Raw genomic sequence first — 60475 nt, forward strand, 5'->3', positions numbered from 1 at the left:
TCATTATTATTCACATTAACGACCGCCCCCCCACGCCCCCGCGCGAGTTTAGAAAAAATAAATGTAGAAACCCAAAATCCAACGAAAAACAACCAAAAAAGGGGTCTGTTTTGGGGGAGGGGCAGGGGGGTGTTTGGCCCCTCCCCCCATGGGGGCTGTTTCGAGGCCCCCCCCAATAGGGGGCTGAATGGGGGGGGGTTCGGTTTCAAGGCCCCCCCCCCAAATGGGAGGTGGTTTCAAGGCCCCCCCCCCAAATGGGAGGTGGTTTCAAGGCCCCCCCAAGGGCCCATAGCGGTTTCGAGGCCCCCCCCCCGCCCCCCATTTATGGGGGGTCATTTTGGGGGGGCTCCATGTCGGGGGGGGGGTCACTTTCAAGGCCCCCCCCCCAAAAGGGGGGTGGTTTCAAGGCCCCCCCAACCCCATAGCAAAGGGGGGGAGGGGCAGACACACATGGGGGGAGGGGGGGATCAACCCATCGGGGGGGCGGGGCTTGCTCATATTGGGGGGGGCCCAGGCGTCCGGGGGGGGCGGGGCTTCCCGGGAAGGGCCCAGGCGTCCGGGGGGAGGCCCAGGCATATTGGGGGGGGGGGGACATGAAACCGTCATTTGGGGCGAGGGGGGGACCTGAAACCATCATTGGGGGGGGGGGGGCGTTCCCCACGAGGAGCCCCGAAACCTCCCCAATCCTCAAGGAGGAGCCTCGAAACCGCCACAATCCCCCCTGGGGAGCCCTGAAACCGCCACAATCCTCAAGGGGGAGCCCCGAAACTGCCTCAATTCCCCCTGGGGAGCCCTGAAACCGCCAAAATCCTCAAGGAGGAGCCCTGAAACTGCCACAAACCCCCTGGGGAGCCCTGAAACTGCCCAATTCCTCCCGAGGAGCCCCAAAACTGCCCTAATTCCTGCGAGGAGCCCCGAAACTGCCACAATCCCCCCTGGAGAACCCTGAAATAGCCACAATTCCCCTGGGGAGCCCCAAAACTGCCCCAATTCCCCCTGGGGAGCCCCGAAACCACCACAATCCCCCTGGGGAGCCCAAAAACCACCACAATCCTCAAGGAGGAGCCCTGAAACCGCCCAATTCTCCTCAGGGAGCCCCGAAACAGCCACAATTCCCCCGAGGAGCCCCAAAACTGCCCCAATTCCCCCTGGGGAGCCCTGAAACCACCACAATTCCTCTGGGGAGCCCTGAAACCGCCAAAATCCTCAAGGAGGAGCCCTGAAACTGCCACAATTCCCCCTGGGGAGCCCAAAACTGCCCAATTCCCCCCCGAGGAGCCCCAAAACTGCCCCGATTTCCCTGGGGAGCCCCAAAACTGCCACGATCCTCAAGGAGGAGCCCAGAAACTGCCACAATCCCCCCTGGGGAACACTGAAACAGCCACAATTCCCCTGGGGAGCCCCAAAACTGCCCAATTCCCCCCAAGAAGCCCCAAAACTGCCCTAATTCCCGCGAGGAGCCCCGAAACTGCCACAATCCCCCCTGGGGAGCCCTGAAACTGCCAAAATCCTCAAGGAGGAGCCCTGAAACTGCCACAAACCCCCTGGGGAGCCCTGAAACTGCCCAATTCCCCCCGAGGAGCCCCAAAACTGCCCTAATTCCTGCGAGGAGCCCCGAAACTGCCACAATCCCCAAGGGGGAGCCCTGAAACCTCCCCAATCCTCAAGGGGGAGCCCTGAAACTGCCACAATTCCCCCTGGGGAACCCTGAAACAGCCACAATTCCCCTGGGAGCCCCAAAACTGCCCCAATACCCCCTGGGGAGCCCTGAAACCGCCAAAATCCTCAAGGAGGAGCCCTGAAACTGCCACAAACCCCCTGGGGAGCCCTGAAACTGCCCCAATTCCCCCTGGGGAGCCCCAAAACTGCCCCAATTTCCCCTGGGGAGCCCCGAAACCACCACAATCCTCAAGGAGGAGCCCAGAAACCGCCCAATTCTCCCTAGGGAGCCCCGAAACTGCCTCAGTTCTCCCTGGGGAGCCCCAAAACTGCCCCAATTCCCCCCGAGGAGCCCCAAAACTGCCCCAATTCCCCCTGGGGAGCCCTGAAACCGCCAAAATCCTCAAGGAGGAGCCCTGAAACTGCCACAATCCCCCCTGGGGAGCCCTGAAACCATCACAATTCCTCTGGGGATTCCCCAAAACTGCCCCAATTCTCCCTGGGGAGCCCCAAAACCGCCACAATCCCCCTGGGGAGCCCAAAACCCACCACGATCCTCAAGGAAGAGCCCAGAAACCGCCCAATTCTCCTCAGGGAGCCCCGAAACCGCCACAGTTCCCCCCGAGGAGCCCCAAAACTGCCCCAATTTCCCCTGGGGAGCCCTGAAACCACCGCAATCCTCAAGGGGGAGCCCCGAAACTGCCACAATCCCCCCGGGGGAACCCTGAAACAGCCACAATTCCCCTGGGGATCCCCAAAACTGCCCCAATTCTCCCTGGGGAGCCCCGAAACCGCCACAATCCTCAAGGAGGAGCCCCGAAACCACCCAATTCTCCCTAGGGAGCCCCAAAACCGCCACAATTCCCGTGAGGAGCCCTGAAACTGCCACAATCCCCCTGGGGAGCCCTGAAACCGCCAAAATCCTCAAGGAGGAGCCCTGAAACCACCACAATTCCCCTGGGGATCCCCAAAACTGCCCCAATTCCCCCTGGGGAGCCCCGAAACCGCCACAATCCTCAAGGAAGAGCCCAGAAACCGCCCAATTCTCCTCAGGAGCCCCAAAACTGCCACAATTCCCCCCGAGGAGCCCCAAAACTGCCCCAATTCCCCCTGGGGAGCCCTGAAACCGCCAAAATCCTCAAGGAGGAGCCCTGAAACTGCCACAATCCCCCTGGGGAACCCTGAAACAGCCACAATTCCCCTGGGGAGCCCAAAACTGCCCCAATTTCCCCTGGGGAGCCCCGAAACCGCCACAATCCCCCTGGGGAGCCCGAAAACCACCACAATCCTCAAGGAGGAGCCCAGAAACCGCCCAATTCTCCTCAGGGAGCCCCGAAACCGCCACAATTCCCCCGAGGAGCCCCAAAACTGCCCCAATTCCCCCTGGGGAGCCCCGAAACTGCCCCAATTCCCCCTGGGGAGCCCCGAAACCACCACGATCCCCCCTGGGGAGCCCTGAAACTGCCACAACCCTCAAGGAGGAGCCTCGAAACTGCCACAGTTCCCCCCGAGGAGCCCTGTCCCCCAATGTCCCCATGTCCCCCCATGTCCCCATTGTCCCCAATGTCCCCAAGCAGGTCACACCGGGTGTCACTGTCACTTTAATGGCAATAAATAAGCGGTGCCGGAGGGGGGGTCCGGGGGGGGGGGAAGGGGAGGGGGAGGGGCGACCCCACGTGGGGGAGGGGGGAGGGGGTGGCCCTTGGTGGCCCCGGTGTCACTTCCGGTGTCACTTCCGCCGCTTCCGGGTGTCCTCGGCGTCACCTGGGGGGGGGGGGGACACATGGGGTGGGGGGGGGGCTTGGGGACACCCCCCCCCCCTTGGGGACACGGGGGGGGTGGGGACAGAATGGGGACAATGGGGACATTGGGGACAATGGGGGCAATGGGGGGTGATGGGGACAATGGGGACAATGGGGGGTGATGGGGACATTGGGGACAATGGGGGGTGATGGGGACATTGGGGACATGGGGACATTGGGGGGTCATGGGGTCATGGGGATGATGGGGACACACTGGGGACAATGGGGGCAATGGGGACATTGGGGACATGGGCGGTGATGGGGACATGGGACATTGGGGACACAATGGGGACATTGGGGGGACAAGGGGATGATGGGGGGTGATGGGGACATGGGGACATTGGGGGGTTAAGGGGACATTGGGGGTGACGGGGACAATGATGAGGTGATGGGGACATTGGGGACATGGGGAGATTGGGGACATTGGGGACAATGGGAGGTGATGGGGACAATGATGGGGTGATGGGGACACAATGGAGGGTGATGGGGACATTGGGGACATGGGGAGATTGGGGACATGGACATTGGGGACATGGGAGTGATGGGGACATGGGGACATTGGGGTGATGGGGACAATGATGGGGTGATGGGGACACAATGGAGGGTGATGGGGACATTGGGGTGATGGGGACATGGGGAGATTGGGGACATGGGGGACATTGGGGACAATGGGAGGTGATGGGGACATGGGGACATTGGGGACACAATGGGGACATTGAGGGGACATGGGGGGTGATGGGGACATGAGGGGGGTGATGGGGACAATGATGGGGACATGGGAACATGGGGGGGTGATGGGGACATGGGGACATTGGGGACATGGGGACATTGGGGGGTTAAGGGGACATTGGGGGTGATGGGGACATGGGGGTGATGGGGACAACGATGGGGTGATGGGGACGCAATGGGGGTGACAGTGACACAAAGGGGGGGTGACATTAGGGGGTGACGGTGACACTAGGGGGTGACAGTGACACTAGGGGATGCCGGTGACACTAGGGTGACACCAGGGGGTGACAGTGACACAAAGGGGGTGACAGTGACACAAAGAGGGTGACAGTGACACCAGGGGGTGGCACCGGGGGTGACGGTGACACTAGGGGGTGACAGTGACACAAAGGGGGTGACAGTGACACAAAGGGGGTGACAGTGACACCGGGGGGTGACACCAGGGGGTGACGGTGACACCAGGGGGTGGCACCAGGGGGTGACAGTGACACAAAGGGGGTGACAGTGACACCGGGGGGTGACACCAGGGGGTGACGGTGACACAAAGGGGGTGACAGGGACACCAGGAGGTGACACCAGGGGTTGATGGTGACACTAGGGGGTGACAGTGACACCAGGGGGTGGCACCGGGGGTGACGGTGACACAAAGGGTGACACTAGGGGGTGACAGTGACACCAGGGGGTGACACCAGGGGGTGACACCAGGGGGTGACGGTGACACAAAGGGTGACACCAGGGGGTGACGGTGACACCAGGGGGTGACACGGGCGCTACCTGTGGCCGGGGCCACCGGAGGGGACGGGAGGTCACGCTGCAGCGGGGACAAAGGAGAGGAGGTGACGGGGGGGACGGATGGAGGGGACAAAGGGGACAGAGGGGACAGAGGGGACGGGGGGACAAAGGGGACAGGGGGGAACGGATGGAGGGGACGGATGGATGCAGGGACACAGGGCTGCACATCTGGACACAGGGATGGATGCAGGGACACACAGCTGGATGCACAGCTGGACACAGGGATGCACAGCTGGATACGGGGATGAACAGCTGGACGCAGGGGTGCACAGCTGGACGCAGGGACACAGGGATGCACAGCTGGACACAGGGATGGATGCACAGCTGGATACGGGGAGGGATGGACGCACAGCTGGATACAGGAATGGATGCACAGCTGGATGCACAGCTGGATGCAGGGAGGGATGGATACAGGGATGGATGCATAGCTGGATACACAGCTGGACACAGGGATGGACAGATGCTGGGATGGATGCACAGCTAGACACGGGGAGGGATGGACGCACAGCTGGATGCACAGCTGGACGCAGGGACGGCTGCAGAGACACATCTGGATACACATCTGGATGCAGGGATGGATGCACAGCTGGATGCAGGGCTGGATGGATGCTGGGATGGATGGATGCACAGCTGGATGCAGGGAGGGATGCACAGCTGGACGCAGGGAGGGAATGGATACAGGGATGGATGCACAGCTGGATACACATCTGGACACAAGGATGGACAGATGCTGGGATGGATGCACAGCTGGATACAGGAATGGATGCACAGTTGGACACAGGGATGGATGCACAGCTGGATGTACAGCTGGACACAGGGATGCAGGGATGGATGGATGCACAGCTGGACACAGGGATGGATGCACAGCTGGATGCACAGCTGGACACAGGGATGGACACAGGGATGGATGCACAGCTGGATGCACAGCTGGACACTGGGATGGATGGATGCACAGCTGGACGCGCAGCTGGATGCAGGGATGGATGGATGCAGGAATGGATGCACAGTTGGACACAGGGATGGATGCACAGCTGGATGCAGGGATGGATGCACAGCTGGACACAGGGATGGATGCACAGCTGGACGCACAGCTGGATGCACAGCTGGACACTGGGATGGATGGATGCAGGAATGGATGCACAGCTGGACACACAGCTGGACCCTGCAGCCCCGGGTGCCCATAGGAGCCAGCACTGGGGTGACCCGGCTGGGTGACACAGGGGGGCCAAGGGGACCGAAGGGGACCCGAGGGGACACAGAGGGGACACAGGGGACCCAGGGGACCCGAGAGGACATGGGGGGACCCAGAGGGACCCAGGGGACGACCCCAAGGGGGCACAGAGGGGACCCAGGGGACATGAAGGGACCCAAGGGACACAGAGGGGACACGGGGAACCCAAGGGGACACGGGGGACCCAAGGGACATGGAGGGGACACGAGGGGACCCAAGGGACCCAAGGGGACATGGGGGGACCCAAGGGGACCCCAAGGGACACAAAGGGGACCCAAGGGGACCCAGGTGACACGGAGGGGACCTGAGGGACACAGGGGGGATACGGGGGACCCAAGGGGACCCAAGGGGGCACAGAGGGGACCTGGGGGACCCAAGGGGACACGGGTGGTCCAAAGGGGACATGGAGGGACCCAAGGGACACAAAGGGGACCCGAAGGGACCCAGTGGACCCGGAGGTGACACGGAGGGGACTCAGGAGACACAGAGGGGACCCCAAGGGGACATGAGGGGACCCAAGGGACCCGGAGGGGACCCAAGGGGACACGGGGGGACCCAGGTGACATGGAGGAACCCAGGTGACATGGAGGGGACCCAAGGGGACATGGGGGACCCAAGGAGACATGAGGGGACCCAAGGGACAGGGAGAGGACCCAGAGGGGACCCAAGGGGACATGGAGGGACCTCAAGGGACCCAGAGGGGACCCAAGGGGACACAAAGGGGACCCAAGGGGACATGGAGGGACCCAGGGGACACAAAGGGGACCCGAGGGGACCCGGAGGTGACACGGGTGATGCGGGTGGCACGAGGGGACCCAGGGGACCCAGAGGGGACCCAAGGGGACATGAAGGGACCCAAGGGACCCGGAGGGGACCCAAGGGGACACGGGGGGACCCAAGGGGATATGGGGGACCCAAGGGGGCCCAAGGGGACATGAGGGGACCCAAGGAGACATGAAGGGACCCAAGGGGACCCAAGGGGACACAGAGGGGACCCAAGGGGGCCCAAGGGGACATGAGGGGACCCAAGGGACACAAAGGGGACCCGAGGGGACCCGGAGGTGACACGGGTGACGCGGGTGGCACGAGGGGACCCAGGGGACACAGAGGGGACCCAAGGGGACATGAAGGGACCCAAGGGACCCGGAGGGGACCCAAGGGGACACGGGGGGACCCAAGGGACCCAAGGGGATATGGGGGACCCAAGGGGGCCCAAGGGGACACAGAGGGGACGCAGAGGGGACCCAGGGGGACATGGAGGGACCCAAGGGGACACAGAGGGGACCCAAGGGGACATGAAGGGACCCAAGGGGACATGGAGGAGACCCAAGGGACACAAAGGGGACCCGAGGGGACCCGGAGGTGACACAGGGTGACGCAGGTGGCATGAGGGGACCCAGGGGACCCCAAGGGAGCACAGAGGGGACCCAGGGGGATATGGGGGACCCAAGGGGACACAGAGGGGACCCAAGGGGACATGGGGGACCCAAGGAGACATGAGGGGACCCAAGGGACAGGGAGAGGACCCAGAGGGGACCCAAGGGGACATGGAGGGACCCAAGGGACACAAAGGGGACCCAAAGGGACACGGGGGGAACCCAAGGGACCCAAGGGGACACAGAGGGGACCCAAGGGGACATGGGGGACCCAAGGAGACATGAGGGGACCCAAGGGACAGGGAGAGGACCCAGAGGGGACCCAAGGGGACATGGAGGGACCCAAGGGACACAAAGGGGACCCAAAGGGACACGGGGGGAACCCAAGGGACCCAAGGGGACACAGAGGGGACCCAAGGGGACATGAAGGGACCAAAGGGGACCCAAGGGGACCGCAAGGGAGCACATAGGGGACCCAGGTGACACAGAGGGACCCAGGTGACACGGAGGGGACCCAGGGGACACGAAGGGACCCAAGGGAACACAGAAGGGACCCAAGGGGACATGAAGGGACCCAAGGGACCCGGAGGGGACCCAAGGGGACACGGGGGGACCCAAGGGGATATGGGGGACCCAAGGGGGCCCAAGGGGACATGAGGGGACCCAAGGGACATGGAGGTGACATGGAGGGACCCAGGTGACATGGAGGGGACGCAAGGGGACATGGAGGGGACCCAAGGAGACATGAAGGGACCCAAGGGGACCCAAGGGGACACAGAGGGGACCCAAGGGGGCCCAAGGGGACATGAGGGGACCCAAGGGACACAAAGGGGACCCGAGGGGACCCGGAGGTGACATGGGTGACGCGGGTGGCACGAGGGGACCCAGGGGACACAAAGGGGACCCAAGAGGACCCGGAGGTGACCCGGGGTGACGCGGGTGGCACGAGGGGACCCAGGGGACACAGAGGGGACCCCAAGGGGACATGAAGGGACCCAAGGGACCCGGAGGGGACCCAAGGGGACACGGGGGGACCCAAGGGACCCAAGGGGATATGGGGGACCCAAGGGACACGGAGGGACCCAGGTGACACAGAGGGGACCCAAGGGGACATGGGGGACCCAAGGAGACATGAAAGGACCCAAGGGGACCCAAGGGGACCCAGAGGGACATGAGGGGACCCAAGGGGACATGGAGGGGACCCAAGGAGACATGAAGGGACCCAAGGGGACACAGAGGGGGCCCAAGGGGACATGAGGGGACCCAGGTGACCCAGAGGGGACCCAAGGGGACATGGGGGACCGAGGTGACCTGGAGGGGACCCAGGTGACACGGAGGGGACCCAAGGGGACCCCAAGGGAGCACAGATGGGACCCAGGGGGACATGGAGGGGACCCAGGGGGACATGGGGGACCCAGGGGACACAAAGGGGACCCGAGGGGACCCGGAGGTGACACGGGTGACGCGGGTGGCACAAGGGGACCCAGGGGACCCAGAGGGGACACAGAGGGGACCCAAGGGGACATGGGGGACCCAAGGAGACATGAGGGGACCCAAGGGACAGGGAGAGGACCCAGAGGGGACCCAAGGGGACATGGAGGGGACCCAGGGGGACATGGGGGACCCAAGGGGACACAAAGGGGACCCGAGGGGACCCGGAGGTGACACGGGTGACGCGGGTGGCACGAGGGGACCCAGGGGACACAGAGGGGACCCAAGGGGATATGGGGAACCCAAGGAGACACGAAGGGACCCAAGGGACCCGGAGGGGACCCAAGGGACCCAAGGGGACACAGAGGGGACCTGAAACAACCCAGGGGACACAGAGGTGACATGGAGGGACCCAGGTGACACGGAGGGGACCCAAGGGGACATGGAAGGACCCAAGGGACACAAAGGGGACCCAAGGGGACCCAAGGGGACATGAGGGGACCCAGGTGACATGGAGGGACCCAGAGGGGACCCAAGGGGACATGGAGGGACCTCAAGGGACCCAGAGGGGACCCAAGGGACACAGAGGGACCCAAGGGACACAGAGGGACCCAAGGGACCCAGAGGGGACCCGGGGGTGACCCGGGCGACGCGGGTGGCCCCGTCCGTCCTCACCCTCCAGGTAGTTCCTGGCGATGAACTTGAGGACCTCGTCCAGGAGGATGACGGGGAAGGAGATCTTGAGGACCACGAACCAGTGCGGGGCGTCCAGGGGGGTCAGCTTGAAGATCATCTGCCAACGGCGTCACCGTGTCACCGTGTCACCGTCACCGTGTCACTGTGTCACCGTCACCGTCACCGTGTCACCGTGTCACCGTGTCACCCGTCACCGTGTCACCCATCACAGTGTTACCGTGTCACCGTGTCACCGTCACCGTGTCACTGTGTCACCCGTCACAGTGTCACCGTGTCACCGTGTCACCCGTCACCGTGTCACCCGTCACCGTGTCACCCGTCACAGTGTCACCGTGTCACCGTGTCACCGTGACCACGTCACCGTCACCGTGTCACCGTGTCACCATGTCACCGTGTCACCCGTCACAGTGTCACCGTGTCACCGTCACCGTGTCACCGTCACCATCACCGTGTCACCGTGTCACCCGTCACCGTGTCACCGTGTCACTGTCACCGTGTCACCCTCACCGTGTCACCGTGTCACCCGTCAGTGTCACCGTGTCACCGTCACCGTGTCACCGTCACCATCACCGTGTCACCGTCACCGTGTCACCCATCACAGTGTCACCGTGTCACCGTCACCGCCACCGCGTCACCCATCACAGTGTCACCATCACCGTGTCACCGTGTCACCCGTCACAGTGTCACCGTGTCACCATCACCGTGTCACCGTGTCACCCATCACAGTGTCACCGTGTCACCGTCACCGTGTCACCGTCACCATCACCGTGTCACCATCACCGTGTCACCGTCACCGTGTCACCGTGTCACCCATCACAGTGTCACCGTGTCACCGTCACCGTGTCACCATGTCACCATGTCACCCATCACAGTGTCACCGTGTCACCAGCACCGCGTCACTGGCACCGCATCACCATCACCGTGTCACCGTCACTGTGTCACCATCACTACGTCACCATGTCACCAGGTCACCATGTCACCATGACCGTGTCACCATCACCGGGTCACCGCCACCGTGTCACCATGTCACCTTCACCGTGTCACCATGTCACCCATCACAGTGTCACCGTCACCAGGTCACCATGTCACCGGGTCACCATCACCGTGTCACTGTCACCGGGTCACCGCGTCACCGCATCACCATCACCGTCACCACGTCACCGTCACCGTGTCACCACCGGGTCACCATGTCACCACATCACTCTCACCACATCACCGTCACCGTGTCACCGTGTCACCATGGCACCACCGTGTCACCATCACCGTGTCACCACATCACCCGTCACCATCACCGTGGCACCACGTCGCCATCACCGTGTCACCGTCACCGTCACCGTGTCACCATCACCACGTCACCATGTCACCGCATCACTGTCACCGTCACCGTGTCATCGTGTCACCACTGGGTCACCATGTCACCGCATCACTGTCACCGTCACCATGTCACCGTCACCACGTCACCACCATGTCATCATGTCACTGCATCACTGTCACCATCACCATGTCACCGTCACTACCGGGTCACCACGTCACCATCACCACGTCACCGTCACCACGTCACCACTGGGTCACCATGTCACTGCATCACTGTCACCGTCACCATGTCATCGTGTCACCACCGTGTCACAGTGTCACCATCACCATGTCACCACGTCACCATTCACCATGTCACCCCCAGCACCGTGTCACCACCAGGTCACAGTGTCACCCGTCATCGTGGCACCACTGTGTCACCACATCACCCACGTCACCGTGTCACCCCCTTGTCCCCCTTGTCACCAGCCCCCGGGTCCCCTGTCCCCCTTGTGCCCGTTGTCACCCTCCCTGGGACCCCCTGTCCCTGTTGTCACCCTCCTTGGGGACCCCTTGTCCCCCTTGTCACCCTCCCTGAGGTCCTTGTCCCCCTTGTCCCCAGGCCTGGGGTCCCCTGTCCCCCTTGTCACCCTCCCCAGGGTCCCCTTGTCCCCCTTGTCCCCCTCCCCAGAGTCCCCCTGTCCCCATTGTCACCCTCCCCGGGGTCCCCTTGTCCCCATTGTCACCCCTCCCTGGGGTCCCCTGTCCCCATTGTCACCCCTCTCCAGGGTCCCCGTGTCCCCCTTGTCACCCTCCTTGGGGACCCTTTGTCCTCCTTGTCACTCTCCCCAGGTCCCCTCCTTGTCCCCCCTGTCTCCCTCCCCAGGGTCCCTTGTCCCCATTGTCCCCCTCTCCAGGGTCCTCGTGTCCCCATTGTCCCCAGTGACCCATTGTCACCCTCCCCGGTTCCCCCTGTCCCCCTTGTCCCTCTCCCTGGGGTCCCCCTGTCCCCATTGTCCCCCTTCCCGGGGTCCCCTTGTCCCCATTGTCCCCCTCCCCAGTGACCCCTTGTCACCCTCCCTGGGGTCCCTTGTCCCCATTGTCACCCTCCCCAGTGACCCATTGTCCCCCTCCCCAGGGTCCCCCTCCCCCTATTGTCACCCTCCCCAGGCTCCCCTGTCCCCATTGTCACCCTCCCCGTTGTCCCCTGTCCCCATTGTCCCCGTTGTCCCCATTGTCCCCTCCCCGTTGTCCCCTGTCCCTGTTGTCCCCGTTGTCCCCATTGTCCCCCTCCCCGTTGTCCCCGTTGTCCCCATTGTCCCCTCCCCATTGTCCTTACGGGCAGCGGGTCCACGTAGAGGATGACAAAGTGGAGGGACATGGAGAGACAGATGGAGCCAACGAGCCAGATGTTGACCCAGGGGGGCATCCGGAGCAGGGACTGGTTCTCCGAGAGGCTGCGGGGACAATTGGGGACACGTTGGGGACACGTTGGGGACATGGGGACACGTTGGGGACATGGGGACAGATGGAGCCATGATCCAGATGTTGACCCAGGGCGGCATCCGGAGCAGGGACTGGTTCTCCGAGAGGCTGCGGGGACAATTGGGGACACGTTGGGGACATGGGGACACGTTGGGGACATGTGGGGGACATGGGGAAATGGGGACATGGAGACACATGGGGAATGGGGACATGGGGACACGTTGGGGACAGATGGAGCCAACGAGCCAGATGTTGACCCAGGGTGGCATCCGCAGCAGGGACTGGTTCTCCGAGAGGCTGCGGGGACAATTGGGGACACGTTGGGGACACTGGTGACCGTTGGGGACATGGGGACACGTTGGGGACATGGGGACACGTTGGGGACATGTGGGTGACATGGGGACATGGGGACAGATGGAGCCATGATCCAGATGTTGACCCAGGGGGGCATCCGGAGCAGGGACTGGTTCTCTGAGAGGCTGCGGGGACAATTGGGGACATTGGGACACGCTGGGGACATGGGGACACGTTGGGGACATGGGGACACGTGTAGACACATGGGGACACGTGGGGACACGTGGGGACATGGGGGTGACCTGGGGACATGGGGGGGGTGACATGGGGACACGTGTGGACATGGGGACACAAGGGTGACATATGGGGACATGGGGGACACATGGGGATATGTGTGGACGTGGGGACATGAGGACACGGGGTGACATGGGGGATGTGGCGAGACATGAGTGACACGGGTGACAGTGACGCGGGTGACACGGCGACATGGTGATGCGAGTGACGTGACGCGGGTGACGGGTGACACGGTGACATGGGGACATGGTGACGCGGGTGACACGATGACAGGGTGACGCGGTGCCGTGGTGACACGGGTGACACGGTGATGCGGGTCACACGGTGATGCGGGTGACGCAGTGACACGACAGTGACATGGTGACGCGGTGACGCGGTGACACAGGTGACATAGTGACATGGGTGACACAGGTGACAGTAACACAGGTGACAGTGACGTGGGTGATGTGGTGACGTGGGTGACGCGGTGACAGGTGACATGGTGACGCGGTGACATGGGTGACGGCGATGCGGGTGACATGGTGATGCAGTGATGCGGTGACGCGGTGACACGACGCGGTGACACAGGTGACATGGTGACATGGGTGACACGGGTGACAGTGACACAGGTGACAGTGACGTGGGTGATGTGACGCGGGTGACGCGTGACATGGTGACGCGGTGACATGGGTGACGGCGATGCGGGCGACATGGTGATGCAGCGATGCGGTGACGCGGTGACACGACGCGGTGACACAGGTGACATGGTGACATGGGTGACACGGGTGACAGTGACACAGGTGACACAGTGACGCGGGTGATGTGACGCGGTGACGCGGGCGACGCGGTGACGGGTGACGCGGTGACATGGGTGACGGCGATGCGGGTGACATGGTGATGCGGTGACACGACGCGGTGACACAGGTGACATGGTGACATGGGTGACACGGGTGACAGTAACACAGGTGACAGTGATGCAGGTGATGTGGTGACGCGGTGACGGGTGACACGGTGACGCGGTGACGTGGTGACGGTGATGCGGGTGACATGGTGATGCGGTGACGCGGTGACACAGGTGACATGGTGACATGGGTGACATGGGTGACAGTGACACAGGTGACACAGTGACGCGGGTGATGTGACGCGGTGACACGGGTGACGGGTGACACGGTGACGCGGTGACATGGGTGACGGCGATGCGGGTGACACGGTGATGCGGTGACACGACGCGGTGACACAGGTGACATGGTGACATGGGTGACACGGGTGACAGTGACACAGGTGACACAGTGACGCGGGTGATGTGACGCGGTGATGCGGGTGACGCGGTGACGGGTGACGCGGTGACATGGGTGACGGCGATGCGGGTGACATGGAGATGCAGCGATGCGGTGACACGACGCGGTGACACAGGTGACATGGTGACATGGGTGACACGGGTGACAGTGACACAGGTGACACAGTGACGCGGGTGATGTGACGCGGTGACACGGGTGACGCGGTGACGGGTGACACGGTGACGCGGTGACATGGGTGACGGCGATGCGGGTGACATGGTGATGCGGTGACACGGTGACACGACGCGGTGACACAGGTGACATGGTGACATGGATGACACAGGTGACAGTGACACAGGTGACACAGTGACGCGGGTGATGTGATGCGGTGACACGGGTGACGCGGTGACGGGTGACACGGTGACATGGGTGACGGCGATGCGGGTGACATGGTGATGCAGTGATGCGGTGACACGACGCGGTGACACAGGTGACATGGTGACATGGTGACATGGGTGACACGGGTGACAGTGACACAGGTGACAGTGACGTGGGTGATGTGGTGACACGGGTGACGCGGTGACGGGTGACACGGTGACGCGGTGACATGGGTGACGGCGATGCGGGTGACATGGTGATGCAGTGATGCGGTGACGCGGTGACACGATGCGGTGACACAGGTGACATGGTGACATGAGTGACACGGGTGACAGTGACACAGGTGACACAGTGACGCGGGTGATGTGACGCGGTGACGCGGGTGACGCGGTGACACGGTGACGTGGTGACGGCGATGCGGGTGACATGGAGATGCAGTGATGCGGTGACACGACGCGGTGATGCGGGTGACGCGGTGATGCGGGTGACACGGTGACGCGGGTGACACGGTGACGCGGGTGACGGTGACGCGGTACCTGTTGAGTGCGTTGCACATCTCGATGGTGACCAGCACGGACAGGGCCATCGTCATGGGGACCGGGGACTCGAAGATGTCACAGTCGAGACCCTCGAACTCGGCGTTGTGCTCCGTGCACTGCATGAAGTGGGTCTGGGGACAACGGGGACAATGAGGGGACATTGGGGACAATGGGGACAATGGGGACGTTGGGGATGTTGGGGACGTTGGGGATGTTGGGGATATTGGGGACGTTGGGGACATTGGGGACATGTCACAGTCGAGACCCTCGAACTCGGCGTTGTGCTCCGTGCACTGCATGAAGTGGGTCTGGGGACAACGGGGACAATGAGGGGACAATGGGGACAATGGGGACAATGGGGACAATGGGGGCATTGGGGACGTTGGGGACGTTGGGGACATGGGGGACGTTGGGGACAATGGGGACAATGGGGACAATGGGGACATTGGGGACAATGGGGACACTGGGGACAATGGGGGCATTGGGGGGAATGGGGGGAATGGGGGGAATGGGGACATTGGGGACAATGGGGGGACATGGGGACAATGGGGACGTTGGGGACATTGGGGACATTGGGGGACATGGGGGACATGGAGGGATATGGGGGACACAGGGACATTGGGGACATTGGGGACACGGGGACACGGGGACACAACTGCCCCACGTGGGGCACGGCCACCTCCATGGGGACGGCCCGAGGGCTGGTGACAAGGACAGCGCAGGACACTGTGGGGACACTGGGGTGGTCATGGGGACACTGGGGTGGCTCTGGGGACCCTGTGGTGGCTCTGGGGACCTTGAGGTGACTCTGGGGACCTCAAAGTGGCCTTGGGGACCTCGAGGTGGCTCTGGGGACACTGGGGTGGCCGTGGGGACTTCGAGGTGGTCGTGGGGACCTTGAGGTGACTCTGGGGACCTTGAGGTGGCTTTGGGGACACTGGGGTGGCCTTGGGGACCTCGAGGTGGCTCTGGGGACACCGGTGTCCCCAGGGGGTGGGAGGGGCTCGGCTGGGGCGGGAGGTCCCCGTGGGGACACCGGGGGGACGGGGGTGACGTCAGGGATGGCAGGTCCCCACCATGGCCGTGTCCCCCCCAGTGCCACCCGTGTCCCCATGTCGGTGTCACCCGTGACCCTGATGCCACCCGTGTCCCCATGTTGGTGCCACCCGTGTCCCCATGTGTCAGTGTCACCCGTGTCCCTACGTGCCACTCTGACCCTGGTGCCACCCGTGTCCCCACATTGGTGTCACCCGTGACCCCATGGCCGTGTCCCCCCCACATGTCAGTGCCACCCGTGTCCCCCGGTGCCACCCTGACCCCAGTGCCACCCGTGTCCCCCGTGTCCCCCGATGTCACCCGTGTCCCCCAGTGTCACCCGTGACCCCGGTGTCCCCCGGTGTCACCCGTGTCCCCTGGTGCCACCCTGACCCCGGTGCCACCCGTGTCCCCCATGGCCGTGTCCCCCGGTGCCACCCTGACCCCGATGCCAGCCGTGACCCCCATAGCCGTGTCCCCCGGTGTCACCCGTGTCCCCCGGTGCCACCTGTGTCCCCACGTCGGTGTCACACGTGACCCCCATGGCCGTGTCCCCCGGTGCCACCCGTGTCCCCCGGTGCCACCCTGACCCCAGTGTCACCCGTGACCCCATGGCCGTGTCCCCCCCCATGACCCCAATGGCTGTGTCCCCATGTTGGTGCCACCCATGTCCCCAATGGCCGTGTCCCCCCCCCATGACCCCAATGGCCACGTCCCCCGGTGCCACCCATGACCCCTATGGACGTGTCCCCATGCATCGGTGACACCCATGACCCCTATGGACACATCCCCCTGGTGCCACCCATGTCCCAATGGCCGTGTCCCCCCCGATGCCACCCATGACCCCAATGGACGTGTCCCCCATGTTGGTGTCACCCATGACCCCAATGGCCGTGTCCCCCCATGACCCCCGTGCCACCCGTGTCCCCATGTTGGTGTCACCCATGGCCCCAATGGCCGTGTCCCCCCAGTGTCACCCATGGCCGTGTCCCCTGGTGTCACCCGTGTCCCCACGTTAGTGTCACCCGTGACCCCACGGCCATGTCCCCCGGTGCCACCCTGACCCCGGTGCCACCCGTGTCCCCCGTGTCCCCCAGTGTCCCCCGTGTCCCCCGGTGTCACCCTGACCCCGGGGCCACCCTGACCCCGGGGCCACCCGTGTCCCCCGTGTCCCCCGGTGTCCCCCGTGTCCCCCGGTGTCACCCGTGTCCCCCAGTGTCACCCTGACCCCGGTGTCACCCTGACCCCGGTGCCACCCGTGTCCCCGTGTCCCCCGTGTCGCCCGGTGCCACCCGTGTCCCCCAGTGTCACCCTGACCCCAGTGCCACCCGTGTCCCCCGTGTCCCCCGGTGTCACCCGTGTCCCCCAGTGTCACCCTGACCCCGGTGCCAACCTGATCCCAGTGCCACCCGTGTCCCCGTGTCCCCCGTGTCGCCCGGTGCCACCCGTGTCCCCCAGTGTCACCCGTGACCCCGGTGTCCCCCATGTCCCCCGGTGTCACCCGTGTCCCCTGGTGCCACCCTGACCCCGATGCCACCCGTGACCCCCATAGCCGTGTCCCCCGGTGCCACCTGTGTCCCCATGTCGGTGTCACACGTGACCCCCATGGCCGTGTCCCCCGGTGCCACCCGTGTCCCCCGGTGCCACCCTGACCCCAGTGTCACCCGTGACCCCATGGCCGTGTCCCCCCATGACCCCCATGCCACCCGTGTCCCCATGTTGGTGTCACCCATGGCCCCAATGGCCGTGTCCCCCCAGTGCCACCCATGACCCCCATGGCCGTGTCCCCCGGTGCCACCCGTGTCCCTATGTGTGAGTGTCACCCGTGTCCCCCGGTGCCACCCTGACCCCGATGCCACCCGTGTCCCCCATGGCCGTGTCCCCCCCACATGTCAGTGCCACCTGTGTCCCCCGGTGCCACCCGTGTCCCCACGTCAGTGTCACCCGTGACCCCAATGGCCGTGTCCCCCGGTGCCACCCTGACCCCGATGCCACCCGTGACCCCCATAGCCGTGTCCCTCCCGCATGTCAGTGTCACCCATGTCCCCCAGTGCCACCCGTGTCCCCCGGTGTCCCCCGTGTCCCCCGTGTCCCCGTCCTCACCAGCTGGTGGTAGGTGACACTGGGCCCGTCCTCCGCGTACAGGAACCACCAGGCGGCGGCGCCCACGGTGGCCGCCCCGACGTAGCCTGGGGACAACAGAGGGGACACGCGGTGGCACCGCGGGGACACATGGGGACAATGTGGGGACATGGGGGGACATGAGGGAAACGTGGCGACAACGAGAGGGGACATGGACGGAGCCGCGGGGGGACACGGGGGGACATGGGGACATGCAGTGACACACAGGGGGACATGGGGACACACAGGAGGACATGGGGACACAGGGGGGGGACACAGGGGACACCATGGGGACATGGGGGACAAGCAGGGACACACATGGGGACATGCAGTGACACACAGGGGGACATGTGGGGACACCATGGGGACACATGGGGACACCATGGGGAGATGTGGGGACACCACAGGGACACGTGGGGACACCATGGGGACATGCAGGGAAACCATGGGGAGATGTGGAGAAACCATGGGGAGATGTGGAGACACATGGTAACACCACAGGGAGGCATGCGGAGACACGGGGACACTTAGGGACACCTTGGGGACACATGGGGACACCATGGGGACATGCGGGGAAACCATGGGGAGATGTGGGGACACGTCGTAACACCACAGGGATGCATGGGGAGACATGGGGACACCATGGTGACACTTGGGGACACCATGGGGACACCATGGGGACATGCGGGGAAACCATGGGGAGATGTGGAGAAACCATGGGGAGATGTGGAGAAACCATGGGGAGATGTGGAGACACGTGGTAACACCACAGGGATGCATGGGGAGACATGAGGACACCACAGGGACACCATGGGGACATGTGGGGACACCATGGGGACACCATGGGGACACTTGGGGACACCCACCGCCGATGGCCAGGTAGCGGAAGAAGAGCCACCCGCTGATGAGCGGCTCCTTGGGGCTGCGCGGGGGCTTGTCCATGATGTCCAGGTGGGGACACCGTGGGGACACCATGGAGACATGCGGGGAAACCATGGGGAGATGTGGAGAAACCATGGGGAGATGTGGGGACACCACAGGGACACATGGGGACACCATGGGGACATGGAGAGAAACTATGGGGAGATATGGAGACATGTGGTAACACCACAGGGATGCATGGGGAGACATGAGGACACCATGGGGACACTTAGGGACACTTGGGAACACCATGGGGAGATGTGGGGACACCACAGGGACATGTGGGGACACCATGGGGACATGCAGGGAAACCATGGGGAGATGTGGAAAAACCCTGGGGAGATGTGGAGACATGTGGTAACACCACAGGGACACACGAGAAGACACGGGGACACTATGGGGACACATGGGGACACCTGGGGACACCATGGGGACATGCGGGGAAACCATGGGGAGATGTGGAGAAACCATGGGGAGATGTGGAGACACGTGGTAACACCACAGGGAGGCATGGGGAGACACGGGGACACTTGGGGACACCTTGGGGACACTTAGGGACACATGGGGACACCATGGGGACATGCGGGGAAACCATAGGGAGATGTGGAGAAACCATGGGGAGATGTGAGGACACGTGGTAACACCACAGGGACACTTGTGGAGACATGAGGACACCACAGGGACACCATGGGGACATGTGGGGACACCATGGGGACAATGGGGAAACCATGGGGAGATGTGGAGAAACCATGGGGAGATGTGGAGAAACCATGGGGAGATGTGGAGACACGTGGTAACACCACAGGGATGCATGGGGAGACATGGGGACACCATGGTGACACTTGGGGACACCATGGGGACATGCGGGGAAACCATGGGGAGATGTGGAGAAACCATGGGGAGATGTGGAGACACGTGGTAACACCACAGGGATGCATGGGGAGACATGAGGACACCACAGGGACACCATGGGGACATGTGGGGACACCATGGGGACACCATGGGGACACCATGGGGACATGCGGAGAAACCATGGGGAGATGTGGAGAAACCATGGGGAGATGTGGAGACACGTGGTAACACCACAGGGATGCATGGGGAGACATGGGGACACCATAGTGACACTTGGGGACACCACGGGGAGATGTGGGGACACCACAGGGACATGTGGGGACACCATGGGGACACGTGGGGACACCATGGGGACATGCGGAGAAACCATGGGGAGATGTGGAGAAACCATGGGGAGATGTGGAGACACGTGGTAACACCACAGGGATGCATGGGGAGACATAGGGACACCATAGTGACACTTGGGGACACCATGGGGAGATGTGGGGACACCACAGGGACATGTGGGGACACCATGGGGACAATGGGGACACCATGGGGACATGCGGAGAAACCATGGGGAGATGTGGAGAAACCATGAGGAGATGTGGGGACACGTGGTAACACCACAGGGAGACATGAGGACACCATGGAGACATTTGGGGACACCACAGAAACACATGGGGACACCATGGGGACACTCAGGGACACCATGGGGACATGCGGGGAAACCATGGGGAGATGTGGAGAAACCATGGGGAGATGTGGAGACACGTGGTAACACCACAGGGATCCATGGGGAGACATGAGGACACCACAGGGACACCATGGGGACATGTGGGGACACCATGGGGACACCATGGGGACACTCGGGGACACCATGGGGACACCCACCGCCGATGGCCAGGTAGCGGAAGAAGAGCCACCCGCTGATGAGCGGCTCCTTGGGGCTGCGCGGGGGCTTGTCCATGATGTCCAGGTCGGGCGGGTTGAAGCCCAACGCGGTGGCCGGGAGCCCGTCGGTCACCAGGTTGACCCACAGCAGCTGCACCGGGATGAGGGCCTCGGGCAGCCCCAGCGCCGCCGTCAGGAAGATGCTACGGGGACACGGGGGGGACACGGGGGGACACGGGGGACACGGGGGGACACGGGGGGGAGAGGGAGGTCAGGGAGGAAGCAACGGGGAAGGTCAAGGAGGGACCGATGGGGAGGGAGCGATGGGGAGGGTCATGGAGGAACCAATGGGGAAGGTCCAATGGGGAAGGTCATGGAGGAACCAGTGAGGAGGATGAAGGAGGAACCAATGGGGAGGGTCATAGAGGAACCAATGGGGAGATCATGGAGGAACCAATGGGGAAGGTCAAGGGGAAGGTCAAGGAAGAACCAATGGGGAAGGTCATGGAGGAACCAATGGGGAAGGTCATGGAGGAACCAATGGGGAGGGAGCGATGGGGAGGGTCATGGAGGAACCAATGGGGAAGGTCCAATGGGGAAGGTCATGGAGGAACCAGTGGGGAGGATGGAGGAGGAACCAATGGGGAGGGTCATGGAGGAACCAATGGGGAAATCATGGAGGAACCAATGGGGAAGGTCAAGGGGAAGGTCAAGGAAGAACCAATGGGGAAGGTCAAGGAGGAACCAATGGAGAAGGTCAAGGGGAGGGTAAAGGAGGAACCAATGGGGAAGGTCATGGAGGAACCAATGGGGAAGGTCAAGGAGGAGCCAATGGGGAAGGTCATGGAGGAGCCAATGGGGAAGGTCAAGGGGAGGGTCAAAGAGGAACCAATGGGGAAGGTCATGGAGGAACCAATGGGGAAGGTCATGGAGGAACCAATTGGGAAGGTCATGGAGGGTCCAGTGGGGAAGGTCATGGAGGAACCAATGGGGAGGATGGAGGAGGAACCAATGGGGAAGGTCATGGAGGAACCGTGGGGAGGGTCATGGAGGAACCAATGGGAAGGTCATGGAGGAACCAACGGGGAAGGTCAAGGAGGAACCAACGGGGAGGGTCATGGAGGGACCAACGGGGAAGGTCATGGAGGGTCCAACTGGGAAGGTCATGGAGGAACCAATGGGAGGGTCATGGAGGGACCAACGGGGAAGGCCATGGAGGAACCATGGGCAAGGTCAAGGAGGAACCAATGGGGAGGGTCAAGGAGGAACCAATGGGGAAGGTCATGGAGGAACCAATGGGGAAGGTCATGGAGGAACCAATGGGGAAGGTCATGGAGGAACCAACGGGAGGGTCATGGAGGAACCAATGGGGAGGGTCATGGAGGGTCCAATGGGGAAGGTCATGGAGGAACCAATGGGGAGGGTCAAGGAGGAACCAATGGGAGGGTCATGGAGGGTCCCATCGGGGCGGGTGTGGGGAGAGGACGGAGCTGGGATCCACGAGGAGCAGGTGGGGGGGATTGGGGTGGATTTGGGTGGGATTGGGGTGGATTTGGACAAATTCGGGTGGATTTAGACAAATTTAGGTGGATTTGGATGAATTTAGGTGGATTTGGATGGATTTAGGTGGATTTGGATGACTGGGTGGGATGTGGACAGATTTGCGTGGATTTGGGGTGGATTTTGGGAGGATTTGGGAGGTTTTGGGTGGTCTTTGGGAAGATTGGGATGGATTTGGGTAGATTTTGGGTGGATTTTGGGAGGATTTGGGTGGATTTGGGGAGGATTGCGATGGATCTGGGTGGACTTGGGTGGGATTTAGGAGGTTTTGGGTGGATTTTGGGAGGGTTTGGGTGGTCCTCGAGAAGATTGGGATGGATTTGGGTGGGATTTGGGAGGTTTTGGGTGGCCTTTGGGAAGATTGGGATGGATTTGGGTAGATTTTGGGTGGATTTGGGGAAGATTAGGGTGGATTTGGGTGGATTTTGGGAGCTTTTGGGTGGTCTTTGGGAAGATTGGGATGGATTTGGGTAGCTTTTGGGTGAATTTGAGGAGGATTGGGGTGGATCTGGGTGAACTTGGGTGGGATTTAGGAGGTTTTGGGTGGATTTTGGGAGGGTTTGGGTGGTCCTTGAGAAGATTGGGATGGATTTGGGTGGGATTTGGGAGGTTTTGGGTGGTCTTAGGGAAGATTGGGATGGATTTGGGTAGATTTTGGGTGGATTTGGGGAAGATTAGGGTGGATTTGGGTGGGATTTGGGAGGTTTTGGGTGGTCTTTGGGAAGATTGGGATGGATTTGGGTGGGATTTTGGGTGAATTTGGGGAGGATTGGGGTGGATCTGGGTGAACTTGGGTGGGATTTAGGAGGTTTTGGGTGGATTTTGGGAGGGTTTGGGTGGTCCTTAAGAAGATTGGAGTAGATTTTGGGTGGACTTTGGGAGGATTGGGGTGGATTTGGGTGGATTGGGTGGATTTTGGGTGGGTTTTGGGTGGATTTTGGGAGGATTTGGGTGGTCCTTGAGAAGATTGGGATGGATTTGGGTGGGTTTTGGGTGGATTTTGGGAGGACTTGGATGGCTTTGGGTGGATTTTGGAAGGACTGCGATGGATCCCGGTGGCTTTGGGCGGTCCTCGAGAAGACGGGGTTGGATTCGGGTGGGATTCGGGCCCGTTGGGCGGCGCCGGCTCCGCGCCGAGGTCCTCACCACACCACCTCGCCCACGTTGGAGGAGATGAGGTAGCGGATGAACTGCTTCATGTTGTTGTAGATGGCCCGGCCCTCCTCCACGGCCGCCACGATGGTGGAGAAGTTGTCGTCGGCCAGGACCATCTCGGAGGCCGTCTTGGCCACGGCCGTGCCGGAGCCCATGGCGATGCCGATCTCGGCCTTCTTGAGCGCCGGGGCGTCGTTCACGCCGTCCCCTGTCTGGGGACACGGGGACGTCACCGCGGGGACATCCCGGAGCGATGATGGAGCCGAAACCACCCCGGAACGGTGCTGGAGGTCCCCAATCACCCCGAAATGGTGCTGGAGATCCAGGACCACCCCATGGAGATGCTGGAGACCCCCTGGACCATCTCATGGAGATGCTGGACATCCAGGACCATCTCATGGAGATGCTGGAGATCCAGGACCATCTCACGGAGATGCTGGAGACCCCCTGGACCATCTCATGGAGATCCTGGAGACCCAGAATCACCTTATGGAGATGCTGGAGACTCCCTGGACCACCCCGTGTGGATGCTGGAGATCCAGGACCATCCCATGGAGATGCTGGAGATCCAGGACCATCTCATGGAGATCCTGGAGACCCCCTGGGCCATCTCATGGAGATGCTGGAGATCCAGGACCATCTCATGGAGATGCTGGAGACCCCCTGGACCATCTCATGGAGATGCTGGAGGCCCCCAGTCACCCCGAAATGGTGCTGGAGGCCCAAGACCATCTCATGGAGATGCCGGAGATCCCCGGGACCACCCCATGGAGATGCTGAAGATCCAGGACCGCCCCATGGAGATGCTGGAAACCCCCTGGACCACCCCGTCTGGATGCTGGAGATCCAGGACCATCTCATGGAGATGCTGGACATCCAGGACCACCCCATAGAGATCCTGGAGACCCCCTGGACCACCCCATGGAGATGCTGGAGATTCCCTGGACCACCCTGTGTGGATGCTGGAGATCCAGGACCATCCCATGGAGATGCTGGAGATCCAGGACCATCTCATGGAGATGCTGGAGACCCCCTGGACCATCTCATGGAGATGCTGGAGGCCCCCAATCACCCCAAAACGGTGCTGGAGGCCCAAGACCATCTCATGGAGATGCTGGAGATCCAGGAGCACCTCATGGAGATGTTGGAGACCCAGAACCACCTCATGGACCTGCTCCATCTCCAGCAGCACCCAAGGCCCTCCGGGACCACCCTATGGAGATGCTGGAGACCCAGAACCACCCTATGGAGGTCCTGAAGATCCAGGAGCACCTCATGGAGATGTTGGAGACCCAGAACCACCTCATGGACCTGCTCCATCTCCAGCAGCACCCAAGGCCCTCCAGGACCACCCTATGGAGGTCCTGGAGATCCAGGAGCACCTTATGGACCTGCTCCATCTCCAGCAGCACCCAAGGCCCTCCCGGCCCGCCGGGGCGCCCTCACCATGGCCGTGATCTCGTCGAAGGACTGCAGGAACTCCACGATCTTGGACTTGTGCGTGGGCTCCACGCGGGCGAAGCAGCAGGCGCGGTGACAGGCCTCGCGCTGCTCGGCGGGCGGCAGGTCGTCGAACTCGCGGCCCGTGTACGCGCGCCCCGTCACCTCCTCGTCCTCGCTGAAGATGCCGATGCGGCGGCAGATGGCGATGGCCGTGCCCTTGTTGTCCCCCGTGATCATGATGACGCGGATGCCGGCGTCGCGGCACAGCTGGATGGAGCCCATCACCTCCTTGCGCGGCGGGTCCAGCATCCCCACGCAGCCCACGAAGGTCAGGTCGGTCTGCGGGGGGACATGGGGACGGTGCCATTAGACCGGGGGACATGACATGGGGTCCCATCAAACCAATGACACCAGAAAGGGGAAATTACAGACCCAGGAACCCCATGGAGGACGTTGCATGGGGTCCCATCACACCAATGACACCACAAAGGGGACATTAAATAGCCAAGGACCCAACGGAGGACGTTGCATGGGGTTCCATCACACCAATGACACCAGAAAGGGGACATTAAACACCCAGGAACCCCATGGAGGACGTTGCATGGGGTCCCATCACACCAATGACACCAAAGAGGGGACATTAAATAGCCAAGGACCCAATGGAGGACGTTGCATGGGGTCCCATCAAACCAGGGACACCAAAGAGGGGACATTAAACACCAGGAACCCCATAGAAGACATTGCATGGGGTCCCATCAAACCAGGGACACCAAAAAGGGGACATTACAGACCCAGGAACCCCATGGAGGATGTTGCATGGGGTCCCATCAAACCAGGGACACCAAAAAGGGGTCATTACAGACCCAGACACCCCATGGAGGACACCAAAGAGGAGACATTAGATAGCCAAGGACACAATGGAGGACGTCGCATGGGGTTCCATCAAACCAATGACACCACAAAGGGGACATTAAATAGCCAAGGACCCAATGGAGGACATTGCATGGGATCCCATCACACCAGGGACACCAAAGAGGGGACATTAAACACCCAGGGACCCCATGGAGGACACCAAAGAGGGGACATTAGATAGCCAAGGACCCCATGGAAGATATTGTATGGGGTCCCATCACACCAGTGACACCAGAAAGGGGACATTAAAAAGACAAGGACCCAATGGAGGACGTTGCATGAGGTCCCATCACAGCAAGGACACCAAAAAAGAGACATTACAGACCCAGGAACCCCATGGAGGACACTAAAAGAGGGGACATTACAGACCCAGGAACCCCATGGAGGACGTTGTGTGGGGTCCCATCACACCAATGACACCAGAAAGGGGACATTACAGACCCAGGAACCCCATGGAGGACGTTGCATGGGGTCCCATCAAACCAATGACACCAGAAAGGGGAAATTACAGACCCAGGAACCCCATGGAGGACGTTGCATGGGGTCCCATCACACCAGGGACACCAAAGAGGGGACATTAAACACCCAGGGACCCCATGGAGGACACCAAAGAGGGGACATTAGATAGCCAAGGACCCAATGGAGGACGTTGCATGGGGTCCCATCACACCATTGACACCAGAAAGGGGACATTAAACACCCAGGAACCCCATGGAGGACGTTGCATGGGGTCCCATCAGACCAGGGACACCAGAAAGGGGACATTAAACACCCAGGAACCCCATGGAGGACATTGCATGGGGTCCCATCAAACCAGGGACACCAAAAAGGGGTCATTACAGACCCAGACACCCCATGGAGGACACCAAAGAGGAGACATTAGATAGCCAAGGACCCCATGGAGGACGTTGCATGGGGTCCCATCACACCAATGACACCAAAGAGGGGACATTAAATAGCCAAGGACCCAATGGAGGACGTTGCATGGGGTCCCATCAAATCAGAGACACCAAAGAGGGGACATTACAGACCCAGGAACCCCATGGAAGACATTGCGTGGGGTTCTGTGACACCAATGACACCAAAGAGAGGATATCAAACACCCAGGAACCCCATGGATGACGTTGCCTGAGGTCCCATCAAACCAGGGACACCAGAAAGGGGACATTAAACACCCAGGGATCCCATGGAGGACGTCGCATGGGGTCCCATCAAATCAGGGACACCAAAGAGGGGACATTACAGACCCAGGAAGCCCATGGAGGACGTTGCGTGGGGTTCTGTGACACCAGACACCAATGACACCAGAAAGGGGACGTTACACCCAGGAAGACCATGGAGAACACCAAAGAGGGGACATTAGATAGCCAAGGACACAATGGAGGATGTTGCATGGGGTCCCATCAAACCAGGGACACCAAAGAGGGGACATTAAACACCCAGGGACCCCATGGAGGACACCAAAGAGGGGATATTAGATAGCCAAGGACCCAATGGAGGACGTTGCATGGGGTCCTGTGACACCAATGACACCAGAAAGGGGACATTAAATAGCCAAGGACCCCATGGAGGACATTGCATGGGGTCCCATCACACTAGGGACACCAAAAAGGGGACCTTAAATAGCCAAGGACCCAATGGAGGATGTTCCATGGGGTCCCATCACACCAATGGCACCAGAAAGGGGACATTAAACACCCAGGGACCCCATGGAGGACGTTGCATGGGGTCCCATCAGACCAGGGACACCAGAAAGGGGACATTAAACACCCAGGAAGCCCATGGAGGACGTTGCATGGGGTCCCATCAAACCAATGACACCAGAAAGGGGAAATTACAGACCCAGGAACCCCATGGAGGACGTTGCATGGGGTCCCATCAAACCAATGACACCAGAAAGGGGATATTACAGACCCAGGAACCCCATGGAGGACGTTGCATGGGGTCCCATCAGACCAGGGACACCAAAGAGGGGACATTAAACACCCAGGAACCCCATAGAAGACATTGCATGGGGCCCATCAAACCAGGGACACCAAAAAGGGGACATTAGAGACCCAGGAACCCCATGGAGGACACCAAAGAGGAGACATTACAGGCTCAGGAACCCCATGGAGGATGTTGCATGGGGTCCTGTGACACCAATGACACCAGAAAGGGGACATTACACCCAGGAAGACCATGGAGAACACCAAAGAGGGGACATTAGATAGCCAAGGACACAATGGAGGACGTTGCATGGGGTTCCATCAAACCAGCGACACCAAAGAGGGGACATTACAGACCCAGGAACCCCATCGAGGACATTGCACGGGGTCCCATCACATCAGGGACACCAAAGAGGGGACATTACAGACCCAGGAACCCCATGGAGGACGTCGCATGGGGTCCCATCAAACCAGGGACACCAAAGACAGGATATTACAGACCCAGGAACCCCATCGAGGACATTGCACGGGGTCCCATCACATCAGGGACACCAAAGAGGGGACATTACAGACCCAGGAACCCCATGGAGGACGTCGCATGGGGTCCCATCAAACCAGGGACACCAAAGACAGGACATTACAGACCCAGGAACCCCATGGAGGACGTCGCATGGGGTCCCACCACACCAAGAACCCCAAAGAGGGGACATTAAACACCCAGGAACCCCATGGAGAACGTCGTATGGGGTCCCACCACACCAAGAACCCCAAAGACAGGACATTACAGACCCAGGAACCCCATGGAGGACGTCGCATGGGGTCCCACCACACCAGCGACCCTAAAGAAGGCCCATTCCCCCCTAGGTGACCGCAGGGACCCCGGTGGCCCTCGAGGACCCCGTGCCACCCGCCACGGTGTCCCCAAGGCCCCGCGCTCACCTCGTACTCGGCGAACTTGGTGGAGTCCTCCAGCAACATGTCCTCCTTCTTGGGCGGGGTGTCGCGGGTGGCCAGGGCCAGGCAGCGCAGGGTGTCCCTGCCCGTCCCCCACTCCTTGATGACGCCCAAGATCTTCTCCTTGACCGCGGGCGTCAGCGGCACCCGCGTGGTCCCCACGCGCACGTAGTTGCAGCGGTCGATGACGCCCTCGGGGGCGCCCTGCGGGGGACACCGAGGGACGTGGTGGGGACCCGTGGGGACCCAAAGGGACAGAGAGGGACCAAGGAGGAGCTCATGGGGCCTCCATGGGCCAAGGGGACCCTATGGGATGGAGAGGAACCCAAAGGGACAGAGAGGAACCAAGTAGGACCTCATGGGTCCTCCATGGGTCAACGGGAAGCCAAAAGGACACAGAGGGACCAAGGAGGATCTCATGGGTCCTCCATGGGCCAAGGGGAACCCAAAGGGACAGAAAGGAACCCAAAGGGACACAGAGGAACCGAGGAAGACCTCATGGGGCCTCCATGGGCCAAGGGGACCCAAAGGGACAGAAAGGAACCCAAAGGGATGGAGAAGAACCAAGGAGGACCTCAGGGTCCTCCATGGGCCAAGGGGAACCCAAAGGGACACAGAGGAACCCAAAGGGACACAGAGGAACCAAGGAGGACCTCATGGGGCCTCCATGGGCCATGGGGAACCCAAAGGGACATAGAAGAACCACGGAGGACCTCATGGGTCCTCCATGGGCCAAGGGGAACCCAAAGGGACGCAGAGGAACCAAGGAGGAACCTCATGGATCCTCCATGAGATAAGGGGAAGCCAAAGGGACACAGAGGAACCAAGGAGGACCTCATGGGGCCTCCATGGGCCAAGGGGAACCCAAAGGGACAGAAAGGAACCCAAAGGGATGGAGAAGAACCAAGGAGGACCTCATGGGTCTTCCATGGGCCAAGGGGAACCCAAAGGGATACAGAGGGACCCAAAGGGATGGAGAGGAACCAAGGAGAACCTCATGGTCCTCCATGGGCCAAGGGGAACCCAAAGGGACATAGAGGAACCACGGAGGACCTCATGGGGCCTCCATGGGCCAAGGGGAACCCAAAGGGACAGAAAGGAACCCAAAGGGACACAGAGGAACCGAGGAAGACCTCATGGGGCCTCCATGGGCCAAGGGGACCCAATGGGATGGACAGGAACCCAAAGGGACACAGGAGAACCAAGTAGGACCTCATGGATCCTCCATGGGCCAAAGGGACCCAAAGGGACAGAAAGGAACCCAAAGGGATGGAGAAGAACCAAGGAGGACCTCAGGGTCCTCCATGGGCCAAGGGGAACCCAAAGGGACACAGAGGAACCCAAAGGGACAGAGAGGAACCAAGGAGGACCTCATGGGGCCTCCATGGGCCAAGGGGAACCCAAAGGGACACAGAGGAACCAAGTAGGAACTCATGGGGCCTCCATGGGCCAAGGGGAACCCAAAGGGACACAGAGGAACCAAGGAGGAACCTCATGGGTCCTCCATGAGATAAGGGGAAGCCAAAGGGACACAGAGGAACCAAGGAGGACCTCATGGGTCCCCCATGGGCCAAGAGGAACCCAAAGGGACACAGAGGAACCAAGGAGGACCTCATGGGTCCTCCATGGGTCAAGAGGAACCCAAAAGGACACAGAGGAACCAAGGAGGAACCTCATGGGTCCTCCATGAGATAAGGGGAAGCCAAAGGGACACAGAGGAACCAAGGAGGACCTCATGGGTCCTCCATGGGCCAAGGGGAACCCAAAGGGACACAGAAGAACCCAAAGGGATGGAGAGGAACCAATAGGACCTCCTGGGTCCTCCATGGGTCAAGGGGAACCCAAAGGGATGGAGAGGAACCAAGGAGGACCTCATGGGTCCTCCATGGGCCAAGGGGAACCCAAAGGGATGGAGAGGAACCTGAAGGGACAGAAAGGGACCCAAAAGGACAGAGAGGAACCCAAAGGGACACAGAGGAACCAAGGAGGACCTCATCGGGCCTCCATGGGCCAATGGGAACCCAAAGGGACAGAAAGGAACCCAAAGGGATGGAGAAGAACCAAGGAGGACCTCATGGGGCCTCCATGGGCCAAGAGGAACCCAAAGGGACAGAAAGGAACCCAAAGGGACACAGAGGAACCAAGGAGGACCTCATGGGTCCTCCATGGGTCAAGGGGAACCCAAAGGGATGGAGAGGAACCAAGGAGGATCTCATGGGGCCTCCATGGGCCAAGGGGAACCCAAAGGGACGCAGAGGAACCAAGGAGGACCTCATGGGTCCTCCATGGGCCAAGGGGAACCCAAAGGGACAGAAAGGAACCCAAAGGGACACAGAGGAACCGAGGAAGACCTCATGGGGCCTCCATGGGCCAAGGGGACCCAATGGGATGGACAGGAACCCAAAGGGACACAGGAGAACCAAGTAGGACCTCATGGATCCTCCATGGGCCAAAGGGACCCAAAGGGACAGAAGGAACTCAAAGGGATGGAGAAGAACCAAGGAGGACCTCAGGGTCCTCCATGGGTCAAGGGGAACCCACAGGGACACAGAGGAACCAAGGAGGAACCTCATGGATCCTCCATGAGATAAGGGGAAGCCAAAGGGACACAGAGGAACCAAGGAGGACTTCATGGGGCCTCCATGGGCCAAGGGGAACCCAAAGGGACAGAAAGGAACCCAAAGGGATGGAGAAGAACCAAGGAGGACCTCATGGGTCTTCCATGGGCCAAGGGGAACCCAAAGGGACACAGAGGAACCAAGGAGGAACCTCATGGATCCTCCATGAGATAAGGGGAAGCCAAAGGGACACAGAGGAACCAAGGAGGACCTCATGGGGCCTCCATGGGCCAATGGGAACCCAAAGGGACAGAAAGGAACCCAAAGGGATGGAGAAGAACCAAGGAGGACCTCATGGGTCTTCCATGGGCCAAGGGGAACCCAAAGGGACACAGAGGAACCAAGGAGGACCTCATGGGTCCTCCATGGGCCAAGGGGAACCCACAGGGACACAGAGGAACCAAGGAGGACCTCATGGGTCCTCCATGGGCCAAGGGGACACCAAGGAGATGGGGGGGACCTGAGGATGCTCCCCGTCGAGGACGAGGGCAGCAAATGGGGGACAATGGTGACCCGAGGGGACGCGGTGACGAGGGACCGACCTTGACGAACATCTTGTTGCCCACGGCCGCCCGCGACGCCTTGGCCGGGGAGCAGTAGACGGACATGGACTTCCGGTCACGGGAGAACTCCAGGGTGAACTCCTTCTTCATGAGCTGCTTGATGACCTGGGGACAAGGGGACATCAGAAGGGACATGGGGACATTGGGGTCTATGGGGACAACCTCCTTCTTCAGGAGCTGCTTGACGACCTGGGGACACGGGGACAAGGGGACATCAGAAGGGACATGGGGACATTGGGGTCTATGGAGACAACCTCCTTCTTCATGAGCTGCTTGATGACCTGGGGACACGGGGACATGGGGACATCAGAGGGGACATGGGGACATTGGGGTCTATGGAGACAACCTCCTTCTTCATGAGCTGCTTGATGACCTGGGGACAAGGGGACATCAGAAGGGACATGGGGACATTGGGGTCTATGGGGACAACCTCCTTCTTCAGGAGCTGCTTGACGACCTGGGGACACGGGGACAAGGGGACATCAGAGGGGACATGGGGACATTGGAGTCTATGGGGACAACCTCCTTCTTCATGAGCTGCTTGACAACCTGGGGACACAGGGACAAGGGGACATGAGAGGGGACATGGGGACATTGGGGTCAATGGGGACAACCTCCTTCTTCATGAGCTGCTTGATGACCTGGGGACATAGGGACATAGGGACATCAGAGGGGACATGGAGACATGGGGACATCAGTGGGGACATGGGGTCTATAGGGACAAAGTCCTTCTTCAGGAGCTGCTTGATGACCTGGGGACAAGGGGACCTGGGGACATCAGTGGTGACATGGGGACATCAGTGGGGACATGGGGTCTATGGGGACAAACTCCTTCTTTATGAGCTGTTTGATGACCTGGGGACATCAGAGGGGACATGGGGACATCAGAGGGGACATGGGGACATCAGAGGGGACATGGGATCTATAGGGACAAAGTCCTTCTTCAGGAGCTGCTTGATGACCTTGGGACAAGGGGACCTGGGGACACAGGACAAGGGGACAGCAGGGAAACGGGGGCCACCAGGACCAGGGGCCACGGGGACATGGGGACAAGGAGGGGCCATGGGGACAAGGAGGGGACAAGGAGGGGCCATGAGGCCATGGGGACAAGGAGGGGCCATGGGGCCATGGGGACAAGGAGGGGACACGGGGACAAGGAGGGGACATGGGGACACTCACGGAGTTGCAGGCGTTGGCCCGCTCCACCTTGGAGAGGCTCCGCACGTCCGTGTTGAAGACGTTCATCTTCTCCACGAGACACGTGAGCGCCGTCTCCGTGGCCTCCCCCACCTTCTCGTAGATGCCCTTGGCCTTGGGGACAAGGAGGGGACGTCACCGGCGCCACCCGGGTGGCCAGGAGGACCCTTGGAGCATCCCAAGGAGGGACGGCCAAGAGGATCCCAAGGAGATGGCCAAGAAGAGCCAATGGATCCCAAGGAGTTGGCCAAGAAGAGCCAACGGATCCCAAGGAGATGGCCAAGAAGGGCCAACAGATCCCAAGGGATGGCCAGGAAGACCCAATGGATCCCAAGGGATGGCCAAGAAGAGCCAACGGATCCCAAGGAGTTGGCCAAGAAGAGCCAACGGATCCCAAGGGATGGCCAAGAAGACCCAACGGATCCCAAGGGATGGCCAAGAAGACCCAACGGATCCCAAGGAGATGGCCAAGAAAAGCCAACGGATCCCAAGGAGATGGCCAAGAAGAGCCAACGGATCCCAAGGGATGGCCAAGAAGACCCAATGGATCCCAAGGAGATGGCCAAGAAGGGCCAACAGATCCCAAGGAGGAGCTGGAGGAACCTGGTGCTCCAGGGGGGACAAAGGGGCTTGGGGACGCGACGAGGGGACCCGTGGGGACACGGAAGGGCCACCTCATTGTAGTCCAGGGACGAGTCGTTGCAGAGAGCGCAGATGGTGGCCAGCTCCACCAAGCCGTCGTATTGGCCGGCCTTCACGTGCTTCTCGTTCTTCAGCCTGTTGGGGACACGGGGGACAATCGGGGGACGCGTCCCGGGTTTGGGGACACCAGGGGAGGGTTGGGGACGCCGGTGTCACTCACACGTCCCCCTCGGGCGCGTAGGTGGAGCCGGTGATGGAGAACTCGTTGAGGGCGCAGACGTCGCCCTCCACCTTGTCCACGATGAACATCTGCGGGGACAGCGGGAGAGGGACGGTGGGGACGGGGGACGCGCGGGGACGTCTTGGGGACGTCAAGATGTCCCATGGGGACGGCGGGGACATCTTGGGGATGTCAAGATGTCCCATGGGGATGGTGGGGGGACCCATGGGGACATTGGGACATCCCATGGGGACGTTAAGATGTCTCATGGGGACGGCGGGGACATCTTGGAGACATCAAGATGTCCCATGGGCACGTTGGGATGTCCCACGGGGACATTGGGACATCCCATGGGGATGTCAAGATGTCCCATGGGGATGGCGGGGACGTCTTGGGGACGTCAAGATGTCCCATGGGGATGGCCGAGGGTCCCATGGAGACATTGGGACATCCCATGGGGAGGTGGGGACATCTTGGGGACGTCAAGATGTCCCATGGGGACGTCAAGATGTCCCATGGGGACGGTGGAGGGTCCCTTGGGGACACCAGGACCTCCTTGGGGACACCAAACCCCCTCTTGGGGACACCAGGCCACCCTTGGGGACACGAGGCCACCCTTGGCGACACGAGGTGGCCCTTGGGGACACCAGGCCACCCTTGGGGACACGAGGCCACCCTTGGGAACATAAGGTGACCCTTGGGGACACCAGGCCACCCTTGGGGACAGCAGGATCTCCTTAGGGAGATGAGGAGCCCTTTGGGGACACCAAACCCCCTCTTAGGGACACCAAACCCCATCTTGGGGACACCAGGCCACCGTTGGGGACACGAGGCCACCCTTGGGGACACCAGGGCGCCCTTGGGGACACGAGGTGGCCCTTGGGGACACCAGGCCACCCTTGGGGACAGCAGGATCTCCTTAGGGAGATGAGGAGCCCTTTGGGGACACCAAACCCCCTCCTGGGGACACCAAACCTCCCTTGGGGACACGAGGTGGCCCTTGGGGACACCAGGCCACCCTTGGGGACACCAGGGCGCCCTTGGGGACACGAGGTGGCCCTTGGGGACACCAGGCCACCCTTGGGGACAGCAGGATCTCCTTAGGGAGATGAGGAGCCCTTTGGGGACACCAAACCCCCTCCTGGGGACACCAAACCTCCCTTGGGGACACGAGGTGGCCCTTGGGGACACCAGGCCACCCTTGGGGACACGAGGCCACCCTTGGGGACAGCGCACCTTGCACACGGACATCTGGTTGGTGGTCAGCGTCCCCGTCTTGTCGGAGCAGATGACCGAGGTGCAGCCCAAGGTCTCCACGGATGGGAGGCTCCGCACGATGGCGTTCTTCTTGGCCATGCGGCGCGTCCCCAAGGCCAGGCACGTGGTGATGACGGCCGGGAGCCCTACGGAAAACGGGAATGGGGTCATGGATCCCTATGGATCCACCGGGAATGGCGTGGGAACCACGCGGATCCAGGGAACGGGGCTGGGGAGCCCCATGGAGCCAATGGGAATGGGGCTCTTCTTGGCCATCCCCAATGGTGATGATGGCCGGGAGCCCTATGGAGAACGGGAATGGGGTCATGGATCCCTACGGATAATGGGAATGGGGTCATGGATCCCTATGGATCCACCGGGAATGGCATAGGAACCACGCGGATCCAGGGAACGGGGCTGTGGAGCCCCATGGAGCCAATGGGAATGGGGCTCTTCTTGGCCATCCCCAATGGTGATGATGGTCGGGAGCCCTATGGAGAACGGGAATGGGGTCATGGATCCCTACGGATAATGGGAATGGGGTCATGGATCCCTATGGATCCAACGGGAATGGGGCGGGAACCACGCGGATCCAGGGAACGGGGCTGGGGAGCCCCATGGAGCCAATGGGAATGGGGCTCTTCTTGGCCATCCCCAATGGTGATGATGGCCGGGAGCCCTATGGAGAACGGGAATGGGGTCATGGATCCCTACGGATAATGGGAATGGGGTCATGGATCCCTATGGATCCAACGGGAATGGGGCAGGAACCACGCGGATCCAGGGAACGGGGCTGGGAGCCCCATGGAGCCAATGGGAATGGGGCTCTTCTTGGCCATCCCCAATGGTGATGATGGTCGGGAGCCCTATGGAGAACGGGAATGGGGTCATGGATCCCTACGGATAATGGGAATGGGGTCATGGATCCCTATGGATCCCTATGGATCCAACGGGAATGGGGCGGGAACCACGCGGATCCAGGAAACGGGGCTGGGGAGCCCCATGGAGCCATTGGGAATGGGGCTCTTCTTGGCCATCCCCAAGGCCAGGCACGTGGTGATGATGGCCGGGAGCCCTATGGAGAACGGGAATGGGGTCATGGATCCCTACGGATAATGGGAATGGGGTCATGGATCCCTATGGATCCACCGGGAATGGGGCAGGAACCACGTGGATCCAGGGAACGGGGCTGGGGAGCCCCATGGAGCCATTGGGAATGGGGCTCTTCTTGGCCATCCCCAAGGCCGGGCACGTGGTGATGATGGCCGGGAGCCCTATGGAGAACGGGAATGGGGTCATGGATCCCTACGGATAATGGGAATGGGGTCATGGATCCCTATGGATCCACCGGGAATGGGGCAGGAACCACGTGGATCCAGGGAACGGGGCTGGGGAGCCCCATGGAGCCATTGGGAATGGGGCTCTTCTTGGCCATCCCCAAGGCCAGGCACGTGGTGATGACGGCCGGGAGCCCTACGGAAAACGGGAATGGGGTCATGGATCCCTATGGATCCACCGGGAATGGGGTGGGAGTCACACAGAACATGTCCCCGTGGGGCCACCAAGGTTCTCCAAGCCCCAACGGGGCCACCATGAAACTACAAGACGTCATGGGGCCACTAAGGTTCTGTAAGCTCCAATGGGGCCACCAAGGTTCTCCTAACTCCAATGGGGCCACCAAGAAGCTACAAGTCACCGTGGGGCCACCAAGATCCTATGAGCTCCCATGGGGCCGCCAAGGTTCTCCTAACTCCAATGGGACCACCAAGGTTCTTCTAACTCCCATGGGGCCACCAAGGTTCTCCAAGCTCCAATGGGACCACCAAGGTTCTCCAAGCTCCCATGGGGCCACCAAGGTTCTCCAAGCTCCAGCAGGGCCACCAAGGTCCCACACGTCCCCATGTGGTCCCCAAGGTTCTTCAAGCCCCAATGGGGCCACCAAGGTCCCACATATTCCCATGTGGTCCCCAAGGTTCTCCAAGCTCCAATGGGATCACCAAGGTTCTCCTAACTCCCATGGGGCCACCAAAGTTCTCCAAGCTCCAACGGGGCCACCAAGGTCCCACACATCCCCATGTGGTCCCCGAGGTTCTCCAAGCCCCACGGTGCTCCCCAGAGCCCCCCAGGGGCCCCACGGACCTTCAGGGATGGCGGCCACGGCCAAGGCCACGGCGATCTTGAAGTAGTAGATGGCGCCGCGGATCCAGGAGCCGCCGTGGACGGGGTCGTTGAAGTGGCCGATGTTGATGAGCCACACGGCGACGCAGATGAGCGAGATGACCTTGGAGAGCTGCTCGCCGAACTCGTCCAGCTTCTGCTGCAGGGGCGTCTTGTCCTGCTCGGTGGCCGCCATCTCGTCGCGGATCTTCCCGATCTCCGTGTTGACGCCCGTGGCCACCACGATGCCCACGGCTTTGCCGGCGCCGATGTTGGTGCCCTGTGGGCGGTGGGTGGCGTTGTGGTGTTGGTGGGACCCGTAGGGACGTGCTGGGATCCATAGGGACGTGGTGGGACTCGAAGGGATGTGGTGGGATCCATGGGGATGTGATGGCACCCATAGGGATGTGGTAGGACCCACGGGGATGTGGTGGGACCCGTGGGGACGTGGTGGGACTCAAAGGGATGTGGTGGGACCCGTGGGGACGTGGTGGGACCCATGGGGATGTGGTAGGACCCATGGGGATGTGGTGGGATCCATAGGGACGTGGTGGGACTCGAAGGGATGTGGTGGGACCCATAGGGGTGTGGTGGGACCCATGGGGATGTGATGGCACCCATAGGGATGTGGTAGGACCCATAGGGATGTGGTGGGACCCGTGGGGACGTGGTGGGACTCAAAGGGATGTGGTGGGACCCGTGGGGACGTGGTGGGACCCATGGGGATGTGGTAGGACCCATGGGGATGTGGTGGGATCCATAGGGACATGGTGGGACTCGAAGGGATGTGGTAGGACCCATAGGGACGTGGTGGGACCCATGGGGATGTGGTGGGACCCGTGGGGATGTGGTGGGACCCGTGGGGATGTGGTGGGATCCATAGGGAGATGGTGGGACTCGAAGGGATGTGGTGGGATCCATAAAGCCGTGGTGGGACCCATAGGGATGTGGTGGGACCCATGGGGATGTGGTGGGACCCATAGGGATGTGGTAGGACCCATGGGGATGTGGTAGGACCCATGGGGATGTGGTGGGACCCGTGGGGACGTGGTGGGACCCGTGGGGACGTGGTGGGACTCGAAGGGATGTGGTGGGACCCATAGGGATGTGGTGGGACTCACGAAGATGTGGTGGGACCCATGGGGATGTGGTGGGACCCATAGGGATGTGGTAGGACTCAAAGGGACGTGGTGGGACTCCAAGGGACGTGGTGGGATCCACGGGGACATGCTGGGACCCATGGGGACGTGGTGGGACCCATGGGGACATGGTGGGGCCCAAAGGGACAGAGAGGAACCAGGGAGACAAAGAAGGGCCTCAGGGGACACCAAGGGACTCCAGGACATGAGGGGGACTTGAGGGGGAAAACGGGGTCTAAGGGGACAAGGGGGTCCCAGGGGACACATGGGGACACAAGGAGACAGGGGGGACTTGAGGGGACAGGGGGTGACCCCAGGAGGCCCCCAAAGGCCCCAGGGGGACAAGGGAGACCTAAGGGAACCCATGGGGACACTGGGGACACAGGAGGGGACCTGAGGGACAGGGGAGACTCCAGAAGACCCAAGGAGACATCAGGGGACAACATGAAGAATCAAGGGGACCCAAGGGGAATCCCAAGACCCATGGGGACACGGGGGACCCCGGGTGACCCCGGAGGGGACAGGTGGCCCTTGGTGGCCCTCACCGAGAAGAGCATGTTCTTCTTGTCCTGGTTGACGGCGCGGGGGTCGGGGACGGGCTCCGTGTGTTTGATGACGGAGACGGACTCGCCTGGGCGGGGGACGCGTTGGTGTCACCCGCGGCGTCACCCGCGTCGGTGTCACCCGCGTCGGTGTCACCCGCGCGGGGACCCACCGGTGAGGATGGACTGGTCTACGCGCAGCGTGGTCGACTTGATGGAGATGATGCGGATGTCGGCTGGCACCTTGTCCCCAACTGCAGCGGGGGACAACGGGGGACAACAGCGTTACAGGGGGTCCCTGGAGGTCCCTAGAGGTCCCTGGATGACCCTGAAGGTCCCCAGATGTCCCTAGGAGCTCCTAGGGTTCCCTGGATGTCCCTGGGGACTCCTGGAGGTCCCCAGGGCTTCCTGGAGGTCCCTATGGGTCCCTGCAGCTCCCTGGATGTCCCCAGAGGTCCCTGGATGTCCCTGAAGGTCCCCAAATGTCCCTAGGAGCTCCTAAGGTTCTCTGGATGTCCCTGAAGATCCGTGGGGACTCCTGGAGGTCCCTATGGGTCCTGGGCGATCCCTGGAGGTCCCTGGATGTCCCCAGAGGTCCCTTGATGTCCCTGAAGGTCCCCAGATGTCCCTACGAGCTCCTAGGGTTCCCTGGATGTCCCTGGAGATCCCTGGGGACTCCTAGAGGTCCCCAGGGCTTCCTAGAGATCCCTATGGGTCCCTATGGGTCCCTGAAGCTTCCTGGATGTCCCCAGAGCTCCCTGGAGATCCCTGGGGCCTCCTGGAGGTCCCCAGAGCTTCCTGGAGGTCCCTATGGTCCCTATAGGTTCCTGCAGCTCTGTGAACGTCCCCAGAGGTCCCCAGAGATCCCCAGGGACTCCTAGAGGTCCCTAGGGCTTCCTGGAGGTCCCTATGGGTCCCTGCAGCCCCCTGGATGTCCCCAGAGGTCCCTGGATGTCCCCAGAGGTCCCCAGATGTCCCTATGAGCTCCTAAGGTTCTCTGGATGTCCCTGGAGATCCCTGGGGACTCCTAGAGGTCCCCGGGGCCTTCTGGAGGTCCCTATGGGTCTCTATGGGTCCCTGGATGGCCCCAGAGGTCCCTTGATGTCCCTGAAGGTCCCCGGATGTCCCTAGGAGCTCCTAGGGTTCCCTGGATGTCCTTGGAGGTCCCTGGGGACTCCTGGAGGTCCCTATGGGTCCCTGCAGCTCCCTGGACGTCCCCAGAGGTCCCTGGATGTCCCTGAAGGTCCCCAAATGTCCCTAGGAGCTCCTAAGGTTCTCTGGATGTCCCTGGAGATCCCCGGGGACTCCTAGAGGTCCCCAGGGCTTCCTGGAGATCCCTATGGTCCCTATGGGTCCCGGGCAGCTCTGTGGATGTCCCCAGAGGTCCCTGGAGGTCCCCAGGGCTTCCTGGAGATCCCTATGGTCCCTATGGGTCCCTGCAGCTCCCTGGATGTCCCCAGAGGTCCCTGGATGTCCCTGAAGGTCCCCAGATGTCCCTAGGAGCTCCTAGGGTTCCCTGGATGTCCCTGGAGATCCCTGAGGACTCCTAGAGGTTCCTATGGGTCCTGTGGGATCCCTGGAGGTCCCTGGATGTCCCCAGAGGTCCCTGGATGTCCCTGAAGGTCCCCAGATGTCCCTAGGAGCTCCTAGGGTTCCCTGGATGTCCCCGGAGGTCCCTGGGGACTCCTGGAGGTCCCTATGGGTCCTGGGGGATCCCTGGAGGTCCCTGGATGTCCCTGGAGATCCCTGAGGACTCCTAGAGGTTCCTATGGGTCCTGCGGGATCCCTGGAGGTCCCTGGATGTCCCCAGAGGTCCCTGGATGTCCCTGAAGGTCCCCAGATGTCCCTAGGAGCTCCTAAGATTCTCTGGATGTCCCTAGAGATCCCTCAGGACTCCTAGAGGTCCCTAGGGCTTCCTAAAGATCCCTATGGTCCCTATGGGTCCCTGCAGCTCTGTGGATGCCCCCAGAGGTCCCTGGAGGTCCCCAGGGCTTCCTGGAGGTCCCTATGGGTCCCTGCAGCTCCCTGGATGTCCCCAGAGGTCCCTGGATGTCCCTGAAGGTCCCCAGATGTCCCTAGGAGCTCCTAAGGTTCTCTGGATGTCCCTGGAGATCCCTGGGGACTCCTAGAGGTCCCCAGGGCCTTCTGGAGGTCCCTATGGGTCCCTATGGGTCCCTGGATGTCCCCAGAGGTCCCTGGATGTCCCTGAAGGTCCCCAGATGTCCCTAGGAGCTCCTAGGGTTCCCTGGATGTCCCTGGAGATCCCTGGGGACTCCTAGAGGTCCCCGGGGCCTTCTGGAGGTCCCTATGGGTCCCTATGGGTCCCTGGATGTCCCCAGAGGTCCCTTGATGTCCCTGAAGGTCCCTGGATGTCCCTAGGAGCTCCTAGAGTTCCCTGGATGTCCTTGGAGGTCCCTGGGGACTCCTGGAGGTCCCTATGGGTCCCTGCAGCTCCCTGGATGTCCCCAGAGGTCCCTATGGTTTCCTGGGGATCCCTGGATGTCCCCAGAGGTCCCCAGATGTCCCTGAAGGTCCCCAGATGTCCCTAGGAGCTCTTAGAGTTCCCTGGATGTCCCTGGAGATCCCTGGGGACTCCTAGAGGTCCCCAGGGCCTTCTGGAGGTCCCTATGGGTCCCTATGGGTCCCTGGATGTCCCCAGAGGTCCCTGGATGTCCCTGAAGGTCCCCAGATGTCCCTACGAGCTCCTAAGATTCTCTGGATGTCCCTAGAGATCCCTCAGGACTCCTAGAGGTCCCTAGGGCTTCCTAAAGATCCCTATGGTCCCTATGGGTCCCTGCAGCTCTGTGGAGGTCCCCAGAGGTCCCTGGAGGTCCCCAGGGCTTCCTGGAGGTCCCTATGGGTCCCTGCAGCCCCCTGGATGTCCCCAGAGGTCCCTGGATGTCCCTGAAGGTCCCCAGATGTCCCTAGGAGCTCCTAGGGTTCCCTGGATGTCCCTGGAGATCCCTGGGGACTCCTAGAGGTCCCCAGGGCTTCCTAGAGATCCCTATGGGTCCCTGAAGCTTCCTGGATGTCCCCAGAGCTCCCTGGAGATCCCTGGGGCCTCCTGGAGGTCCCCAGAGCTTCCTGGAGGTCCCTATGGTCCCTATAGGTCCCTGCAGCTCTGTGAACGTCCCCAGAGGTCCCCAGAGATCCCCAGGGACTCCTAGAGGTCCCCAGGGCTTCCTGGAGGTCCCTATGGGTCCCTGCAGCCCCCTGGATGTCCCCAGAGGTCCCCAGATGTCCCTACGAGCTCCTAAGGTTCTCTGGATGTCCCTGGAGATCCCTGGGGACTCCTAGAGGTTCTCAGGGCTTCCTAGATGTCCCTATGGGTCCCTACAGCTCCTCGGATGTCCCCAGATACCCCTGGAGGTCCCCATACATCCCTGGAGGCTCCTGGATGCGCCCAGACACCCCTGGATGCCCCCAGATGTCCCCAGATGTCTCTGGATGCCCCTGGAGGCCCCCAGAGATCCCCAGATGTCCCCGAATGCCCCCAGGCATCCCTGGATGCCCCTAGAGGTCCCTGGATACCCCTGGAGGTCCCCAAATGCCCCCAGATGCCCCCAGATGCCTCCAGATGCCCCATAGATGCCCCCAGATGCCCCCAGAGGTCCCCGGATGTCCCCAGATGCTCCTGAAGGTCCCTAGATGTCCCCGAATGCCCCCAGATGTCCCTGGAGGTCCCCAGATGACCCCAGATGCCTCCAGATGTCCTCAGATACCTCCAGATGCCCCTGGCAGCCCGCAGACGTCCCCAGATGCCCCCGGAGGTCCCCAGATGCTCCTGAAGGTCCCCAGATGTCCCCAAATGCCCCCAGATGCCCCCGTCCCCGCTCACCGGCCACCTCGGCGATGTCCCCGGGCACCAGGTCGCGGGCCTTGATGCGCTGCACGGCCTTGCGGTCGGCGCGGTAGACCTTGCCCATCTCGGGTTCGTATTCCTTGAGGGCCTCGATGGCGTTCTCGGCATTGCGCTCCTATGGGGACAATGGGGACACATGGGGACACATGGGGACACATGGGGACACATGGGGACATGGGGACACATGGGGACATGGGGACACCTTGCCCATCTCGGGTTCGTATTCCTTGAGGGCCTCGATGGCGTTCTCGGCATTGCGCTCCTATGGGGACAATGGGGACATGGGGACACATGGGGACATGGGGACATGGGGACACCTTGCCCATCTCGGGTTCGTACTCCTTGAGGGCCTCGATGGCGTTCTCGGCATTGCGCTCCTATGGGGACATGGGGACATGGGGACACATGGGGACATGGGGACACCTTGCCCATCTCGGGTTCGTACTCCTTGAGGGCCTCGATGGCGTTCTCGGCGTTGCGCTCCTATGGGGACAATGGGGACATGGGGACACATGGGGACATGGGGACACCTTGCCCATCTCGGGTTCGTACTCCTTGAGGGCCTCGATGGCGTTCTCGGCATTGCGCTCCTATGGGGACAATGGGGACATGGGGACACATGGGGACATGGGGACAATGGGGACACATGGGGACACATGGGGACATGGGGACACATGGGGACACATGGGGACATGGGGACACCTTGCCCATCTCGGGTTCGTACTCCTTGAGGGCCTCGATGGCGTTCTCGGCATTGTGCTCCTATGGGGACAATGGGGACATGGGGACACATGGGGACACATGGGGACACATGGGGACATGGGGACATGGGGACACCTTGCCCATCTCGGGTTCGTATTCCTTGAGGGCCTCAATGGCGTTCTTGGCATTGCGCTCCTATGGGGACATGGGGACATGGGGACATGGGGACACATGGGGACACATGGGGACACATGGGGACACATGGGGACATGGGGACATGGGGACACATGGGGACATGGGGACAATGGGGACAATGGGGACACATGGGGACATGGGGACACCTTGCCCATCTCGGGTTCGTATTCCTTGAGGGCCTCGATGGCGTTCTCGGCGTTGCGCTCCTATGGGGACAATGGGGACATGGGGACACGTGGGGACATGGGGACACATGGGGACACCTTGCCCATCTCGGGTTCGTATTCCTTGAGGGCCTCGATGGCGTTCTCGGCGTTGCGCTCCTATGGGGACAATGGGGACATGGGGACACATGGGGACACATGGGGACATGAGGACACATGGGGACACATGGGGACATGGGGACACATGGGGACATGGGGACATGGGGACACATGGGGACATGGGGACACCTTGCCCATCTCGGGTTCATACTCCTTGAGGGCCTCGATGGCGTTCTCGGCATTGCGCTCCTATGGGGACATGGGGACACATGGGGACACATGGGGACACATGGGGACATGGGGACACATGGGGACATGGGGACACCTTGCCCATCTCGGGTTCGTATTCCTTGAGGGCCTCGATGGCGTTCTCGGCATTGCGCTCCTATGGGGACATGGGGACACATGGGGACACATGGGGACACATGGGGACACATGGGGACACGGGGACACCTTGCCCATCTCGGGTTCGTACTCCTTGAGGGCCTCGATGGCGTTCTCGGCATTGCGCTCCTGTGGGGACATGGGGACACATGGGGACATGGGGACACATGGGGACACATGGGGACACATGGGGACATGGGGACACCTTGCCCATCTCGGGTTCGTACTCCTTGAAGGCCTCGATGGCGTTCTCGGCATTGCGCTCCTATGGGGACACATGGGGACACATGGGGACATGGGGGGACATGGGGGGACATGGGGACACATGGGGACATGGGGACACCTTGCCCATCTCGGGTTCGTATTCCTTGAGGGCCTCGATGGCGTTCTCGGCATTGCGCTCCTATGGGGACAATGGGGACATGGGGACACATGGGGACACATGGGGACACATGGGGACACATGGGGACATGGGGACACCTTGCCCATCTCGGGTTCGTACTCCTTGAGGGCCTCGATGGCGTTCTCGGCATTGCGCTCCTATGGGGACAATGGGGACATGGGGACACATGGTGACATGGGGACACATGGGGACATGGGGACACCGGGGGGACATGGGGACACGTGGGGACACATGGGGACCCATGTGGACATGCGCGGGGACACATGACGTCACATGGGGACATGTGTGGGGACACACGGGGACATGTGGGGATACATAGGGCCAAGCGTGGGGACACATGAAGACACATGTGGGGACATGGGGACACATTGGGACTTGTGGGGACATGCGTGGGGACATGTGTGGGGACATGTGGGGACACGTGTGGGGACGTGTGTGGGGACATGGGGACATGTGTCCCCATCGCCATCCCCATGTCCCTGTCTCCATCCCTATGGCCCATGACCCTGTGTCCCCATGTCCCCATCCCTATGTCCCTGTCCCCATGTCCTCATCTCCTATCCCCATCCCCTGTCCCCATGTCCCTATGCCCTGTTCTCATGTCCCCATCCCTGTCCCCCTGTCCCTGTCCCCATCCCTGTGTCCTCATCCCCATCTCTATGTCCCTGTCACCATGCCCTGTTTTCATGTCCCCATCCCCGTCCCCATGTCCCTGTCCCTATCTCCCTGTCCCTATGTCCATCCCCATGTCCCCGTGTCCCTGTCTCCATGTCCCCATCCCCATCTTTATGTCCCCGTCTCCATCCCCATGTCCCCTCATGTCCCCATCCCCATATCCCTATCTCCCTATGTCCCTGTCCCTGTCCCCATGTCCCCATGTCCCTGTCCCCGTGTCCCCATCCCCATGTCCCTATCCCCATCCTCATGTCCCTGTCCCTGTGTCCCCATCTCCCTGTCCCTGTCTCCATCCCTGTGTGCCTGTCCTTGTCCCTGTGTCCCCGTGTCCCTATCCCCGTCCCTACGTCCCTATCTCCATCCCTGTGTCCCTGTCCCCATGTCCCTGTCCCTATCTCCATCCCTAGGTCCCTGTCCCTGTCCCCGTGTCCCCATGTCCCCATCCCCATGTCCCTATCTCCATCCCTACATCCCTGTCCCCATGTCCCTGTCCCTGTCTCCATCCCCATGTCCCTGTCCCCATGTCCCCATCCCCATGTCCCTATCTCCATCCCTACATCCCTGTCCCCATGTCCCCACGTCCCTGTCCCTGTCTCCATCCCTATGTCCCTGTCCCCATGTCCCCATCTCCATCCCTACGTCCCTATCTCCATCCCCATGTCCCTATGTCCCCAAGTCCCTGTCCCCATCTCCATGTCCTTATCTCCATCCCCATGTCCCCATCTCTGTGTCCCCATGTCCCTATCTCCATCCTCATGTCCCTGTCCCCGTGTCCCCATGTCCCTGTCTCCATCCCCATGTCCCTGTCCCCATGTCCCTGTCCCCATGTCCCTGTCTCCATCCCTGTGTCCCTGTCTCCATCCCTGTGTCCCTGTCCCCATGTCCCTGTCCCTATCTCCATCCCTATGTCCCCATGTCCCCGCCATGTCCCTGTGCTCATGTCCCTGTCTCCATCTCTATGTCCCTGTCCCTGTGTCCCCATCTCCCTGTCCCTGTCCCCATGTCCCTGTCTCCATCCCTGTGTCCCTGTCCCTATGTCCCTATCCCTGTCTCCATCTCTATGTCCCATGTCCCCATGTCCCTGTCTCCATCCCCGTGTCCCTGTCCCCATCTCCCTGTCCCTGTCCCCACGTCCCCTCATGTCCCATGTCCCCATGTCCCTGTCCCCATGTCCTTATCTCCATTCCTAGGTCCCTATCTCCATCCCTGTGTCCCTGTCCCCATGTCCCTGTCCCCGTCTCCATCCCTATGTCCCCGTGTCCCCATGTCCCTGTCCCCATGTCCCTATCTCCATCCCTATGTCCCTGTCTCCATCCCCGTGTCCCTGTCCCCATGTCCCTGTCTCCATCTCTATGTCCCTGTCCCCATGTCCCCTCCTGTCCCCGTGTCCCCATGTCCCCTACCTGCCAGACGCCCACCACGGCGTTGGCGATGAGGATGAGGAGGATGACGAAGGGCTCCACGAAGGCCGTGATGGTCTCCTCGCCCTCCTCGAACCAGGCCAGCACCTGCGGGGACAGCGGGGACGGTGACGCCACCGGGGACGGTGACACCACCGGGGACGGTGACACCGACCTGGGGCGGTGACACCACCGGGGACGGTGACACCACCCTGGGGATGGTGACACCGACCGGGGACGGTGACACCACCGGGGACGGTGACACCGACCGGGGACGGTGACACCGCCATGGGGACAATGACACCGACCGGGGACAGTGCCATAACCCTGGGGACAATGACATCACTGGGGACGGTGACACCAACCGGAGACAGTGCCACCACCATGGGAACAATGACATCAACCTGGGGACAGTGACACCGACCTGGGGACAATGACACTGACCGGGGACGGTGACACCACCGGGGACGGTGACACCACCCTGGGGACGGTGACACCACCCTGGGGATGGTGACACCGACCGGGGACAGTGCCATAACCCTGGGGACAATGACATCAACCTGGGGATGGTGACACCGACCGGGGACGGTGACACCACCTGGGGACGGTGACACCACCAGGGACAGTGACACCGACCGGGGATGGTGACACCAACCAGGGGACGGTGACACCGACCGGGGACAATGACACCGATCGGGGACAGTGACACCAACCTGGGGACAATGACATCAACCTGGGGATGGTCACACTGACCGGGGACAGTGACACCGATCGGGGATGGTGACACCACCCTGGGGACAATGACACCCACCGGGGACGGTGACACCACCTGGGGACGGTGACACCAGCAGGGACAGTGACACCAACCAGGGGACAGTGCCATAACCCTGGGGATAATGACACCAAGCAGGGGATGGTGACACCACCGGGGACGGTGACACCAACCTGGGGACAATGACACTGTCTGGGGACAATGACACCGACCTGGGAACGGTGACACCGACCAGAGACGGTGACACCACCCTGGGGACAATGACATCAACCTGGGGACAGTGCCACCACCGTGGGGACAATGACATCAACCTGGGGGTGGTGACACTGACCGGGGACGGTGACACCGACCTGGGGACAATGACACCGACCAGGGACAGTGACACCGACCGGGGACGGTGACACCGCCATGGGGACAATGACACCGACCGGGGACGGTGACACCACCGGGGACGGTGACACCGACCTGGGGACAATGACACCGACCGGGGACGGTGACACCAACCGGGAACAGTAACACCACCCTGGGGACAATGACACCCACCGGGGACGGTGACACCGACCTGGGGACAATGACACCGACCGGGGACAGTGCCATAACCCTGGGGACGGTGACACCAACCAGGGATGGTGACACCACCTTGGGGACGGTGACGCCGACCGGGGACGGTGACACTGCCATGGGGACAATGACACCATCCAGAGACTGTGACACCACCCTGGGGATGGTGACACCGACCGGGGACGGAGACACCGCCATGGGGACAATGACACCGACTGGGGACAGTGCCATAACCCTGGGGACAATGACATCACTGGGGACGGTGACACCGACCGGGGACAGTGACACCAACCAGGGGATGGTGACACCAACCGGAGACAGTGCCACCACCATGGGAACAATGACATCAACCTGGGGACAGTGACACCGACCTGGGGACAATGACACCGACCGGGGACGGTGACACCACCAGGGACGGTGACACCAACCTGGGGACAGTGCCATAACCCTGGGGACAATGACACCACTGGGGACGGTGACACCGACCAGGGGACAGTGACACCAACCAGGGACAGTGACACCACCCTAGGGACAGTGCCACCACCATGGGGACAATGACACCAACAAGGGGGCAGTGACACAACCAGGGACAGTGAGACTGTGCTGGGGACAATGACACTGCCTGGGGACAGTGCCATCCCCTGGGGACAATGACATCAACCTGGCGACAGTGACACCAACATGGTGATGGTGACACCAACATGAGGACAGTGTCACCACCCTGGGGACGGTGACACCAACCTGGGGATGGTGACACCAACCGGGGATGGTGACACCACCCTGGGGACGGTGACACCGACCGGGGACAATGACACTGTGCTGGGGACAATGACACCAACCGCGGACAGTGACACCACCCTAGGGACAGTGACACCAACCTGGGGACAGTGCCATAACCCTGGGGACAATGACACCACTGGGGACGGTGACACCACCATGGGGACAATGGCACCACCGGGGACAGTGAGACTGTGCTGGGGACAATGACACTGTCTGGGGACAGTGCCATCCCCTGGGGACAATGACACCACTGGTGACAGTGACACCACCCTGGGGACAGTGACATCAACCTGGCGACGGTGACACCAACATGGTGACAGTGACACCAGCCTGGGGACAGTGACACCAACCTGGGGGACAGGGTCACCTCCTGGGGACAGTGTCACTGCCATGGGGACAGTGACAACCCTTGGGGACAGTGACACCAACCTGGCAACAGTGACACCCCCTAGGGGCAGTGTCACCAACCTGGGGACAGTGCCACCACCGGGGACAGTGCCACCCCTTGGTGATAGTGGCACCACGGTGGGGACAGTGCCACCAACCTGGGGACAGTGCCACCCCCCTGGGGACAGTGCCACCCCCTAGGACAGTGCCACCCCCCCGGTGACAGTGCCACCCCCTTGGGGACACGGATCGCCTTTCCCTGTCACGCGAACGGGCCCAGCTGTCCCCAAGCAAATGTCACCGCGGGGGGGGGGGGGACAAGGGACACCCGCGGGGGGGGGGGGACACCCGTGTCCCCGTGTCCCCAAGGCAGCTGGTGACACTTGAGACGGCGCCGCCGGACACCGGATCCCGGGGAGGACGCGGCCAAGGACGAGGGGCCCCGGCGTCCGGGTGGCACCTTGGGGACACCCCTGTCACCCCCATGTCACCCCCGTGTCACCCTCGTGTCACTTGTGTCACCCCTGTGTCACCCCCATGTCACCCCCGGGTGGCACCTTGGGGACCCGTGTCACCCCCTTGTCACCTGTGTCACCCCCGTGTCACCCCTATGTCACCCCAAAGAGGGGCCCCGGCGTCCGGGTGGCACCTTGGGGACACCCCTGTCACCCCCTTGTCACCCCCGTGTCACCCCTGTGTCACCCTCGTGTCACCTGTGTCACCCCTGTGTCACCCCCATGTCACCCCCGGGTGGCACCTTGGGGACCCGTGTCACCCCCTTGTCACCCCCGTGTCACCCCATAGAGGGGCCCCGGTGTCCGGGTGGCACCTTGGGGACCCCCCTGTCACTCCCTTGTCACCCCCGTGTCACCCCCGTGTCACCCTCGTGTCACCTGTGTCACCCCTGTGTCACCCCCATGTCACCCCCGGGTGGCACCTTGGGGACCGTGTCACCCCCTTGTCACCTGTGTCACCCCCGTGTCACCCCTATGTCACCCCAAAGAGGGGCCCCGGCGTCCGGGTGGCACCTTGGGGACACCCCTGTCACCCCCTTGTCACCCCCATGTCACCCCCGTGTCACCCTCGTGTCACCTGTGTCACCCCTGTGTCACCCCCATGTCACCCCCGGGTGGCACCTTGGGGACCCCTGTGTCACCCCCTTGTCACCTGTGTCACCCTCGTGTCACCCCATAGAGGGGCCCCGGTGTCCGGGTGGCACCTTGGGGACACCCCTGTCACCCCCCTGTCACCCCCTTGTCACCCCCATGTCACCCCCGTGTCACCTGTGTCACCCCCGTGTCACCCCCGGGTGGCACCTTGGGGACCCCTGTGTCACCCCCTTGTCACCCCTGTGTCATCCCCTTGTCACCTGTGTCACCTTTGTCACCCTCGTGTCACCCCTGTGTCACCCCCATGTCACCCCCGGGTGGCACCTTGGGGACCCGTGTCACCCCCTTGTCACCTGTGTCACCCCCGTGTCACCCCTATGTCACCCCATAGAGGGGCCCCGGCGTCCGGGTGGCACCTTGGGGACACCCCTGTCACCCCCTTGTCACCCCCGTGTCACCCCCGTGTCACCCTCATGTCACCCCCGTGTCACTCTCGTGTCACCTGTGTCACCCCCATGTCACCCCCGGGTGGCACCTTGGGGACCCGTGTCACCCCCTTGTCACCTGTGTCACCCCCGTGTCACCCCATAGAGGGGCCCTGGCGTCCGGGTGGCACCTTGGGGACCCCCCTGTCACCCCCTTGTCACCCCCGTGTCACCCCCGTGTCACCCTCGTGTCACCTGTGTCACCCCTGTGTCACCCCCGGGTGGCACCTTGGGGACCCCTGTGTCACCCCCTTGTCACCCCTGTGTCACCCCCTTGTCACCTGTGTCACCTTTGTCACCCTCGTGTCACCTGTGTCACCCCTGTGTCACCCCCATGTCACCCCCGGGTGGCACCTTGGGGACCCCTGTCACCCCCTTGTCACCTGTGTCACCCCCGTGTCACCCCATAGAGGGGCCCCGGCGTCCGGGTGGCACCTTGGGGACATCCCTGTCACCCCCTTGTCATCCTCGTGTCACCCTCATGTCATCCCCGTGTCACCCCTGTGTCACCCCCGTGTCACCCTCGTGTCACCTGTGTCACCCCTGTGCCACCCCCATGTCACCCCGGGTGGCACCTTGGGAACCCGTGTCACCCCCTTGTCACCCCTGTGTCACCCCCTTGTCACCTGTGTCACCTTTGTCACCCTCGTGTCACCTGTGTCACCCCCTTGTCACCCGTGTAACCCCCATGTCACCCTGTGTCACCCCCTTGTCACCCCATGTAACCCCCTTGTCACACCCTTGTCACCCCTGTGTCACCCCCAGGTGGCACCTTGGGGACACTTGTGTCACCCCGGTGTCACCCCATGGAGAGGCCCTGGCGTCCGGGTGGCACCTTGGGGACCCCCTTGTCACCCCAGTGTCACCTCGGTGTCACAACGGTGTCACCTCGGTGTCACCCCACGGAGGGTCCCAGGCGTCCGGGTGCCTAAAGGGACCCCCGTGTCCCTTTGTCCCCATGTCCCCATTGTCCCCATTGTCCCCCGTGTCCCCATTGTCTGCAATGTCCCCCATGTCCCCCAGGTCCCCAATGTCCCCATGTCCCCATTGTCCCTATTGTCCCCATTGTCCCCATTGTCCCCAATCTCACCCCCTGTCGCCATGTCCCCTGTCCCCCTCGTATCCCCATTGTCCCCATGTCTCCCCGTTGTCCCCATTGCCCCCATGTCCCCTGTGTCACCCCCGTGTCCCCATTGTCCCCAATGTCCCCATTCCCCCCAATGTCCCCCATGTCCCCCCATTGTCCTCAATGTCCCAATTGTCCCCAATGTCCCCCTTGTCCCCCCATTGTCCCCATGTCCCCCATGTCCCCATTGTCGCTGTTGTCCCCATGTCACTCACAAAGGAGATACAGGCGGCCACCAGCAGGATGTCCCCAATGTCCCCAACGTCCCCATTGTCCCTGCTGTCCCCATTGTCCCCCCATGTCCCCCCATTGTCCCCAATGTCCCCAATGTCCCCATTGTCCCCATGTCACTCACAAAGGAGATACAGGCGGCCAGCAGCAGGATGTCCCCATTATCCCCAGTGTCCCCCAATGTCCCCATTGTCCCCAATGTCCCCATTGTCCCCATTGTCCCCAATGTCCCCAATGTCCCCAATGTCCCCATTGTCACTCACAAAGGAGATACAGGTGGCCAGCAGCAGGATGTCCTCATTGTCCCCAATGTCTCCATTGTCCCCAATGTCCCCGTTGTCCCCATTGTCCCCATGTCACTCACAAGGCAGATACACGTGGCCAGCAGCAGGATGTCCCCATTCCCCCCAACGTCCCCATTCCCCCCATTGTCCCCAATGTCCCCATTCCCCCCAACGTCCCCATTCCCCCCATTCCCCCCAATGTCCCCCATTGTCCCCACTGTCCCCGTTGTCACTCACAAAGGAGATACAGGCGGCCAGCAGCAGGATCCGGACCAGCAGGTCCTCGAACTGCTCCACAACCAACTCCCAGATGGTCTTACCTGGATGGGACCGGATGTGTCACCCCCCTGGGGACACCGGGATGTGTCACCCCCCTTGGGGACACCGGGGGACACCGGGACGCGACACCCCCCTTGGGGACACCGGGGGACACCGGGGGCCTGGAACGTGTCACCCCCCTGGGGACACCGGGGGACACCGGGACGCGACACCCCCCTTGGGGACACCGGGATGTGTCACCTCCCTGAGGACACCGGGGGACACCGGGGGCCCGGGATGTGTCACCTCCCTTGGGGACACTGGGATGTGTCACCCCCCCTTGGGGACACCAGGGGCCATCGGGGTCCCAGGATGTGTCACCTCCCCCCTTGGAGACACTGGGGGACATCGGGGGCCCGGGACGTGTCACCCCCCTTGGGGACACCAGGATGTGTCACCTCCCTTGGGGACACCGGGGGACGTCACCCCCCTTGGGGACACCAGGGAACATCGGGGGCCCGGGACGTGTCACCCTCCTTGGGGACAGTGGGGGACGTCACCCCCCCTTGGGGACACCAGGGAACAGTGGGGGACACCGGGGGACACCAGGACGCGTCACTGGGACATGTCACCCCCCTTGGGGACACTGGGATGTGTCACCTCCCCCCTTGGGGACACCAGGGGACGTCACCTCCCCCCTTGGGGACACTGGGGTCCCGGGATGTGTCACCAGGACGTGTCACCCCCCTTGGGGACACCGGGACGTGTCACCTCCCCCCTTGGGGACACCGGGGGACACCGGGACGCGTCACCAGGACGTGTCACCCCCCTTGGGGACACCAGGGGACGTCACCTCCCCCCTTGGGGACACTGGGGCCCCGGGATGTGTCACCAGGACGTGTCACCTCCCCCCTTGGGGACACCGGGACGTGTCACCCCCCTTGGGGACACCGGGACGTGTCACCTCCCCCCCTGGGGACACCAGGACGTGTCACCTCCCCCCTTGGGGACACCAGGGGACACCGGGACGCGTCACCAGGACGTGTCACCCCCCTTGGGGACACCGGGACGTGTCACCAGGACTCACCCTCCTCGGCCGGGAGCTCTGTGGGGACAAGGACGGGGGGTCAGGGGGGACAACGGGGCCCTGACGTCCCCAATGTCCCCAATGTCCCCCCAGGTCCCCCCCATGTCCCCCCAATGTCCCCCCAACGCCCCCAAGGTCCCCAATGCCCCCCATGTCCTTCCATGTCCCCCCATGTCCCTCTGTGTCCCCCAATGTCCCCCCATGTCCTCAAAGTCCCCCAGGTCCCCCATGTCCCCAATGTCCCCCCATGTCCCTCTATGTCCCCCAATGTCCCCAACGTCCCCATACCCCCATGTCCCCTTATGTCCCCAATGTCCCCAATATCCCCCATCCCCAATGTCCCCCTATGTCCCCCCCTGTCCCCCAGTGTCACCAATGTCCCCATAACCCCATGTCCCTCCATGTCCCCCCATGTCCCCCAGGTCCCCAACGTCCCCAATGTCCCCAATATCCCTATTGTCCCCCTGTCCCCAACACCCCCGTTGTCCCCAATGTCCCCCCATGTCCCCATTGTCCCCCATTGTCCCCATTGTCCCCCAATGTCCCCCCGCCTCCCCCGTCCCCCATGTCCTCGACATCCCCAATGTCCCCAATGTCCCCAATGTCCCCCATGTCCCCATTGTCCCCATTGTCCCCATTGTCCCCCAGTGTCCCCCATGTCCCCATTGTCCCCCTTGTCCCCCAATGTCCCCCATTGTCCCCCATGTCCCCAATGTCCCCATTCCCCCCAATGTCCCCCTCGTCCCCATTCGCCCCATTGTCCCCAATGTCCCCATTGTCCCCCATTTCCCCCCATGTCCCCCATTCCCCCCATTTCCCCCAATGTCCCCATTGTCCCCCATGTCCCCATACCCCCATGTCCCTCCATTCCCCCCAATGTCCCCCATTGTCCCCATTGCCCCCATTGTCCCCATTCCCCCCAATGTCCCCATTGTCCCCAATGTCCCCATTGTCCCCATTGTCCCCATACCCCCATGTCCCTCCATTTCCCCCATGTCCCCCATTCCCCCCATTGTCCCCCTTGTCCCCATTGTCCCCCATGTCCCCATTGTCCCCATTTCCCCCATTCCCCCCATTGTCCCCATTCCCCCCAATGTCCCCCATTGTCCCCATTGTCCCCATTCTCACCATTGTGCCCGTACTTCTCCAGGCTCCTCTTCACCTGTTCCGGTGACAACCCCACGTTCTCGGTGACACCGAAATAGGCCAGACACTCCTCGACCGTCTTCGCGTGGGCGTTCTCCATGGTGTCACCGTCCCCGGTGTCACCGTTGTCACCGTCACCGGCGTCACCGTCCCGGCGTCGCCGTCACCGTCCCCGGTGCCGCCGCCGGCGTCGCCACCGCCGTGGGGGCTTTTGAGGGGCCCCCGCTGGCTCCGCCTGTGTCGCCCCCCCCTCCGACTGTCCCCGTGTCACCGTGTCACCATGTGTCACCCGGTGTGTGTCCCCCCCCCCCCATAGGGGCTATTTTGGGCCCTGATGGACAGGAGGGACTTGGGGACCGTCCCCTGGTGTCACCCCCTGGCGGGGGGGGGGTGGAGCAGGGGGGCGGCGCCCGGACGCCTGGGCCCCTCCTGGGGGTCAATGGGGCCCTATGGGGCCCTATGGGGCGCCCGGACGCCTGGGCCCTTCCTAGGGCTCAATAGGGCCCTATGGGGCACCCAGGCCCAACCTGGGGGTCAATGGGGCCCTATGGGGCACCCGGACGCCTGGGCCCCTCCTGGGGGGTCAATGGGGCCCTATGGGGCCCTATGGGGCACCCGGACGCCTGGGCCCTTCCTGGGGGTCAATGGGGCCCTATGGGGCACCCAGGCCCCTCCTGGGGTCAATGGGGCCCTATGGGGCACCCGGACGCCTGGGCCCCTCCTGGGGGTCAATGGGGCCCTATGGGGCCCTATGGGGCGCCCGGACGCCTGGGCCCCTCCTGGGGGTCTATGGGGCCCTATGGGGCACCCAGGCCCCTCCTGGGGGTCTATGGGGCCCTATGGGGCACCCGGACGCCTGGGCCCCTCCTGGGGGTCAGTGGGGCCCTATGGGGCACCCAGGCCCTTCCTGGGGGTCAGTGGGGCCCTATGGGGCCCTATGGGGCACCCGGACGCCTGGGCCCTTCCTGGGGGTCTATGGGGCCCTATGGGGCCCTATGGGACACCCGGACGCCTGGGCCCTTCCTGGGGGTCAATGGGGCCCTATGGGGCACTCAAGCCTCTTCTGGGGTTCTATGGGGCCCTATGGGGCACCCAGGGCCCTCCTGGGGTCTATGGGGTCCTATGGGGCGCCCGGACGCCTGGGCCCTTCCTGGGGGTCTATGGGGCCCTATGGGGCCCTATGGGGCACCCGGACGCCTGGGCCCTTCCTAGGGGTCAATAGGGCCCTATGGGGCACCCAGGCCCAACCTGGGGGTCAGTGGGGCCCTATGGGGCCCTATGGGGCACCCGGACGCCTGGGCCCCTCCTGGGGGTCTATGGGGCCCTATGGGGCACCTAGGTCCTTCCTAGAGGTCTATGGGGCCCTATGGGGCGCCCGGACGCCTGGGCCCTTCCTGGGGGTCAATGGGGCCCTATGGGGCACCCAGGCCCTTCCTGGGGGTCTATGGGGCCCTATGGGTCACCCAGGGCCTTCCTGGGGTCAATGGGGCCCTATGGGGCGCCCGGACGCCTGGGCCCTTCCTGGGGGTCTATGGGGCCCTATGGGGTACCCGGGCCCCTCCTGGGGGTGTATGGGGCCCTATGGGGCACCCAGGGCCCTCCTGGGGTCAATGGGGCCCTATGGGTCACCCAGGGCCCTCCTGGGGTCAATGGGGCCCTATGGGGCGCCCGGACGCCTGGGCCCCTCCTGGGGCCGACACCGGATCCGCTCCGGGGACGTAAACAGGGATTTGGTGTCCGGAGCCTACGGAGAAGGGGGGGGGGGGGGGGGAACAGGGGGGACCCCCCCCCTGCCCCACGGCTGCCCCACGGCTGCCCCATAGGGGGCCCAGGCGTCCGGGTGCCCCATAGGGCCCCATTGACCCCCAGGAGGGGCCCAGGCGTCCGGGGGCCCCGTGTGGGGCTGCCCCATAGCTGGGGGGGGGGGGTGTCCGGGGGGGGGTAATTTGAGCCCCAGCTGCTCCCGCCCGGCTCCGGTTACCCCCAAACTTGGGGGGCGGAGGGGGGGGGGGCTGCCCCATAAGTGGCCCCATAGGGCTGCTGTATGGGGGGGGGGGGTTCTGCCCCATAGCCAGCCCCATAGCTGGCCCCATAGCGCCCTATGGGGGGGTCCTGCCCCATAGCCAGCCCCATAGCCGGCCCCATAGCGCTGCTGTACGGGGGGGTCCTGCCCCATAGCGCCCCTATGGAGGGGGTTTCTGCCCCATAGCCGGCCCCATAGCGCCCTATGGGGGGGGGGGGGTCCTGCCCCATAGCGGGTCTCGCCCCGCCCCACAGCGGGGGGCGGGGGGGCGGTTATAAGAGGCAGAGGGGCCCAGGAGTCCGGGGGAGGGGGCGGGGCCTGGAGAGGGGCCCAGGAGTCCGGGGGGGCCCTATGGGGTCTATAGGGTCTATGGGGCTCTATGGGGCTTCTATGGGGCTCTACGGGGCCTATGGGGCTTCTATGGGCTCTATGGGGCTCTACGGGGCTCTATGGGTCTCCTCGAAGCTCTATGGGCTCTATGGGTCCTATGGGGCTCTATAGGTCCCTATGGGGCTCTATGGGTCCCTATGGGGTCTCTATGGGTCCCTATGGGTCTCTATGGGTCTCTATGGGTCTCTATGGGGTCCCTATGGGTCCCTATGGGTCTCTATGGGTCTCTATGGGTCTCTATGGGTCCCTATAGGTCCCTATGGGTCTCTATGGGTCTCTATGGGTTGCTATGGGGTCCCTATGGGCTCTATGGGTCCCTATGGGTCCCTATGGGTCCCTATGGGGTCCCTATGGGTCTCTATGGGTCCGTATGGGTCCCTATAGGTCCCTATGGGTCCCTATGAGTCCCTATGGGTCCCTATGGGTCCCTATAGGTCTCTATGGGTCCCTATGGGTCCCTATGGGTCTCTATGGGTCGCTATGGGTCCCTATGGGTCTCTATGGGTCCCTATGGGTCTCTATGGTCTCTATGGGTCCCTATGGGTCTCTATGGGTCCCTATGGGTCCCTATGGGTCTCTATGGGTCTCTATGGGTCCCTATGGGTCTCTATGGTCTCTATGGGTCTCTATGTGTCCCTATGGGTCTCTATGGTCTCTATGGGTCCCTATGGGTCCCTATGGGCTCTATGGGGTCCCTATGGGTCTCTATGGGTCCCTATGGGTCCCTATGTGTCCCTATGGGTCCCTATGGGTCTCTATGGGTCCCTATGGGTCCCTATGGGTCTCTATGGGTCCCTATGGGTCCCTATGGGCTCTATGGGGCTCAAGGGGCCCCGGCGTCCGGGGGGGGAGGGGCGGCGTCACCCAACCCGGGGCCCAAAATAGCCCGGGGGGGGGAGGGGCCGGGACAGCTGGGCCGGGATTAGGGATCCCCCCCTCCCCCCCCGGGCTATTTTGGGCCAAAACGGCCAAAACGGCCCCAAAACGGCCCAAAAGGACCCAAAATAGCCCCAAAACGGCCCCAAATAGCCCCAAAACGGCCCCAAATAGCCCCAAAATGGCCCCAAATAGCCCCAAAATGGGGCTAAGAGACCCGAAATGGGGCCAAGAGACCCCAAATGGCCCAAAACAGCCCCAAAATGCCCAAAATGCCTCAAAATGGGGTCAGAGAACCCAAAATGGGGCCAGGAGACCCAAAAGGGACCAAAATATCCCCCAAATGGCCCAAAATAGTCCCAAAATGGGGCCAGGAGACCCAAAATGGGACCAAGAGACCCCAAATGGCCCCAAATTACCCCAAAATGCGGTCAGGAGACCTGAAATGGGGCTAAAAGACCCAAAAAGGACCAAAATAGCCCCAAAATGCCCAAAATGGCCCTGAAATGGGGCCAGGAGACCCAAAATGGGACCAAGAGACCCAAAATGGCCCCAAATCACCCCAAAATGGGGTCAGGAGACCCAAAATGGGGCCAGGAGACCCAAAACGGACCAAAATAGCCCCAAAATGGCCCAAAATAGGCACAAAATGGGGCCAGGAGACCCGAAACGGACCAAAATAGCCCCAAAATGGCCCAAAATAGCCCCGAAACGGGGCCAGGAGACCCAAAACGGACCAAAACAGCCCCCAAATGGCCCAAAATAGGCCCAAAATGAGGTCAAGAGACCCCAAAAGGCCCAAAATCACCACAAAATAGCCCAAAAGGGCCCCAAAATGGGGCCAGGAGACCCAAAACAGCCCGAAATGGCTCTGAAATGGCCCAAAACGGGGTCAGGAACCCCAAAATGGCCGCAAATAGCCCCAAAATGGGGCCAGGAGACCCGAAAAGGACCAAAATAGCTCCAAAATGGCCCAAAACAGCCCTGAAATGGGGCCAAGAGACCCAAAATCACCCAAAATAGCCACAAAATGGCCCCAAATGGCCCCAAAACGGGGCCAGGAGACCCGAAATGGGGCCAGGAGACCCAAAATGGCCCAACATAGCCCCAAAATGTCAAAAAACAGCCCCAAAATCACCCAAAATGGCCCCTAAACAGGGCCGAGAGACCCAAAATGGCCTTAAATAGCCCCAAAATGACCCAAAATAGCCCCAAAATGAGGCCAAAAGACCCAAAATGGGGCAAAGAGACCCAAAATGGCCCAAAATGGCCCCTAAAAGGGGGCAGGAACCCCAAAATGGGACCAGGAAATGCAAAATGGCCCAAAATAGCCCCAAAATGGCCCAAAATAGCCCTGAAATAGGGCCAAGAGACCCGAAATGGGCCCAGAAAACCTGAAATGGCCCAAATTAGCCCCAAAATAGCCCCGAATAGCCCCAAAATAGCCCAGAAAACCAGAATTGACCCCAAATAGTCAAGAAACGGCCCCAGGAGCCCGAAAACAGCCCAAAATAGCCCCAAAATGGCCCAAAATAGCCCCCAAATAGGGCTGCGAGCCCCAAAAAGACCCAAAACAGCCCAAAATAGAACCAGAAGGCCAAAATGGCCCAAAAGAGCCCAAAAGAGCCCCAGAAGCCCCAAAATGGCACAAAATAACCCAAAATAGAACCTGAAGGCCCAAAATGGCCCAAAAGATTCCAAAACAGCCCCAGAAACCCCAAAATGGCGCAAA

General features: G+C 62.0%; 1 protein-coding gene across 2 annotated transcripts; it reads right to left on the reverse strand.

The window, feature by feature from the left end:
• Positions 1–3382: 3382 nt before the first annotated feature.
• On the reverse strand, positions 3383–55572 carry LOC148590905 (sarcoplasmic/endoplasmic reticulum calcium ATPase 1). Of its 2 annotated transcripts, XM_088538338.1 has the most exons (22): positions 55437–55572; positions 54309–54326; positions 53201–53283; positions 47232–47336; positions 43183–43321; positions 39518–39598; positions 39348–39433; positions 37646–37943; positions 35486–35652; positions 34250–34338; positions 34062–34164; positions 33370–33501; positions 32170–32295; positions 28995–29213; positions 25219–25554; positions 23764–23984; positions 21058–21260; positions 18394–18479; positions 15253–15386; positions 12349–12466; positions 9696–9813; positions 3383–3423 (listed from the first exon to the last, which is right to left on the reverse strand). In XM_088538338.1, exons 1-22 carry the CDS (start codon positions 55552–55554, stop codon positions 3389–3391), a joined length of 3015 nt encoding a protein of 1004 aa, XP_088394464.1. In that variant the 5' UTR covers positions 55555–55572; the 3' UTR covers positions 3383–3388. The 2 variants fall into 2 exon arrangements, 1 of the variants encoding a protein (XP_088394464.1); XR_015914226.1 differs by lacking the exons at positions 3383–3423; positions 9696–9813; positions 12349–12466; positions 21058–21260 and adding an exon at positions 12735–12791.
• Between the last annotated feature and the right edge of the window lie 4903 nt (positions 55573–60475).

Source organism: Tinamus guttatus, unplaced genomic scaffold (genome assembly GCF_059628265.1).
Source record: "Tinamus guttatus ecotype Peru unplaced genomic scaffold, ASM5962826v1 Tinamus_guttatus_pri_ptg001016l, whole genome shotgun sequence".
Classification (NCBI taxonomy): Eukaryota; Metazoa; Chordata; class Aves; order Tinamiformes; family Tinamidae; genus Tinamus; species Tinamus guttatus.

What these genes read in the sequence shown, in the direction of transcription:
- LOC148590905 (XM_088538338.1), bottom strand. Translation starts at nt 55,554, where the DNA reads ATGGAGAACGCCCACGCGAAGACGGTCGAGGAGTGTCTGGCCTATTTC. An exon ending in CCGTGGTGGGCGTCTGGCAG is followed by an intron (nt 43,322 to 47,231) that starts GTAGGGGACATG and finishes TTGTCCCCATAG; the next exon opens with GAGCGCAATGCCGAGAACGC. An exon ending in AACGTGGGCGAGGTGGTGTG is followed by an intron (nt 21,261 to 23,763) that starts GTGAGGACCTCG and finishes GTGTCCCCGTAG; the next exon opens with CATCTTCCTGACGGCGGCGC.